Source organism: Ostrinia furnacalis, unplaced genomic scaffold, assembly GCF_004193835.3.
Source record: "Ostrinia furnacalis isolate ACB-3 unplaced genomic scaffold, ASM419383v2 OfSCF7339, whole genome shotgun sequence".
Taxonomy (NCBI): domain Eukaryota; kingdom Metazoa; phylum Arthropoda; class Insecta; order Lepidoptera; family Crambidae; genus Ostrinia; species Ostrinia furnacalis.
The window spans coordinates 289,686-350,633 of NW_021137578.1; the positions used below are offsets into that span (position 1 = coordinate 289,686).

Sequence of the window (60,948 nt, forward strand, 5' to 3'; positions counted from 1 at the left end):
TTGTTGCGGAAGCTATTCTTCAACAGTTTCTCACCCTAAAAACGGTCATTAACTGAGCGAACCATTAACCAACCCCCATCACTCTTCAGCGCCGACGACTAGCGACCCGAAACACCTTTAGATACATATTGCATACTAATCGTTTATTTATCAATGTAACGTTAACAATATTTTTGAACAAAAAAGCTCAAAGCCATGATAGGAACGGTGAAGGGAAGGAACTGGCCGACTCGTCATACGAGGAACGCGGGTCGAACCCCGCTACCGCTCGACTATAATGTAGTGCACCCACTCGTGATACAAGCATATAGCTTACTACATAGTACGAGGGGCTAACGGGACTATTAGTAAAATTTTAAAATCGTTTTCTAAGAAAACCTTTCAAGCTCTATTCGATAATAATATACAAAAAAACCAACCGAATTGAAAACCTCCTCCTTTTGTTGAAGTTGGTTAAAAATAACCTTACATTTGTCGTAAACCGCTTGGTACCACGTAAAATGTAGACTGAAATACATTAGTAGGTAAGGGCGCTATATAAAACTTTGTTGCGGTTTATATTGGCTACAGGCTTACTGCAGGGTTACTCATAAAAACACAATATGAAACGACATTTTCAGCTGTCCACAATGGTGTGGAAGCGGCTATCACGTCTCGCAATATTATAAAAAGTAAATGACATGGAATTTGAAATACGAAACCGTCGTGCAAATTAGTTTTTTTTTATTTTCACTATATTGTAAATTAATTGTAGAATTCTAAACTTTTGTAAAATAAACGTACCTACAAAAAACTTATATTGGAACAGTAGGTAGGGTGGTATAAGTTTTGAAAACAAAACACTTAAGCCTGATTACAGGAAGCCATACAGAAGGTACGTTCATAGAAAAGAATATCGGGAATAAGCGAAGTTCACAAAATTTTGCTGGCTCTGGGAATTTTACCTTTGTACCCCTATATTGAACTAGATCCAATCTTAGTTCATCATACATATTTACATTTCATAGAAAGTTTCATTGGATTTTGCGTTTTATAGTATCCGTAAAGTCTGTTGATCGAATTATGAATATTCCAACATTCACTCTAATATTATATTTTTGTGAGATTTGAACAGCATAACTGCTTGAAATCGGTACGTGACCCACCAATCCATATCAGCTTTTTGTAAAATATACCACCACTATTCTTACAATACCCAACACGTAGGTTTTTATGTAACGTTTTTCCATACCTACCACACGCCACTATTAAACGCATTACCAACCTGTCAAATGCATTAATATTTGTGGTTATGGTTGACCAACATGCATAATACAGCTCCGCTACCCTTCTCGCGCCTTTGTTGTGTTCACCATCGACTGCTATAGATCCAACCACTCAATTTAGTGATGTTCCAGTGAGGCGCCCAGCCCCGAAGCTCCTATTAATTCTGTATGCTGAGCACCAGATGTTTTGATTAATTAAGTCGAAAATGCTTATTGCTAACAGATACTCGTACCTACCGAAATAGATATTCGTCTAGTGATTTGAGTGGGGCGTTTGGTGAAAACGTTACTTACCTACATTTAAATGTGAAATAGACAAAGGGTTACAGCAGAAACAAATATCCTTGAAAAAGAAAAAATGTGAATAATAAATTAGGTATTGTGTTAGGTATATCTACTAAATATTCACAAAGTATTTCAGCATTAAAAATCATAGAAAACTTTTCAATAAAGTACTGTCTTCCAGTAAAAGACCGTTTATTTTTATACGCAATAATGCTCTACTGTCGTCGCGGAAGCAAAAAAATTGAGGTATCCTCATTTTGTTTTTCATTTATTTCCTATTATGATTACCTACCTTACGAAAGTCATTATGAAAGAACAAAGGCTTCGCTTTCAAATAATTTTAATAAAGAAAACATACACGCTTTTCGTCGAACATGTTCGCAATAAGTAGCGTCTTTTAAAAGAAAATAACTTATTAACTGTCATGATTGTTGCTGAAAACGTTATTTCCGTTTTAATAAAAAAGGATTGTCTGAAATAGAAAGATAAGTTTATTTGATAGGTAAATTATTCGTCATAATTAAAAAAATTATGCATCAGATTATAAAATTATTACTTTATGTTTCTTCGTCATTATATCTACTGAAATCCTGTTTCATTTAATTTAATCTCGAGTGATACTATAATTGTTTATAATTAATTCACATAGACAATAAGATTGATTATTTAACACAAACAACTTCAACTCATTAGATGTATAGAAATTTTGATAATCATATATCGCATTGAGACAACGGAGGAATGGGTAACATTACACAAATATGCGGCTAAGAATGCTTCAGGAGTAATACGAAGCCTAAAGCTTCGGCGAAACCAACGCGTGTAGATCGCGTACGCTATGGCGATGACGATGGAGATCGCTGCGACCAATGACAGGACGTGTTGATGTGAACTCATCGCTAGAAATTAATAGACTACATCCAATGATATTATATAAAAACAAAAGCAGATATGTTATAAGCGCTCGCGCTGTGAATACTCAAATCCGTCCCAATTGGGACGTCTTGTGTTTAGTCTTCGTGTGGCCTGCGTCGTGCGCAATCGCGTGCGTACCACACCGTAAGTTCCTGTGTTCTTACCAAAATAAATAAAAAATGCCATCGTGTGTGTTTCGAAAGTGTACCAATTATGACTCTAAAGTAAACAAAATACAAGGGATCTCTTACCACATGTGATTATGCAAAATTATTTAGTATTTATATTTTCAATTATTTATGCAAACAATCAAGACGCCATGCGCCATGTTCAAGTTAAGAAAGAGAAAGCGATCTTGTTTTGTCGTTAGAGCGATAAGGATGCGTGCGCTGCGGACATAGATTAGTTAGTGCAGAATCGTTAAAACTATAGCTATCTCTTTCATTTGCGTGCTATTTCGTATCTTTTGTTTCACTTATAAGTTACATTTGTCAATGTATGCAATTTGGAATAGCTCGGCACGGATTAAAATCGTAATTTCTATGAACGTAACATATCTATAGTTCTATAATATCATTGACTACATCTGATCGCCATAGCGCACGCAGCTGCACGCGTTGGTTTGATCTAACCTTAACGAGCACTCTGTGGCTGCGCGTGATGTGACTACAGTGTTGCCAACCTATTCTACCTCAATGAATGTAACAGCGTTTGCACAGTTGAACATAACGAATTTGAATTAATATGATGAGTTATGTCCTATATTTGGATTCCAAGCAAATATTATGTAACACGCGCGTGAAGAAGAGACAAAGCACGGCGTAGTAACTAAATGTTACAGATTTTTATTTTAACAACAGTTTGTGGATCTTCATCCTGTACTTCCTCTTTCCTCGTTCTTACGTGTCCCAAATAATTGTCTATTTCCCTGAGAAGCTGAAGTGATCTCTAATCAAACTGCATGTGTGCTTAATTTTGAAAGTTGCCTAATCCTCAAATATGTGCAAAATAAAGGGACTCGGAGACGACTATTATACCTACATGAATGTAGAGACACCATTGATACCAAATTGTCTATTTCCCTGAAAATCTCAAGTGATTTCTTAATTTTGAAAGTGGCCTAATCCTCAAATCTGTGCAAAACAAAGGGACTGGGAGACGACTAATTATGACACACATCGAGGCCGCCATCGGGATCGCCCGACACGCGCCGTCCGCGGATTGCTCATGCCGGCTTAATTACTCTTGCTAATGGCTTTAAAATTTGTCGTTTTAACGAAATTTGCAATATTGGATTATAATTCCCTTATCAGACATTACTGTTGGGAATGACGTTGCGAGCATTTTTGGTACCTACATACACGTAGGTGCAATTTGTTTCACCGAAAAAAAGTTAATATCCTCGAAGAAAAGTCCCATAAAGAGTCATTTCCTCACCTCTTTCATGAACGATAGGATATAATAAATTGTCTTTTTAAAACTACTTACTTGTTCCATGTATTTTACATTCCTACGATTTGTTTACCTACTTAAAAATAATGTTGGTACTTTTTCATTTCAGGCAACTTTAATTAATGACCAAACAGACTGTTGGAGTCATTATAACTTTACCCGCAGCTACGCATGCGTAATTATTTGGTTTTACTAAAAATCTATAGATGCGCTTGTGAAAAATTTCAAGAATAGTCCAGTCAATAAAGCATTATAGATGGAAAACTGTAGAACACAATTTCTGACTTCAGGACTTTATTTAGACTAGTTAGGAGGTGAACATAGCAAAAGTCCCCGCCCTTAGCCCTTGAGCCGGCGGGGAGAGGGAGGTTTAAAGGTGCCACTTTTCGGTTTTTCGCTTAATCCTCGGAAACTATGCGTCCTAGTGACATGACTACTTTGAACCAAAAAAAGAATATTCAATTTGCTACAGGTAAGATAAACAAGTTTTTCTATAAATTGTATAGTTTTCGTGGCATCTGCTCTAGAAGGTCTGTAATATTGGAAATTTTATTTTTGTCTTACATGTTCCCATCAGGGGAAAATCGACTAAATCAACATTAAGCAATCATTCTAGACATGCGGGAGCATGTTAAGCCTAGTACCAGGGAGGGGACTGCACCGTGCGTATATTTAGACGAACCACTTTGAGCCTATCTACCAATACCTAAATAACCGTTTGAGGTATATTTATGAAATTTGAAGCTGATGTATATCTTGCAAGTCTCAATACATGAGCCAAATTTGAAGTGTTAATGCACTGTAGTTTTTGAGTGATGAGGAGTCAAAAGTGGCTCAAAGTGGTTCGTCTAAATATACGCACGGTGCAGTCCCCTCCACGGAACTAGGCTTATCATGCTCCCGCATGTCTGTAGTGTTTGCTCAATGTTGATTTAGTCGATTTTCTCCTGAAAGGAACATGTAAGACAACAATAAAACTTCCAATTTTACAGACCTTCTAGAGCAGATGCCGCAAAAACTATACAAGATATAGCAAAACTTGATGGTCTCACCTGTAGCAAATTGAATAAGCTTTTTTTGGTTCATAGTAGTCATGTCACTAGGACGCATAGTTTCCGAGGATTAAGCGAAAAACCGAAAAGTGGTACCTTTAAAACCCCCTCTCCCCGCCGGCTCAAGGGCTAAGGGCGGGGACTTTTGCTATGTTCACCACCTAACTAGGCTAAATAAAGTCCCGAGGTCAGAAATTGTGTTCAACGGATTTCTCTCTACACCGTCGTTAAGGCATTCATTGACTGGACTAGAATGTCTTATCAAATTCAATTAAGCCTACCTAGCTATAACTACGAATGTTCAAACAACACAGATCCATTAGTTAGTTCATATTTTTTACTTACACTAAATGTTACAAAATATTTTAATGAGTTAAAACCTTTTACACACATTTTATAATATCAATATGTCATAAGCTTATAACCTAATCCAGAACTGCCGCGGATTCTTTCAAAAAGTTTTTAATGATTGATCTCTATTGTTCAGTGCCTGAAGAGTTTTAGTTACAAATTAGAAAAACGTTTTAACTTTTGAATGGGTGAATCCAATTCAGTAAATCCAGACTGTCATTGCCAGCCAATTCGAGAAATTTGGAAACAAAACAGCTAATTCATTCTGTTATTGCGAGGCTCGGGGGCAAATCGTGTTTTTCAGCGGTCGTAGTTTTTCCCGCGCGTTCAATTAGTCCGGGGTCTGCACTACGTAAAGTAAAAGCGAACACAATTTTATTATTGAAACAGTTTTGAACATCGATTCAAACGCCTGAAATAGAATCATGTATTATTCCCAGATGCTTTTGAATCTCACTGTCACCTAAAAGTTGAAACTATAATTAGATAATCGTAAGTTAATTATCAGTGATTAAGTACTAGCGGCTGTCAAGTGATCCTAAGCTCAAAAAAGTGTTAACCTTTTTCACATCACATCTATCTAAATATATAAAAGGAGAAACTGACTGACTGACTGACAGATCAACGCACAGCCTAAACGGCTAAACGTAGGCACTTGAAATTTGGAAGGAACGTAGCTTAGGTACCGTAGAGGTGCACTAAGAAAGGAATTCTCGAAATTCCCACGGGAACGGGAATTAGCGGGAAAAACGGGATTCACGCGTACGAAGTCGCGGGCGGCCGCTAGTTAAAAATAAATTTGTTCCTTCATTCGGTTCAGCAAAATGCTGGACAAAGGCCTCCCCAAGGATTACCAATACTGCGCTGCCCGAATCGATAAATTAATTGCAACCAATCAAAAACAAAATAATTTTCGCTCTTGTGCTCTATAAAACTAGATAACTAGGTAACTGTGAGATACTTTTTTATCTATGACCATTAAAATTCCGTAATACCCCGCCGCAGGCCAGCCAGCAAGGTACAAACATCCATCAGCGAGCTTCGCAAACATGACAGATATCTGCCAACAACAGGCTAATTCTTTGTTAGTTTTGAGCCTAGGAAACATTATTTAAAATGACTTTCTAGGTAGGATTTGCTTATAGCTTTTTACTGAAATTGTTTTAAACAAAAACTTGTAACATAAACTCGTATACACTAGGCTGAGTGCACCATCTAACTTTGACCGTAACTTACTATTAAAACACAGATTTTTGACATCTGTTAAAGTTAAAGTAAGATGATGCAACCAAGCCTCAGTGCTGCGTGGGGTTAACGGTATATTCTTTTAAAAAGTAATAATAATAAAAAAATAAGATGACTGAAGCTGAAAATTAGAACTCCATAGTAAAGCTATTAATGCTCCATAGTAAAACTTAAAAGTACAAATTCTTTTTATTTCTTTTTTTCTAAGGGATAAAGTTTCAAAGTCTATTTTATTAAACAAAACAATGTTTGCTGACTGAATGCTAATTAAAATTAAGTAACCAAAACAAACGAAAATCTGACGGCAAAGTGAACGCGTCAAATGAGTTTTAATTAGGGAACTTAGTCATAAGGAAAACAATGAAATAGAGGATTACAGTTTCTAAGCTCATGTATGATGTATGCCAGCCTAAACAAACAGGCGGATTCGTGTACACGTTACTGGCTTAAACTGTTTTGTGTACAACAATCGCTTAGCACAACCGTGTTCGTATTGTATGAACATTAAAGGATTCACTGATTGGTTAATCCTTAAAAATGCCAATAACTTTCTAAAGGTACCCATTAATAACAAATAGAGGCATGAGATTTGATTTCCATAACAAAAATATTGTATAAAGTTTTTTTTGTCATAAAGTTAAGAATAAGTAATTTAATAAAATCAGACGACGTTTACAGCCCCTAGATAGTGCGTGAAAGCATAGTAATGCCCGGTCAATGAGTCAGCTGAGTGTCGATAGTGTTGTCTTCATACGAGTACAATAAAAGCTCGATAAACTGCCGCTAGACCTCGTTGCTTCGAGAAAATTTAAAATATAGGACATTTTAAATTTTCTCGAGATCTAGCGGCAGGTTGTAATGTGAAATACAGAAAACATATAAACTGAATAACTATGACATACAACAATAGTAATAATTACCTATATTTTAACATTATTGCCGTTAGTGCTTTAAATAAACCTAGGTACCTATATTAGATTTCAAACTAAAATATAGGACCTACATTACTGGGTTAGTTAAAAAGCTATTATTGTAGTTTGAATTACACGCATTATTAGCAGTTTACATTATATCAGGCGTTTAGATTATTAACATGAAAGCGACTTTCTTTGCATGATTATAATAAGCCAAAAAGCGCCTACAAAAAATAGTCTTACTTACTCTATGCGATTAAGTAGGGTTAAGTTACTACCTTTCTCGCCATCATAAATTATTTGACTTCTTCTGGCACAAATATCGACGTTTAACAATCGATCTATTACAACACTAGCTCTCGCTAGCCGCTATCCATCAATCTGTCAGTCGGGATGACCCATTTGGCAAGGTACGCTATGTCCCTATCGGCGCCGGAATCAATTCTTTAACACTATTTGTTGATTGCATAATATTACCACATCACCGTGATACGACAAACTTCACTACATAGTTAGTAAAAAAAGAAAATGAGAGAGAATCCGGACGCATAAAAGAGCTTTTTTTCGGCCCTTAATGCATCTAAGTATTAATCTATTTTTGTATAATACTTAAGTAAAGATGATCGATTTTGTGAACAAATAGAAAAAGTTTACTTTTTGCGTTTATAATGCTATTATGGTTATGGTTGATATCTTAAATTGTTTATTTCAAGCTAAATATGAATAGGAGCGAAAATAATGAGCAAACTTTGGGTCTAAAATTTACAACTCGTGCTTAACTTTTAATTAAAATTTTCCCCTGAAAAGCGTTTATTTCTCTTGTGTGTTACCTACCTGCGGGTACACAGAAATAATATCATTTAACCATTGTATTCAAAATAATGATTACTTTTAACGAAAAACCAAGAATCTGTTCTGTGTGCTCACCATGAGTTTACGTTAAGTGTGCTTGCTAGAAGATTTTAATTCTTGAAAGTAACCGCTAGGGGCGCTGTACAATTTGTCATTAATTTAATGACATTTTTACGTAGTCGCTAGCGAGCATACCTAAAACTAAACTTATGGTAAGCACACTGTAGATATTTTTACAAAAACCATTATTAAGCATCAAATAATAGAGAGTCTAAAGTTGCATTCCAATGAAATATCATTAATATAAAATTACTCTTGCAAAACAATTTGTTTTTGCAAAGTTTCTGCCAACACGCTCGAATTTAATTTAAAGAGAATCACCGGTTATGTAAATGGCGAAACCGCTTAGAGAAAATATTTTTACACGATTCTCTTTAACCCTTACAGTTAAAGCTTTCCAAATTTTTGTTATTATACTTTTTTCAAGTTGGAGTTAAAACAGACGTCGAGATTTAGATAACAAATTCAAGTCAGCAGCGGCTCTTTGGGGCTTCCGACGGAATACAGATGAACGAATACAAAGTAAAGTCTCTTCCAAATGGGTTTTAAAATGCCGTCACAATTTTCGTCTATTTTGTGAGCATATTTTCGACTAACATGCGTCCAATCATTCAACCGTTAATTCACAAACTTTAACAGGAAACTAGAGTTACAAAATAAACCTTAGTCTACGCACGAAAATGGCCTCAGAAAACTGAATTAAATTAATTTATTTAAAATGTAATTTTGTAATTACCCACTTAAACTTCGTTAGCGCCCTTTTCGTCATCAAGAACGACCCTTCTTGCTCTCTCAGCAGAATACCAAATGAGCAACATATTTTTCTTCAATTTAGGTAGGTTTTTTTTCTTCATAATAAACAGTTACTGACAAGAACCTCTTACCTAATTTCACTGCGTATTTTTGGTTACATTATGAAATAAGTTCCTCATTTGCGACAACTGAGCAAGTACCTAAGTATGAAAAACATTAAGCTGTCGCTACGTTGTGTTCCTGAATTAGGCGCAACTCTATGAAATATTGTATTTGTGTATAAACTCTTATTACTATGTATTATATGTATAGGCCCTTTTCAGGGCACTTATGCAACTACAATTATACAAATTGAAAATAAATAGCGAATTATACTTGGTTAATAAGCTATGTATGGCTGTTAAGATTTTGCAGACTTGTATTCACACTGCAACGATTTGACTGTTTCCGACACATATTCAGTATTATCTAATGACAAAATGCCTGCAAAACCCCCAGCTGATTGATTGTTCTCGCGGACAGTTCTAACTCAATTGGCTAAATAGTTTCGTGGCTAATTAGCTGTCACTTGTCAGTGGCAAGTACCTTATCGTACGCTGTACACGGCATGCGTCACATGTTTAGGAAACCAACAATTTCTAAATTTTCATCGCATCGGATTTAGAAAATATTTAGGTGCTATTTTACTATACCATTGTATAGTTTTATTTGCTGTAGATTGTACACTACATAATGCCACATGATCTAACTTTAAATACCTACCTAGTACCTACTGAAAACAGAAACTAAGAATTTCAATCAGACACTAGTTAATACATTACCCTAACGTAATCATATGAAAATTAAACATTACTATTTACTGCGCCTGAAACTAAATAACAAGTGGTATTTCTTTTTAGCTAAAACATATGAAAACCTTAACAATGAAGGTAACATTACAACTGTCTACAGTATTTTTGCGCACGGGTTATGCTTAGCTTATTTTTATTGCTTTATAACCTAGAAACAAGAATAACAACAAACAATTGTTCTGAATTTGCTTTTATGTGTAAAAAATAGAAAAATTCATATAAATGAATGTATGAAACATGAACTTAGAGATGATTTAATCTGTTGCCAAATATATTTTTTTCTTTCTTTCTTTCATTCTTTCTAATTATTAAAACATAACAAACATCCATTTAAGATTTATTCTCACAAGAGAAAAATTAAAATAGAGTCCAAATATTTATTAAAAATGAAAAGTTCTAATTTCCTGTCATGTTCCATAGAAGATTTTTTTCATAAAAATCTAACCCTATCATGCTTTCAGTATACTGGCCTTGGTAACGTCGTTTCTCAAATCCCACTATATTTTGATGAAAGCGTGCCCCTTGTTCTTGCGAATAAGCCCCCATAATTATTTATAAATATATCCCAATGAGAATGTGACGTGCATCTTTAGAGACATTCTACTATGAAGATGGAAAATTCAAATCGCTATAACTTTTTTAAAAGCAAATATTTTCGATTTGTAATCGCACTTTTTTATATACATTTGCTTACATAATCAGAATATAATAAGTAAAATCCATGCGCAAAAAAAAATTTTTTTTTTGTTGACCGGTGTTATTGATACATTGTAACACCGTGACATATCATGACATGTATCTGAACAAGCACTTATTATCTAGTGTGGAGCTATTTTAATGTCGCTTGCACTCCTGGATTCTCAAGACACAATAATGCACAATACCAATTTACTTAATTGTACGCTTTCTTGTGTTTCAAAGCAATGTGTTTTCCACTGACTTCACTCACTATCGCATTACCTACTACTTACAACCAATCCACTACGATATGTTCAGTTATTAATGTTAATTATATTCATCAATGTAGATTAATGTTTATATACCTGAAAAAATCCGTCATGGGACAAACCCATGTTTAAATGTAATTTTCCACGAACAATCTACTGAAACACACACGGACATTAATAAAAATCATTTATCGTTATTTTATTTATCACTAGCTGACCCGGCGAACTTCGTACCGCCTTAGCGTAGAGATTTTCTTAATATTTTTTTCCGTAAGAACCATCCATGGACTTCCACAAACATTCAAAAAAAAGAATTATCGAAATCGGTTCAGCCGTTCACACGTGATGCCGTGACAACGCGAAACGGGTTTCATTTTTATATATATAGATGATAGATTTACAATAGGTAATTATATCATAAACTTTTATACGGCTTGGCTCTTGAATAACTCAAGTTTAAACCACCGCTTACTTCGTAAGTAGTTAAATTAGATACGAAGTATATACAAGTGTGTTACTTATATTATAATGTTTCCAAAAACATTAGCTCCGACCAAAATCAATCGCAATAATTTCAAATTTGATAACATGTTTGTGGTAACTGCGATGGCTATGTTCATAAACAGATCACACCCATCGATACCAAGAAATTTGTTCTGGGTTTTCCAATTCCTCATCATACTAACGCTATCGACAACCACATTTTTGTTTCTTGGTAATTCGGTGCTTCTCTACGACATTCCAGCAGGACGATACGCTGAAGCCAGCAAGAATGGCACTATGGCTATTGTCGCATTCACAATCACAATTAAATACTCGTTTCTGCTATATTTCCAAAAATACATGAAGAACCTCATCAGTGTAGTGGACAGGGATTATAAATTAGCTATGGATTTCGAAGAGGAAGAAAAAGAAATCGTGATTATGTACGCCAAGAAAGGCGCTAAAGTCAGTTGGTATTGGCTGCTGGCGGCTCTATCAACTAGCATCGCGTTTCCCCTAAAGGCTATATTTAAGATGGGTTATTCATATTGGCAAGGGGACTTCAAATACATTCCCATGTTCGACATGAGGTATCCAGATCGTCTCGACATTCTAAAAGACATACCAGCTATGTTTATACTTCTTTTTGTGCTTTGCTTAATGTTTGGCTGCTACGCGACGACAATGTATATAGGATTCGACCCCTTGGTCCCTATATTTTTATTGCACATTTGTGGACAGTTAGATATACTCAGCAAAAGGATATTGAAGATATTCTCAGAAAATTATAATGAAGAAGAAATCAATGAGAAGTTGAAAAACGTTAACATTAAATTGCAAGATTTGTACGGGTTAGTCGAAATGTAATAATGTAGTTATCATTAAAAATATAAAAATTGAATAATATTATTAATATTACAGGTTAATAGAAAATATAAAAAACAAGTTTACTGTATTGTTTGAGTACAATATGAAGACAACGACCTTTTTGTTACCATTGTCCTTATTTCAGGTTGTTGAGGTAAAGTGTTATACGGGTCATTCCACAAAAATATGTCAACTCTTAGTCAGCGCCACATTTCACATGGAATGTTTGGTAATATTTTATTCCAAAATTGTTAAATAACAGCTCGCAATGTGTTTTAATCATCACCCATTTATATTTTTTAAAACTATTTAAAAATAATCTTAAATTCCTTTTAAGTGACCCAAAACGTCATTCCCTAGGCAGGTCAGTACTCCAAAAGTTTGTGTTTTGGAATCCATATTTATAGAAACATCAACTTGATCCTTTGTTTTAATTAACGAATAATCTATTTAAACGTACATTACACCAAATTCTATTAATATTTTGCGGTTTCAATAAAGAATAATTTGATTTTCTTAAGTTGAAAAAGTGTCCACAGCTTTTAGCGTCATTCCCTCGCCAAGCACTGATTTTATAATTTTGCGCTTTAATATGTATTTAGAGTGAATGACATTTAGTTGAGTTTAAAGTACGATACGAAGTTATCCTCAGACCATACTGGCTGTGCGGCAGCCGTTTTGTGAATAAGTGCAAACGTACCAGTTGTTGTGGAAACATGTGTTGAACCAGTCACTTCGTCAGTCCCTAGTTGAGTAGCTTTATTGATTACAATAGGAAATTGTATATAATTTAATAGTATTTACGTATGGATTTTTGGCTATTTTCAGCACATCGTATTAAGCATCTTATAAAATAAAGTGAATCTGCATTTGTGTTAAGTTTTACTCCAAATCGTCAGTCCCTAGACCGTCAGGCCCTAGCTTTAAATGGCACTAGGAACTAAATTTGTGGTTAATGAATGACGTTTTTTATATAGTGGTAATAACAATACAACTACATTAAGTATAATAACTTATCTATAAATGTTAAGGTTATAAATTTTATACTTTATTAAAAGTCATATAGGAGTAGTGTAGTATGAAAAAATTGAAAATTATAATTTCTCCTAAAATAAAGCATAAATTGACTGGCCCTTTTAGACATAACATAATTAATAAATAAACTATAATTTACACTAATAAAGTATTCAAAATCATCTTAAAAAAGTTTAAGACAAAATGACGTCGAAATTATACAGATTTTTATGGAATGACCCATAATAATTAAATTTATTATTGTGACATTTATGTAATAACATAATTATTGAAATTTTCAGGACTTAAAACGTTCGCAATTGAATATGGAATTTCTTTCGTTTTTCGTAGCAACTATTTTACATTTTTACATGCCGTGTTATTATAGCGATAATCTTTTGGAACGGGTGCGTTAAATAAATATTATTGTTTTTATTAAAACCTACTCGTAATTTTGTACCTAGGTACCTAACTGCATGAAATCATTATTTTTTCATTGGAAGAAGAGATAGTGTATTGAAAGAAGAAAAAAAATGATTTGGGTTTTCTTATAATATTGATTTAAATTTTCTCAGAGCTATTACCTACGTGAAGCCATATACTCCTGCGGTTGGGAGACCCACCCGAACACTCGGGCTCGCAAGACAGTGTTGCTGATGATGACCAGGACCACGGCACCGCTAGTTTTGAGCACCATCTTCTATACTATATGTCTGGACACTTTTGCAGAGGTAGCCAATTTCTTATTCATCATCATTATTATTTCAGCCACAGGACGTCCATTGCTGAACATAAGCCTCCCCCAACGACTTCCAAATGATCGGTTGGCAGCGGCTTACATCCAGCGCCTTCCTGCTACTTTTACGAAGTTGTCGGTCCACACCCGGTGGACATCCTACGCTGCGCTTTTCTTATTAAGATAAATGTATTATTCAATGCAGAATCATACAATCTATAATTTAGTCCCTAAATTAATGTACTTTACGATTAATTACACTGATGCTAACCTAATTTTTAATAATTTCAGATGTGCCGTCAGTCGTATGCCATATTTAATATCATGAACGCAGCCTGCGCTTAAATCCTTTGAAATTATCTTCCCTATTCATAAAATCTATTTATCCATATTGATGCACTTTTTTGTTAATCGCTGTCACTTATACCATGTAGGGAAGCATTTTTAAGCAATACGTGTACTAATCAGATTCACTTACGTACCAAAATTGACCCAATCGAACGATATCAAGACTTCATAGAGTCTAATATCACATTTTAACATACCTACCGCTCTTTATGTTCAACGAACATGTACAAAATACGATTTGTAATAGACGGTAGTACCAAATTACCATTGCATTGACGGAGTAGACCTTAATTAAGGTGGCAAACAATAGACTCGAGTACACAATCATCTCTACATACATCCAGTAATTGGAATGCGAGTACCTGTGTAGTTTACATTTCATTCTCGTGCAAAATTGAACCATGACCAAAACTATGCAATAGATTACCCGTTCCTACCTAATTTTGGGTTACTACATACATAATACTCATTAAATGTAAAACTATAATAAGAACACATTATAAAAACGTGCGCAAAGTAGGTTAAACTACTCGTACCTATGCTTGGTATTGCTTAGCATACCTATCTCGAAACGTGACCAAGTAGTACCTACTTATGCTAATTACTAATTTGTAATCCACCTATTTAGTATTTTTATTGAAACACCTTCTTCTTCGTCGTTTCGTTACACTCTAGGCAGAGTGGTCGTGGTCGACATACTTACCTGGTTAAAACACCAATTTAGAATATATTTTCATATAGACTAGAATATAATGGTAGAATATAAATATAAAAAAATATAACAGCAATATGTACCTACTTAACATTACTTAATATTATTATAAAAATCCGCTTATTTTTAAACTCATGCTACAACTCACAACATACTTTAATGTTACAGTAATACAATTGTGTCGACGCACCTACTATTATCTATCAGTAAATATTTACCGACTAAAGGCTTTATGTAGGGCTAGACAGGTCTTTTTCGTCAGGAAATGCATGAAAGTGCATACCCACTGGCCCGGGGAAACCAGTGGGTGAGGTTTTCCCTGTGTCAGATGGACAGGGTCTCGGTCTACTTACTACGGTGACCTTCAAAATCTTGGACGGGACCGCGAGTTATTTTCCAAGCTTAGGCTTAGACACTGGCCCATTTATTGTCCCGAAGCAGTGGTAGGGTTAATACTGGGACGTGTAAAAGTGTTTTTTAAAAGCCTATTTGCAAAAATAAATGAGTTTTATTAATTTTATGACTTTTTTTACACGCTGTACTGAGTATTGCCCACTATGATATATGCATATCAATAATTAATTTGGTTAATTAAATTTTCAACAATAATTTGTAGATGAAAACTCTACATAATGCTTGTTGTGGAGCGATGAAGCCAATGATTTATACCTATTTATTTTTTACGCATTATCTAAGTATTGGTTTACCTATAACCATTTGTTATCTGCCTAATTATGATGTTAACAAAACAATACTAAATAATAATTAGTATTGTTTTAATAATATAAGGTTTAAAGATTCTTTATTTCTCAATAAAAACATAATTGTCACTTACTTGAGAACAAAATTAAACTAAGTATAATTTTCATTTGAATCGTTCGCACCGATATGTTTTATAAAAAGCATTGGCTTTAGCAAATTATACCATCTGATTGGCGATAAAAAGTAAATCAGTATAATATAGGTTCAAAACAAAATTAAATATAATTTTCTAAATTGTAAATATTAGTTTTAGACATTAAATTTAATAAGTAAGGCTCATTCTACAACGTCATGAATATGTAGGGCAAGTTTCTTTTTAAAAATATTTAGGGNCTGGCACAGTGCCTAATTATATCTAACATTACCTTTCACCTAAAAAATATTTCACCAAGTTATCTCTAATAGCGACGAAGCAGGATTTTTTTTAACTTCAAATGCGATTTCCCAAAAATCACCATTTTCGACTTAACTCCGTTTTCACTGGGGGTACAGATATTTCCTTGATTTCAAAAACCTATGAGTGCGGAGCTTATAAAGTTACCAAAAACTAAATAATGTGTTTTATTATCGAAATAGGTTATTGTTGAAATTGTCCCGATATTGTCACGATTAAACAATGTTTTAACCCCGTTATCGGGTCACGATGTGCAGAAATGTAACTTGTTTACAGCATGGACCTATAAAAAAAGGCGGACGGAACTCGCGCTACAACAAAACTGTGACGCAAAATTTTGGCGTTTGTCTATTGTGTGAGTGAATTTAGGGATGCCATGTTAGCCAAAACATTTTACCCTTTTATTTTAAGAAAAACATAGATCGGCAGATGTTACTTGGAAATGTAGACAGAATTATTCCGTGCCATTTTAAAAGGATGAAAGGTGAATGCGTTGAGGTAGGCGCGAAATTTTCAATGTTCAAATTTTCTTACATTGTTTGCAAGTCAGTGTGTCAGGGTATGTAGTTATGTACATAATGTTGATCAAAAATGATTCACGCAGTTACAAATTACGAATCTTGTGTATATTATAATCATAATCTTATGCATCATCAATATATTATTATTATCTCTGATAGATTTTTTTTAACATACAACCTGACACTGACTTGAAATCAATGTAAGAAAATTTGAATTTTGCAGTTCCACATTTTTGGGAAGGATCAAATTTGCCTATGAAAATATATCCCATTAAAACACAATTATTATGATAAATTATTTTATTTCCATAGTGTGCGTAATAAATAACTAAAAAGTCCTAAAATTATTATTAATTTCCCATATTTCGGGTAATTTTCCCACGTAAATAACTGAGAACACTGGTCTTTGACGTATTATTTTTTCGAGTGAATGACGTTTGATTTCAATTAAATTTCAATATTTTAATGTCGGGAAATAAGTGATTGGATTATTATTTTGCCTGTGAAATGTGATTCCTTAATTTTTGTTTGTTCGAACAGAACGGTTTTTACACAATTTCATCACACAAGACATGTCGTATTCGTGTTGTTTTTTCGCTGCTTAAATGTGTCAACTGTGTGAAGTTTGCACTCGAAGTGGTGTAACAGGGTGTGAATGTGTGCGTGCCGGCCTGTACGTACAGGCAAGCTGGTGTATCCTAATGTCACAGTATTTTGTTGATGAGAATCCGTCCGACTTTTTTTATAGGTCCATGGTTTACAGGTTAATATTTTGTTTACAGGTTAAACATGAAATTCATAGCTATCTTTGTGATAGCTCTTCATTATGTACTTGCTATTAATGCCAGTCCAACAAAAACAAAGAATGATCCAGATGAAATGGTTATATACCAAGGACAACATGACATCGTTAAAATATATCCATCGCTGCCGTTAATGGAAGAATTACAGAAAAGAGTTGTGTTTTTTCTAGAAGCTGATATAAATAATGATGGTAGTAAAATAGATCAAGGATTGTACGTTATTGTTGAAAACAGTACAACGAAGTTACATGACAACGGCAAAGACATAGATGGCGATGCAGAAGGTAAAGTTTTTTTTGCTTGCAAAGAAGGAATATATACGTACAATCGTAAAGAAAATAAAGCCTATAAATATGGAAATTTGAACGAGGGTATTATTTCACTGGCTGTAGAAAACAGCAGTGGTATTATTTACGCGCTTACTAAAAATCATGATTTATACAAAATTTCTGATAACGGAAGTAAATCAGACGTGGACAACCGAGTAAAAAATGCTCTGGAAATAGTGTTAGATAAGGTTGATAATCTTTATTATTATGATAACGAGAAGAATGTGTATCAGGTGAAGGATCAGCGTGTGAACAAAATTGAAGGTTTACCGAAAAATCCAAGCAAAATGGTCATGATAAAGATACCTGCTCTAGTTGCAGACGTCGAAGGCATATTCGTTTTAGCTGACGATGTTCCATATTTTATTTATTCAAACGGCACAAGTATAAGAAGCCCTCAAAATTTTGGCTTGACTAAGACTAAACCCACAGCGTTCTCGGCTGAAGGAGTGCTAGTGTTCTACGCCGCCGTAGATAAAAAAATATATGAATTTAATATCCTAGCCAAAATAATTTCAGGTGTTTTCAGTAAGATTGCAGACTTCTTTAATTTTTTTTAGAATTGTTAATACAATCAAATCCAAAGAATTATTGGTAACAAATCGTCGCTTGCCTCTCTAACTGACGTATCTGAATTTTTTTTCGAAACTGAGTTATCTACACCATCTTAATCAATTTCGCAAGACGAATCGATCTGTCTAATCGCCTGAAAATTTTGCAAAATGTCAGTTACGTTAGAGAGGCAAGCGACGAAATGTGTGAATGAAAAATGTGGAAGTCAGTATAATATTTTATACTGACTTCCACATTAAGGCAAGCGACGAAATGTGTGAATGAAAAATAGTCAGTATAATATTTTATACTGACTTCCACATTAAGTTGCAATGTTTAAGTAAGTACACATTTAGTTTTTGACTGCAAAACATAATGTTTAATTTCACATTTATGAAAAAATAAAACATAATTTATTAAGCATGATAAGTAAACTAATGATTTAATAATAAAATTATATGTAATACTAATAAATGTTTATTGGCGTGTTGTTTAACTTGGTTTTTGTATTTATAACTTTTATTAGCGTGTCTTAAATAAAAAACCCTTTTTGGAATGATTTACATAATATTAAAAAGCAAAAGCTGAAATAAAAGCTAGGTGGACCGGCACAGATTATGTATTATTGTATTAAATAATAAAATGAAACTCTACAGCTCTTACTATGGAGGCAAGTTAAAGTACGCGTAATATGTGGTATTTTTTGCCGGTAGCGTATAAATATTTTAAAGAGTTCCGAGTACGATACCATTAAGAAAACCTAATAGTTAGGTACACTAATTTTATTGTTCAGATCGTTTCAACATCATTGCGACGCAAAAAGAACAAAATTAAATATTTAACGTACTTACATTATTCAGTCTGTGAAAAATATGTTTAACCGTGCTGCAAATCTATATAATATAAAAGAAAGTCGTGTTAGTTACTCAAGAACGGCTGAACCGATTTAGCTGAAAATTGTCAGGGGGTAGTTTAGAGCCAGGACATAGGATACTTTTTATCCCGTTCGAAATAAAAAAAGTCTGCTTATTTATTGCCATTAAGGCGGAACAAAGTTCGCCGGGTCAGCTAGTTGTTAATAAATACAAGTTTGTAATTATAGTAATTTATTTATTTCTTAACAAACGTCGTTAATAAAGTATCAGTAAATAAATCATTAAATAGTAATGATGAGTAATACTAATAACACTTTTGCTCTAGTCAAAGCTGTTTTTTATTTGTATTATGTCAACAATTAAGTAGGTACGCATCTAACCATGCAGAAGTTACATTTCTAATTAATTCCATGGCCGGTAACTGAAAATGAAAATATTTTTAATTTGAGTCCAAATTAACCGCTGTAATTATTTTTTTGATGTGATAACAACATAATAAAAGAAAAACTTACCTTTTAGTTTACATAATAAATGTCTTAATAGCCTCTTGTTATCGCAATTAGCTAAACTTTCTGATGTTGAGGTCCTGTTGCTTTGTGTACCAGAGTTATCACTGCCATCATGAATCCAAGGAGTCCATACGTAGTCAAAGTTGGCTGGATCAGCTTGAACTTGTATATTTGTAGGACCTCTTTTGTCTTGCATAGCCCAAAGACCCAGGACACGCTTGGTCAGCGTCACAGCAACTTTATGTTCCTTATCCCAAAGATCATGGCTTTCTATAGGATCTCGTCTTACGTTAAAAAGACAACCACGACCTGAAAACAATGTATATGTTACGGTCAAAGTGATAAATGTGAAAATTATGAATAATGGCCGGTTATTATGAATAATTACCGCATGATTTGGTAAATGTGATTAATATGAGATCATTTTAGTGTTTATAAACTAAATAGGCAGCTTAGGGGTGGCCCAAGGGCCACCCCCGCCGCACCTTAACCTATTTTTCACTTTAAATCAAAACAATGTGGCATTATGGCAAAGTAATGTTATGCAAAAAACATTCCAAACTCATTTTGCCAAATTATATTAATATATGATATCAAAACGTTCAAAATGTGAGGCTGTACATGAGCGCTGTACACGAGCCGCTGTTCTCTTTTATGGTGTTTGTTAGTATTAAGGTTACATTATGAAATAATCACTATGAATAATAAATGTAAATGTAATAATAAATGTGATTAATTTATCACTTTTACCAAGCCTGTCGGTAATTATTCATAATAACCGGCGATTATTCATAATTTTCAATTTATCACATTAACCGTAACATATAAGGTACTTGATACAAATAAGGCCTACCTAACTTTAAATGCTTATAATTCAATAAATATTAACGCCAATTAACAAAAACAAGGTTAATTATCTACTTCCATCCTTTAATTTTAGCAATATTACAAAAAATAACACAATTTTTCACTAAATCTATTCAAAATAAGCAAATTACGAAACCACTGATTTTGGCTTTATTAAATCACCTACACGGAATAAGGCCTACATGATTCAAATGCCTCTAGACCTTAAAATTGAGGTTGTATTAAACAAAATGCGGTCTTATAACATTAAATACGTCGATTTGTTTGCGTTATCAAAATTTTAAATACCAAGTAAACAGAAATATACTGTACATCTCTAGATAAACTTAAATTCCACTTATTAAGAATTATACACAAATTATAGATAAAATTAAATATTCATAGTAACAAAGTAACGATTCCTTACATATATTATCCAAAAAAAATATCAAAAACAAACAATATTGTTTTTTTGTATAGGGCTTATTAAAACACCGTGTTCGAATAAGGCCTACACATAAAACCTTTTAAATAAATCAGTTTAGGAACATCATTTAGTTTTGAATTTTTCTAAACAAAATGAGATATCAATTTTTGTTAGAACCAGGGCATAAAAAGGCTTCTGAATCATCTTTGCGAACTCCTACACAATACTTGTGATACCACCTAAAGCAGTCATTTATGGTCGCGTATCTGCTACTTTGTCTTCGAAACAGGCATGATAATACCAGCTTTTATTCTTTTTTCCTTAAGAATTATACATACGGCTTCTTTTTTCTTATTTTTTATTGTTTTTGTATTTTGTTTCTTTTTTTACAGGTTTTGTAATTTTTTTTGACACTGTTTTCTTTTTCTTTTCTGTGCTGTTAGTAAAATTCTTATTAAATAAATATTTTGTTACTCTTTGACCCATTTAGTTTAATGAATTTGTCCGTAAACAGGTGTTAAAATAAGTATCTAATATGGCCTACCATGCTGAAATAAGGCCTAGGCCTTATTAGATATCTCGCTCTTGTTGTCTTTAAAAATTTACAAATAATGCATCTGTAGCCAGTAGCACACATTAAGGTAATTATTAGCTAGTAAGATATATTTAGAAACGATTACTAAGAAAAGCTTAATCTAAAACAGCGTCATTTTACCGAAAACTTAAGATGAAATCGCCGGATTTTTATAAGGGAGCACGAAATCACCCACCACCTTAGAAGAACGCGTGCCAATTAGTGCTGGGATCGTGGATCGGGATGCTCTAGCACTCTACTGGGTTATAGGGCACATGAGTACGTATCCTTGAGGTATTGTCTCGGTTGGATTTATTTATCTGTGTTTTCTGATGTATAGGCCTTATTAGAACGTAGGCCTTATTTGTATCAAGTACCTTAGATTGACAACTAAGCAAATTGTAAACTTTACGTTACGTAGTTTTTGTTCTTGTTATATTGTTGTTGTTTTATAATTATGTTACTAAGTAGGAAATTACTATGTCAATAAATTTTTTCCATTGCATTACATCGCCCAATAATAATGAAATCAAATTAAAAATAGCTTTAACTATTTAAAATGTTACACACTTACGTGGAGTTGGTACACATAGCGTGCGGTCTTTCACCTTGTCCTCCTGTTTTATAACAGTAGCGTTTCTCATTGACAATACTTCATTATAGTCCAAAACAATTCCCATTCTTTCAAATACTCTTGCAACTTCACAAGACTTTAAAGCCGGATAATAAGCTGGAGGGGCTTTTTTGTTTATAATAAATTTCTCCCCATAATAATCATTATTCATTCCAGTAACATTTCCTATTACAATTTTGTAATCACCAGCTCTATACGAAGCAAACCTGTTGAGATCATTATCTTCCAAAGTTAAAAGCACATCCCTTCTTCTTGATTCGCCGTCCTGTACGATGGAATCCCATTGGTTAATTCCGTCAATTTTTCCGATGAATTCACCGCCAGCAGCTGTGGTTAGAGTTGGTAACCAATCAGTGATGTGCATTAACCCGTCCCATATTCTTGGCTTGAACGACGAGTGCCAAATATAGGCTGGAACTCTAACAGCTCCTTCCCATGCTGTTTCTTTTAGTCCCCTAAAAGGCAAGTTGACACCCCAATTGTTCGTTTTGCCAATCGTTGGAGCTCCATTATCCGATACGAATATTATGATGGTATCATTCAATATACCTTTCGCATCTAGAGCTTTGACGACTTTCCCAACGCTAAGGTCAAGACTCTGGACAACCTCTGGAACATATTGAAGTGAGTGCTTGATAGACAATAGAAAGCAGTAACATTAAGTGTAACACGCCTCCTTTTTAAGAGGTCAAGGTGGCCCATCTTAATCGATTAAATCTTAGTCTTCAGTACCTATTGACTGTTACCTGCATATAGTCTACGGTCCGAATGAGCAATGTGCCGGTTTTGGACCGTTGAGTTGAGTGGCGGCTGTAGCAACCCACCGATGTTGCCCGCATGGGGAGCGGTGTGTGTGAGGTGGAGAAACAGTGGCTGCGATGCATTGTGGTGATGTATAACTATAAAATACAAATATCATCCTTATATTGAGGCGGTATGTGTATTATAATTTAATGATATATATAATTAAACTCACTCCTGACAGCTCTATCAGTTAGCGCATCAACAATGTAACGTTCTTCATCTTCTTGTGGTATATTATCATCAAATAGATCGAGCCCAAACAGCGAATATCCGTTCGGCCACTGAAAAAGTACAAAAATAGCTCATGTAGGTATAATCTGTCAAAATGAGTGAAAGTAACCTACATACAGTGCATTGTGCATTTGGCCTTATAACCATTTGCGATAACTAAAAAGTAACACACCCATGTCAGATGAAGTAATAAAAAATTTCAACATTTTGGTTACATTAACCTTGACAAAGAATTGGCACTTGATTTCAATTAAGAATGTTATGAAAGTATCATTCTTTGCCTGCTACTTGCTGATAAAATCCCTAATAGCCTATTTTAATCTGTCAAAAATACTTACCTACTACAACTTTTAGTTTTACAAGTGTCAGACATACCTATGTTTGGAAATTTTTCGGTCAACAATGAGCACCCGTTATTTACAAGCGTTATAATATCTGATAACTGTTCAAAACTTATATTTTCAGTAACTTGTAAAATAGACCTTATATTTTTCTGGAAATATTTTACTGTTAATTTACATGGAACTTACTGTCTCCACTTTGTTATACGTATAATAGTCAACGAATCCACCTCTCGGTCCATAGTGCGAGTCGTACCCTCGCGCAGTGGGCAGGTATTCTGGTCGAGACATCCCTACATGCCATTTCCCCACGAGGTGAGTAGTATATCCCAACTCTTTCATATACGAGGGTAAAAGCCGCTCTGTCAGAGGTATCCCGCGGTCCTCTCCGTTAAATAGAGGTGGTCCATGCATACCTAGAAAGTAAAACAATTGCCAATCACATATTTTTTTTCTACCACTGTTCAGCTGCAAAACCACAGATAACTTAGCTAACTAATTGGTTTCTCATGATTTGTAAGAAGACAGCTAGCTAGCACGGCATTGTGTTGCACGTATTAATTTACATTATCAACTACTACAACTAGAGCAATAATTTTACTTTTATTTGATCTTAATGGAAATTTCATTCAATATCCAATTAATTAGTGGTGAATTACTTGATTTAGGCCATTCGTTTATGGGGGGAGTGGGGCCCCTTATAGTAAAAACATGCTCTTTCACCATATAAGTACCATTATTATTATGCCCTTGTGTTTATTTACCTAATCTCATGGGATATTTCCCCGTGAGCAGGGCAGTTCTGGCGGGAGTGCAGATGGCCTCACTGTAGTACTGCTGCAGGATCACGCTCCGGAATGCGATGGTGTCTATGTTGGGCGTCAATATTTGATCCGATCCATGGTATGACACGTCATTCCAACCCTATAAGGAAAAATGCGCAATTTTTCTAAATGGATTCCAAAGTACCAATCTATCTCTTTATGTCGAAGTACAGTTTTAGCAATGATAATGATGGTCTGCACTGTACAAGAGGTCCAGAAAATTACAACAACTCCACAATGTTTGGATGGATTATCGTAGCTTATAAAATCTTCAAGTTTTTTTTTTTTTTTCGTTTGTTACGCGATAACTCCGTCAATTATGAACCGATTTGAACAAATCTTTTTTCAGCGTATAGGTAATACCTCAAGGGTGGTCCCATTTAACAATAAAATTTAATAATAAAAAAAACAACCCCCAAGGGTGGAAAATTGGGGATGAACTTTTTTCTATCTATTTATCTATTATATCTCCGCCGATTATAAACCAATTAGAACGATTACTTTTTTGTTGAATAGGTATTATCAAAAGGGTGGTTTCATGCGAATTTGAAGAAAATATTTCACCCCCAAGGGTGGAAAATTGGGGATGAACTTTTTATACGCAATATCTCCGCCGATTATGAACCAATTTGAACGATTATTTTTTTGTTGAATAGGTATTATCAAAAGGGTGGTTTCATGCGAATTTGAAGAAAATATTTCACCCCCAAGGGTGGAAAATTGGGGATGAACTTTTTTATAATATACATTAAGAATATGGTCATGGTCTCAATGTACTGCCTACCTTCAGTGGTAACATCAAGGTAATAATTAGTTAACTAAAAAGCAAGAAATAAGTAAAATTTTATAAAAAAAAATAAAACCGACTCCAAAAAACCTACACTAAAAAGTAGAAAAATAATTACTAATTACCTACTTATTTATTAGGACGAATTATTAATATTTATGTAGGTATACCATGATTGATACTTCTGGAGTCGGTGCCAAGATTATGAAACATGTAAAGTTTGCCTGCACTGTAATTATTTTTCTACTTTTTAGTGTAGGTTTTTTGGAGTCGGTTTTATTTTTTTTTATATTCATAAGTTTGTAAAATGCGTACCATATCATCGGCCATTATAAAAACAACGTGTGGAGATTTGGCATTCACGAGACCGACCATCTGCAACGTTGCTAGTAAGAAACACCATCGCACACTGAAACGAAATTATGTAGGAGATCAGTCCAAGCTTAATGTAGGTATTTTTTAAAAGGTTATTATTACAAACAATGAGACAACAGATTATGGATTTTTGCTACAAAATCGCTCTTATTACAACAACTTATTTATGAAGCCACGGAGCTTATCTTATGGGCTGCTGACTGTACCTACCTATTTATGAACAAGATGTGGAAATTCAAATTTACTCTGAAGTGTGTGTTAAATCATGATTCCAAGAAAGAATTCCCATTAATCATGGGATATTTTTTATTATTGAAGGACGACTTCTAAATTACCTTCACTAATTTCCAAAATTAACAAACACGTTTTGCTGGTTTTATTGAAACTCGTGAAAATAACAATGATAAAGAAAAATAAGTTAATCAGAAGTAAAGTACTTATTCTGAAATGTTGGTAGGCTTCTCTTTAAAAACAAATAATATAGTAAAACAAAACACTTACCATTTTAATTTTATGGAGTGATGCGTCATTGCACGGTCTTTTACTCAAACTGAAGACAAAGTCTTTTGAACTAAGTACTAATTAGCTTTGGAACTGTACTGGTAGGTACAGTCAAATTAAACATACTCTTAAAAATATATTTTTGAATAATATTTTTATTTATTCCTTTGTTCTATTTGATACAATAACAATATCATTATAATTTACCTATCAACATCGGCATAGTTAATATTATTTAAATAATGGCATTGAAAACACACACTATTTCGGCCGAATCTATACTAAATTGATGGAGCTCATTATATTATAATTAATGAAGAATAGTGAAGAATACCCTTTATTGATGCTTTCATATGCGACGATTGTACGGCATTGTTACTGCCGCAAAATATGTATGTACTTTTGTAAGGAAACTGTTAAATATTTTAATAATCTCTATAAATTATTCTGTACGCGAGTACCTTATTTAATACGTACCTTTAATGAAAAGAAGTATTTGAATAAATAAGTGCACGGATACATGTAGGTAATAGGTATGCCCTGGATTTAAATGGAAAAGGAGCAGTCACACATATAGATACATAGCTGGGAGTAGACCGTATAAACTTAAATCATTGTTGAGTTATGAATATTTTCCCAAGACTGAAAATTGTAAACGTTGCATTGGGGTGAATTGCCAAATTTAACTTTTGGAGCAAGTTACACCGGTTCCTGATAACGTTTCAGGTAGATGGTTCTCTTACAAAGGTTGCTGTTAACTGCTGACTTATGAAACAAAAAAAATACAGACTATATTTGACATGCACATTTATTATCTGCAAATAGTGATACATGCCCCTTTTCATGGCTTAAAGATACATTTTCGGCAAAAGGTTACTAATTTAAATGAAAAGAAAAACATTATGACGTAAGTTGTTGAAGAATGTTCGAACCCAATATTTTGAAGTCGTTTTATGTAAAAAATATTCAGTTAGTTTTCGTGAATGCCTAATAAGTCGGATAAAATTTTATTTGTAGACGCGTACGTCTAATGAAAAACGCAGCGTGGGACGTCCACCCAAAAGGTGGACCGACGACCTGATAAAGGTAGCAGGAAGGCGCTGGATGCAGGCCGCTACCAACCGTGCGATATGGAAGTCATTGGGGGAGGCCTATGTTCAGCAGTGGACGTCCTGTGGCTGAAATGATGATGATGATGATGATGATGATGACGTCTACAAATAAAATTGTATCCGCTAGTTATTTTGTTTCTAATAAATGCATAGGTTACGACCTAAATAAATTAAATAGGTACTATGTAACATACAATAGCTATGAATCTTCGTAAATTAAATAAGGTACTTTGACATAGCCCGACGGATTAGCAAACTGAAATGGCAATGGGCAGGGCACATAGTACCTACGCAGAACTGACGGCCGATGGGGCAGCAAGGTTGTGGAGTGGAGGCCGCGTACCGGAAAACGCAGCGTGGGACGTCCACCCACAAGTGTGAACCGACGACATCATAAAGGTAGCAGGAAGGAGCTGGACGCAGGCCGCTACCAACCGGGCAACATGGAAAGCATTGGGGGAGGTCTATGTTCAGCAGTGGACGTCCTATGGCTGAGATGATGATGATGATGAACTTTAATTTCACTATCGGCAAGATACTGAATTTAGTTGGTACCTACCTGTATTTACTTAAAAGTTAGCTTTATTAAATAAAACGAGCTTTATATAATATAGATTATGGATATTAATGCTACAGAAAAACTTTTACAAATAATATAAATCTCAAGTAATCACCGAAAATAATCTTCAATAATTTTTGTGTTTATTAGTATTGTATTTCTAACTACAATATTCGTAATCCCATTTACTTTTTTTTTAGAGTATTAGTCATATTATCTTATCTCTAAACTAATTGCAAGCACAAATGTTTTGCGCAACACTGTACTCTACTCACAAAAATCATTATCATAAAAATTAGTTTCGCAAACTTTCTTTGCACAAGTGTTTGTAATGTGATAAAATTAAACACTTGATATTATCAGTATTTAAATAAATATGACGTCCTTAGAAATTATATCTAGTCTCAAGTTAAGCGAAGCTTGTAGGTCATAAACATAGGTAAGGTTAAAGGTACAAAAAAAGTATTTAAGTATGTTTATATCCGTTGTCTAGTACCTACCCATAGTACAAGCTTTGCTTAGTTTGGGACTAGAAGCGCAGTGTAAAATGTCCAAGGATATTATTTTTTTATTATTAAAACAAGATAGGTCAGCACAAAATACATATTTGAACTGTGCGGTGATTGATATGCGAAACACTATGCTAGGCTAGGTCACTAAGATATTATTGACCTAGCCTCTTGACGATGACGTTGATTCCTTTTTCATAAATGATCTGCAAACGTTGTCCAGGTGTAATTAAAAAAGGCTGGATTAGACTTTGGATTTCTATAAAGTGGTGACCTCGGTATAAGTCTCTTTTTCTCTTCCGTTAATCGTAACAACATGCTTTCTACCAAATCGGGAAATAATGCAGACAAATCCTTCGTTTCACACGGGTCGTCTTTGATGTTAAATAAACATAATTTATCTGCAAAATAAGTTGTCATATTATTTTAGTAATTTCACATGAGAAAGAGATCTAGATGGGAAAAGATTATATCTACCACTTACCACTTTTTGTATAGCATATTTGTGACTCGTCAATGTGATCACAATTTACTTTTAAAGTATTTCTCACATTTTTATAATATTCCGTATCTTTTAATCTATCAATCTTTTCTAAAGATTTGTATGCTTTGCTTTTTTTAATAGCATCGAAATATGATGGCGGTTTCCCAATTATTCGTAACAAGCTCCCACCGCCTTGATAGTCACTATACTCAGGCGTTACATTACCGGTTACCAACTTAAAATCATTAGAAATAATAGAAGCAAAACCGAACATATCATCGATTTCAAACATTTCTTTTCTACTGGATTCTTTATTTATTATAATATCATCCCAAAGACTAATGCCATCTATATTATTTGGAAGTTCTGCACCTACAGCATTGAGTAGAGTGGGAAGCCAATCTACTACGTGGACATATCCTCTGTAAAGATGGTTAGCTTTCGGTAGAGGTGTCCACATAACTCCAGCAAGCCTTATTCCTCCCTCGAATGGAGACATTTTAAGTCCTCTTAAAGGCCAATTACTTCCGTAATTAACGGAGTTGCCAGATGTCATAGCGCCGTTATCTGACACAAACACGATTATAGTGTTATTCAGTATACCCTTTTCTTCCAGGGCTTCTACAACGTCCCCGACGCTGTCATCGAGTTTTTTCACCATTGCTACAAAAATAGAACATTTTTATAGTTTTCTTTTTATCTAATGTGGAGCCCACCGACAGCCCGGTGGCTTGGTCTCGGAGACTTTATTTCAAAAGAATCATGTCGACGACTTGCATCAGAGCGTGTAGACTATTAGAAAAGATTTTCAATGCCTTTTCCAGACAATGAAAAAAACATTAACAATCGTGCATGATCTCGTACCTATAAATTAATACCCCACATAATAGGCATTATTCAAAGTCCTAAGTGGTATAAATGTAGCTTAAGGAAAAGGAGTACATTTTTGCCATTTATTTAAAGTTTTACATACCTGCGAATATTCTCCGCTCAGGGGACTCTACGTGCCTCATTGTTCGGACGTCTTGCGGAGGCGCCTGTAGCAGCGCGCCGTCGTTGGACCCGTGGGGGGCCATGTGGGCCAGCATCAAGAACAATGGGGTGGACTCGTCGTGAGACTTTATTACTGAAAGTAGTACACATTTATGGAAAGTATTTATTTCGAGTGGCTATTCTCAGTTGAAAGAATTATTCCTTTAGTTCGGACTTTTAATAATGCTATCCTACTAATATTGGGAAACATTGTGAGAATGGAATGATAGATGTTGTTTACACTATACTACTTACGGATTTTGATGAATCGTAACGCGAATAACACATATAGTAGGTATAATATGTATTAAACAATTGACCTAATTATAACGATGTAGGTAGTATCAGTTAAATCGGTCTTTTTGTGACAAACTGAATACACGGGGGAAAAGCCGCGGGCAAAAGCTAACTTTTTAGTTCTTAGTTTAGCGAGTTTTTGTAGTAGCAAAAACTTAACATACTTGATATAGCTTCTTTATTGTACAAATCCGTCAAATACCCTTCGACATCCCATGCTGGAGTTTCATTTCTATACAAGTTTAAACCAGAAACTAAATCATTCGACAACTGAAAAAAAACATTATGTAAAAATAAATGTTTGGATCAATTTTCCGCATATTCTAACTGCGTCATATGGTTTGGCGCACAGAAATGACGAGCGGCATACTCACCTTTTCTTCGAGCGTGTATTCATAGTAATCTACAAATCCACCCATATGCCCGAAATGTGTGTCGAATCCACGTTTTAAAGGCAAATATTCCCCTCGTGAACCGCCTACATGCCATTTGCCAACCAAATGCGTCGCGTAACCCAACTCTTTCAAATACTGGGGTAATATTTTTTCTGTAATGGGCAGCCCTCTGTCCTCGCTGTTTGTCAGAGGGTAACCTTGCATACCTGTAGAAAATTAAATTTCACAAAATGAAACCTCTACGCACAAAATCCCAACTAATATTATAAATGCGAAAGTAACTCTGTCTGTCTGTCTGTCTGTCTGTCTGTCTCTCTGTCTGTCTGTCTGTTACGCTTTCCCGCTTAAACCTCGCAACCGATTTTGATGAAGTTTGGCATAGAGATAGTTTGAGTCCCGGGAAAGAACATAGGATAGTTTTTATCCCGGTTTTTGAAACAGGGACGCNTTATAAAATTAATGTTATAGTATTCTACTCATCAACATTTATTAATCATTACAGGTACCTACCCTACCCAAACCTTACAAAACATCCAGCTCCGGCACAGAATAAGTAATAGGACTAAGATTCCTAGGCACACTTAAGAAATACCATCAACACTTGCGGGCAAATAGACATTAATGGGATTAAAACAAAATATATGTGTGACAGTGTGACAATTTATTTAATAAATACTTATAAAACATTAAACAATATTTTGAATTTCATTTAAAACATAGGTACCTAACAGTTTTAATTTTCTATTAATAGGTATGATACATGATTGGTAATTAATCAAAATTGTTTGTTGTCATATATTATCATCTGGCTACTCGGGTTTCCTCTGTAAAAGAAAAAGTAATGTTAACTAAATACTAATTTAACTTGCCATCCTAACAATCAATATGAAAGGGCATAACATTTCAGTTTGTCTAGAGAATGCATAGGTAAGTACCTACTTAAATAATAAAGATTCAATTATTGCAATCAACATACCTTTGACTATTCTTTTCCTGTCTTGTTAGGTCCAAAAAAGTGGTAACTTATTTTTTTAAATTTAATAACAACATCTTAAAATAACGCAGCATGTTTCGGACGGAACACACCATTCCATGTTAAATAAAAAAAAACTTGTAAAATACTCTATGACTCGTCGAAAGAAGCTTCTTGGCCTTGCGTGCCGACGAAAGAAATTAGAAAGTTAAGCTAACGAGTACGATCCTTAATAAAACAAGAATGAACGTTTCGAGTTCGAACTCGAAACGTACAAAAATTCGTCCTCGTCTTGAACTCGAAAGTTTTTCGTACTAGAGGTACTGACCATGTACGTTGATTATAAGGGGCATTCTTGTAATAATTTTAAAACGTTATTAAAACTCAATACTAGAAATTTTAAGTAATGCTATTTGCCCACGTTTAAATATTGTTTAAGGTATTAACAATTTTTGGCCAGCTTACTACGTTACTCATATTAATTCTTCTCTAATACTTCTATTAGATTGTAAAAGTTCTTTAAATTTTTCATGAATGTCATCCGTTCTTTTTTCTAAGAAATCCAAAGCCGTATTTAGTTCATCAAGTTTCGTGTCTAGTAAATAGTATTCTGTATAAAGAAAATAAAAGAAGAAAATACATTAACTTACCGGTGACATGTGCATATTTTCCAGTCAAGAAGGCGGATCGTGAAGGTGTACATATGCAGTGACTGTAGTATCTCTCCAGAGCCACTCCACTATATCCCAACATGTCTATGTTGGGTGTCAGAATCTGGTCCGTACCATGAAAGCTCACGTCATTCCAACCCTTAAAATATGACCATGATAAGAAAACATTATGTCAGAAAATCCTATAACAAATAAATAAATTCCCATTGCATGAATATTCCGAGTTAAAAAACGTGGTTTCACGGCACATTGTTGGCATCATAAAAATATTTTTACTGTAAGTACCTAAAACATAATTCAAATTGCTAAAAAAAAGTAAATTGCAATAAAAATCACGATCGATCCGTAGCCATATCAAATTGTCACACCAGTGTGACAGGTCGTCCAAATCAAAACTTAACGAGCTCTTGGTTAGGCCTAATAGGTATTAGTTAGGTAACTAAGGCTAAGTTGCACCACCTAACTTTAACTATAACGTTAACCGGTGCTTTTGTAGGTATGTAGTTTGACAGATTTTTGACGTTTCTTAAAGTCAAATTAAGATGGTACAACCCAGCCTAAGAATGATTTAATTTTAACCTTTTTGCATTTTGAATATTTTACAAAAAAGCTACGCACAGTATTGCGGCCTCTTATGTCGTGGTACCTATTAAAAGTTATTTTGTAACAAAAATGATGTATACTAATGTGCTGTCAACTCTACATTAATTAATTTACTCTACGAAATGTAATGTTTATTATGTGAAATGAAAAATAACCCAGGCCTTTTATCAACACAAATAAATTAATATGCGGGTCACTTTTACCTGTTTGGATTGCAAAAATAATATGAGAACTCACCAGATCATCCGCCATTATGAAAACAATGTTCTGTTTTTTCATGTCAAACGTCCCGTGAACGACTACTGCTGATATTACCGCAATGAATAAAATGTAGAATGTTCCCATTCTATAAAAATAGTTAAACAAAATTATACTATAAAATGTAATTAACTTTACGCATGTGGTGTTTACCTACTTGAAGTTGTACACTTAGTCCTAAAAATATTGTATTTCATAATCAAAAATGTATTAGTGTAACAATTTATGGAACCAAATAAATAAATACAATAATAATACGAATAAGTATGTAATATCTCATGTTGTTTCTTTAGGTATTTTGTAATGAGTAGGTAATTCTTATCTAGCGATGATTCATATTATCATGCCAAAAAGATGCAAGTCATCATAATGAAGCTAAACATATTGTATACAGGGTGAAATTTAAATCGTTGTTTTCCTTTTAAGACTCTACTCATCTCATGACACACAGTACATCCCCCAAATATGGACAATTCCAATGAGTTAAAATTAAAACCATGCACAGACGACAGCACATCAAACTTAACAGTTAAATAAATAAAATAAATAAATAGTTAAGCATCTTATTTCGATGTAATAGGTGTTATGTATGTATGTTAGTCTGATGTGCTGTTAACTGTAGAATCGTTTTAATCTCTGTAAAAGAACACAGTAATACAAATAAGTAAATAGTAAACATAAAGACAAAAAAAATAATTCGATTTGTCTCTTAATTGAGGAATTTATAACGAGTAGAGTCTTTAAACTTCACCTGTATGTAGGACAAAACACTTTTGTCTCAAAAGAAATGAAAATTACAAAATCATAATAATATAGGTACTTACCTTATCGGATGTATCTTATTCAGCTGAACGAACTTGCTATTGTACGATTTGTCAATGCACTGTCTCCACATACCAAATCAATCCAACTTATAATTAAATAGTCTGTTGATTGAAATAAAATAAATAAATTGCAACAGCAGAGATGCGGCGACCTCTATGTATCGTATCTTACTATGATAAGTCATTCAACTCAATATGAAGTCCACGGTTACCTATTATACTAGCTATACCTACCTTCGCTTACAAATAAAAGATAACATGTCACAAGCAAAGAAATAAACAAATCTGTGAGCTCAGGAGTACGAACTCAGAATACCTAATACCTAGTGTTTGTGCAACCTCTATCTGTAGATGCACAGATAAAAAAAAAATGATAACACTTCAAGTCTAGTAAATTCTCGATAGTTCAAACATCATTGATAGACCGGTTATCTCGTTGACTCAAAATTTTCATGAAGACTTAGTATCTGAAAAACCCTTTTTTTTTTTCAGACAGGCCTGTATAAGTATCCTGTTAAATATTTAGACAAATGGTGGAGGTACCCAGAAATGTATCATGAGAATTACCCGACGATTTTGTTTTCAAAATGTTTCAAAAGGACTGGGTTTTAATCAGACAAATGAAACGTTGTGTTCTTAGTTCATTAAACAATCGGCCCAAGCATATCGATTTATTTAAAAACTGGCTGACTCAACTGCTTGGCTGTGGACTGTAACAAATACACTTTGTACGCATATAATTAACATTAACATACATGTTTCATTGCTATTAGGAGACAACAAGGTGATAAGTTTAACACTTAATTACCTGCTTTAACTTATATTCTATTTTTAAGTTATATTTCAATATGTAAGATTTTCATGTAATTACTTTGTATGTAATGTTGTTGGTATACCGTAATAAATAAATATTTTGTTGTCTTGTCGGTACAATATTTATTTATTTATTTACAAACTAGCGGCCGCCCGCGACTTCGTATGCGTGGACCTCGTTTTACTCCATTAGGGGTGGAGTTTCGTAAAATCCGCTCTTAGCATCTATAGCGCATACATTTTAAATTTCAACTCTCTTACTTTAAACACATAGGACTTTCATAATATAAACTTCCAACCCTCCTTTTATCTCCTTAGCCCCCGTAGTTGATTTCTAATGATACATTTTCAGTATATGTACCACCACCACCACCACCATTTCAGCCATAGGACGTCCACTGCTGAACATAGGCCTCCCCCAATGCTTTCCATGTTGATCGATTGGAAGCGGCCTGCGTCCAGCGCTTCCCTGCTACCTTTACGATGTCGTCGGTCCACCTTGTAGGTGGAAGTCCCACGCTACGTTTTCCGGTACGCGGCCTCCATTCCAGAACCATTCTGCCCCATCGGCCATCAGTTCTGCGTACTATGTGCCCTGCCCATTGCCACTTCAGCTTGCTAATCCGTTTTTTTTTATGCATAACAAGGCAGGTATTTGACCACAATCGCACATGATGTTAAGAGGGATGCAGTCTAGGATGGTACATATCTGCCCTGTAAGATACCTACTTATGTGACAAATTGCCGGAAAGATAGTCTTATGGCAACAAAAAGAGTGTCCTTGGAACACAAGGCAAGTACATAATTTATTCATACATTCTGTCTACTCTACATACCACATGATTTCTTTGTCATTTGATAGATAATAATTATTACAGGTTATATTATGTGCTATGCATTAAGATGCATCCAGTTCATACCAAGGCACTGATGGTATGAAGAAGCATTTGGAATTACTTAACCAATGCTCTCAATACCCCCAACNTAGATATTATCAAACTATATTAATTACTAAGCTAATAAAAAGCAGACGCATTTTGACTACTTTATTTGTTTAACATTCACGACTTCGACACGTCACGTGGACACGTTTTCTTGGAGAATATTTCGCAAAAATTTTTAAACATTTTTTTTAATAACCAAATGGAGGAGTTTCCCTAAGCAGCTGTACCTATTTTCTAACCGTACCTACACAAACAATTTTATTGTTATCCGATATTGTTTAAATGTTGGTAAAATACCAAGGTCCCAATCTCTTTCCATTCAATGTAGGAGTGGTTTAGTTCCGGTTATGTTTTGTTCGTAGACAATACCTAGGGCCTATCTAAAAATCGCATGAATATGATAGTTCAAAACCATACACAACATTGGGTTTTTAGTTTCATGGTGTATATCGCCTTCCGTAATCATATGAAACTATAGGTTATTCGACAAATTGATCTACCTACTTTCATAATTAAAAATGTGTAAATTTATATTTATACTTAGCACTTAAATTGCAGTATAATAATAAGTGTGAAAGTTGTCTTGATGATTACATAAGTACTAAGTTTAATTAGTCGGCATAAATAATAACACCAAGTAGAACTTTCCGTGACTACGTCTTTTCTAAAAAAGGAAATAATAAAACAGCATTACCTTACATAATATTACAAACTCCTATGAGCATGATACAGTGCTGCAGCTTCTTATCAATTTTTAATTGACCTACTATACATTTATAACATAGATTAATAAAGCCTAAATAGATAGTAGATACGCGCAAGAAAAGTGAGACAACTTGACTGGACCATTCTGGCTCACTTGAAATGTCACATCAAGTAAAACAATCCGAATTTTTTTTTTAATTAAATATCTTATTAAATAACAAATAATAACATTTTATTCGTAAAACTCTTCCACTTTTGGAAAAATGGCCTTTAAATAATGTACCTTTCTTTTTCACAATGTCATAACTTGGAATGACAGACTTATTAAGTTATAATTAATTAAAATTTTCTCAAAATAGTCCAAAATAATCAAGACATTATGTAGAATCTATGTCTTATTACCCATGGACCTATAAAAAAGTAGGTCCATGCTATTACCTACTCTATTAAACAAAATTAATATTTGAACATACGAGTCTAGTACAGTACAGAAAGAAAACACGTTTTATGTCATAATTTTGTAATATTTTTAATAATAGGTGCCTACTTACACAAAGTCTTAACAAATGTTTTACATCATCTTAATGGAAAATAAAATAAAACAATAATAACACACGTTTACTTATTACTCTATCTAATCTTTTTAGCCTACCCCAAAAGGGAAACAATTTATTCTAAAATATTATACTCACCTACTTACATGTACGATTCGTATGCTAATAAAATAACAAAAACTCTACTTTCATGACACTGGCGATAAATCAGTTATATAAGTCGCTTAACAACATAGGAAATTATTTTTACATACTTAATTAAAAATATACAGATGAAAAAAAATATAAGACATGTAACAGTGCGACCAACTTATTCTGCGTTTTTTGAAAGAGATCGGACGTGCGTAAAAAGAACTTTGTAATATTACCTAATAATAACAAATGCCGTGTAATTTATTTCAAATATGGTATATTTAAACATAGTATAAAATAACTTAACTTTCATTATAAGTTGTTGCAATTCACAAAGGCGAGTGAGCTTTACATGTCTAGTGTTCGTTTTTTCAAAAGTTTTGATAGACATAACACTGTCGTTATGTGCATTTACACGTACTTACATACACAAGTAAAGCTCACTTGCCTTCGTGAGTTGCAAGAACTGTGTGCTTACCATGAGTTTACGTTAGGTGTGCTCGCTAGCGACTGCGTAAAAAAATGGCATTACTTGTATGACATATTGTTCAGCGCCCCTAGCGGCTACTTTCAAGAAACAAAATCTTCATAGAGATTTTTGACGTACTCGCTAGCGAGCACACTTATCGTAAACTCATGGTAGGTACACTGTTATCTATGTTCACCAGCCAGATTTCATTTGATAAAAATGGCGGGTTTTTAACGCGCCATACACCGTGGCCTGCCACAAATTATACAGGGTATAAATTCAATGAAGATTTTCGTAAATATTTCATTACTCCTTTTAGAACTTAAATCTTTAAGTAACTAAGTTTGTTTTGCTTTTAAATAATGGTATTATTATGATGCTTTGGCGCGGTACTCAATTCGTGACTCGTTGGTTGGCCACACTTCGTTTGTACAAACTCAGGATTCTTAGTCCTTATAGGTCATAGTCAAAAACTAATATCTTCAAAGAAATGTAGACGTTAGATAAACGTAGTTTACCCTATGACACTTTTTTGCAAAATAACCCCAATGTTTACAGCGACAAATTATGAAATTACTAAACATTAAATTAAAATACAGTTCTAAGTATACATAAAAAGTTTCTTAGTCCTGACTCTCCATCACAATTAATAACGTTAGCTACTGTTGAGTTTCTACTGCTCACTGCTCCAGACATCTGTCTTGAGCTGAACAAGTCTGTGCTAGTTCTATTAACATTATTACTCGTAGCATTAGTTAAATTGTCACTGCCGTTTATAAGCCAAGGCGTCCACACGAAGTCAAAGTTGACTGGGTCGCCTTGCGCTTGTAAATTCGGTGGACCTCTCCTATTTTGCATCGCCCAAAGAGCACGAAGTCGGCTAGTCAGTAATACCGCTATTTTATTTGCTATGTTCCAGAGGTCATGACTTTCTGTAGGATCGCGTCGAACGTTGAAGAGACAACCACGTGCTGTAATTAAAAAAATATTTTAAATGTATAAAGTTATGTATAAACCAAATTATGGTAAAAAAACTACTGTAAAAAAATAGTAACTTCATTTGTAAATTTAAAACCTTGTACATAAATAAACGTCTATAAAGTATGGAGACTACAAGTTTGCTCGTAGACATTAGCGAGAAACTTCCAGCACTTGCTATAAAAAAAAATACATTGTTGTTTAATTACAAGAAATTGTTTGCCTTCAAAAACCGAACTCCGGCAATTTCAGCCGGAGATTAAAAAAAACAAATTATGGTATGAAGTGAAGTTCAAGCAAGATTTTTTATACTTATGTAAATATCAAACAGTCAATAAATCTACTCAGTTTAAATCTTGAAACTTACTTGGTGTTGGTACACAAGGAGTAGGATCTCTAACGTTGTCCTCCTGCTTTATAGCAGTCGCTCCCCTCATTGCCAATACTTCATAGAAGTCCAGATGCATTCCCATTGCTTCAAATATTCTCGCAACTTCACAAGACCTCAGTGCTGGATAATAATCTGGAGGAGCGCCTTTTATTCTCATGAACTCGGCTCCGTAATAACCGTTGCTCAGTCCAGTGACATTACCCACGACAATCTTGTAATCACCAGCTCTATACGACGCGTATCTGTTGAGGTCGCTGTCTTCTAAAGTTAACAGCACATCTCTTCTTCTTGATTCCCCGTCTTGTACGATAGAGTCCCATTGGTTGATTCCGTCAATTTTACCGTTGAATTGACCGCCAGCAGCTGCGGTTAGAGTCGGTAACCAATCAGTGATGTGCATTAACCCGTTCCATACTCTTGGCCGGAACGACGAGTGCCAAATAAAAGCTGGGACTCTCACACCGCCTTCCCACGGAGTGAATTTCTTTCCTCTGAGAGGCAAGTTGACACCCCAGTTGTTCATTTCGCCAATTGTAGGGGCTCCGTTATCGGACGCGAATATTATGATGGTATCGTCCAACATTCCTTTCTCGCCTAGAGCGCGGACAACTCTTCCTACGTTGCGATCGATGCTGTTGACCACCTCTGGAACAATTTCATTACTATTTAAGAATATGGGTGTTTAAATACTTTAAGCGAAATAGTATACTGTAAAGTTTCTAATAGTAGCCAGTCTGTGAGTTGGTCGGCGACCATTTATAAAAACAAAACAATTAGAACACTTCTAGGTTTTAGAACAGCTTATGCCCTAAGTTTTTATCCACTGACGCTTTATTACCTGCATAAAGCCGTCGCTCCGTATGGGCAATGTGTCTGTTCTTGACCGCAGAGTAGAGAGGAGGCTGCAGCTTTCCGCCGGGGGTGCCCGAGTGAGGCGCATTGTGCGTGAGGTGAAGGAACAACGGTTGGGATTCATTGTGGTTGTATATTACTAGAAAAATATTGGGTAATTAATATAAAGTTTCCTAGATTGTAAAGCCTACGAAAGTGCAAAGATACAACTGAAATTACTAAGGCTGAGTTGCACCACCTAACTTTGACCGTGACTATAACTACAAGCGATTTTGTATGTATTTTGACAGACTTTTGACGTTTGTTAAAGTCAAAGTAAGATGGTGCAACCCAGCCTAATAGTAAAATCGTTAACTTCTATAGCTATTGTAATTGCTTTAATGTTTAAATGCGATGACATGTAGATGATATTTGTAGTTCACAATGAGCGATCTTAGGCCACTTAAGGAGTAAGAACATCAACCAACTCACTCTTAATAGCTCTGTCAGTTAACGCGTCAACAATATACCGTTGCTCCTCTTCTTGTGGAATATCGTTATCGAAGAGGTCCAAGCCATACAGCAGCCGCCCGTTCGGCCACTGAAAGCACACGCTAATGTAATCTGGAGTACCTACCTACATGCAAGCCTAGTGAAAGTTACCTTGCGTATTCGGCCTTTTTAATCATTTGCAACAAGTGGCCGCTACAACAAATATACTTAGCAACACCCTCATGACAGATATAGATTTCAAAATCTGGTCACACTAACCTTGCCAAAACATGAGATTGTGCACTTGATTAATATTGTGTATTTTTATTATATCATAACCGAATTGTCTGACCGCAGTCACATGTTTAACCAACCACAACAAATCTGCGGATAGCCCGATACATAATACAGGAGTAAGAGTAGGCGGTTGGTTTCGAAAACTATAAGGCCTCAGCCTCGAACTTAGCGGGCAGCGGGGCGGGAGCGGCGGCGGCGCTGGAGCGGGGCGGGCAACGCAGACCCGTTCTCGAAACAAGCGGGCAGCTCGCGCGGCGCTTTAGCGGCGAAGTGTTGTGTTCGGGGTTGTGTTGTCGAGATATTTGTTTTTATTCGCAAACGAAATGTCTGAACAACGGCGACAATTTTATTTCGATTCAAATTTATTCCTAACGCTCGATTTATTGTGGGCAAAATAAGGAGTGCGCTGCCCGCTCGTTGCCCGCTCCCTCGCCGCTGCCCGCTCGTTGCCCGCTGCCGCCCCGCTGACGCGCCGCTGTTTTCGAGAACCGGTCTATTTGATTTTACGCATAAGATCCTGCCGCTCCCGCGCCGCCGCCGCCGCCGCCCCGCTGCCCGCTAAGTTCGAGGCTGAGGCCTAAAGTATTGAACTAGAAATTATTGATAAACATAAATGAAATCATAACTAAGCGTACTTAACAAAATTTTAATACATAAATTGCCACCATATAACCTATATGTCCAATAAAATTAAACATTTTATTGTTAGAAGGAACTTGAACATAGTTTCAATGAAAAACAATGAATGAAGCTTACCGTCTCTACATTATTATGAGTATAGTAGTCAATCAGGCCGCCTCTCATACCATAGTGAGAGTCGTACCCTCGCGCTGTGGGCAGGAACTCTGGCCGAGACATGCCTACATGCCATTTCCCCACAAGGTGAGTGGCGTAGCCTAACTCCTTCATGTATGAGGGCAGAAGTCTCTCCGTAAGAGGTATACCTCGGTCCTCTGAATTGTACAGAGGTAGGCCATGCATACCTAAAAAGTAATAATGGTGTTAAATTGCACAATCGTTTCATTTTGATAAAAAACTGAGCGACTTATCAACGCAGAATCTTATCTTCATGAAAACTTTTCTACTCTATGTAACCTACTTATTATATCCACGAGACACTTATTTCAATAGCTATCTAAGTAATGACATTGAAAACATCAATTGCAACACTGAATAAACCGGAAACACCAAGTTCAATGGATAGTTTAATTGTATAACTGGATAAGTTAATTGGATTAATTAATTTGGTATACAATTACAATTGTAACATAAAGCCTGAGTGGTGTGCACAATAAGTGTTAACTTTATGATAAATGTTTTAAAATACGATTAACTTGATTGATTGCATTAAAACTTAATTAGCTACGAATAATATGTAAAATATATTTATTTTATTGTAAAAACAATGTAGTTTCCCGGTGGGTATATTAAGATTTTAAAGAATACTCTATTGTTCTTATTTATAATGCAATAAATACGTTAATAAATTATTTAGATCGTATCATTAGTGAATGGAAAATATGGCTCTATTATAATAATCCGACAATGCTTAGAGCCTTACAGTAAAAGAACACAATTTAGTTGTTCTTGTATAATGTAGGCATTGTAGTACTGTAATATCCTCTTCATCTTTATATGATCTTAGCATGTGATCTTAGCCCAATATTTTATGAAGGAACCGCATATTTGATGGACATTGCAGTAAAAATCTGAAGTAAAGACGCAATCCTAAAGCAGCAATGAGAATTAAACATAAGTGTAGACGAAATGTAACCATGAAAATAGAGCACGGCTAGACTAGACTAAAATGTGATGACCGAGAAATCTCTCGATCACCACTATGATCACACACTGTACTCGTAGCTATAATCTGTTAGCCCATAGTACAAGCAAGCTTTGCTCGGTTTGGAAATAGGTGTCCAAGGTTGTCCAATGATCACTCACCTAATCTCATAGGATATTTCCCTGTGAGCAGGGCGGTTCTGGCCGGAGTACACACGGCCTCGCTGTAGTACTGCTGTAAGATCACGCCCCGGTACGCCAGGGCGTCTATGTTGGGCGTCAATATTTGATCCGACCCGTGGAAGGAGACGTCATTCCATCCCTAAGGAAAACAGAAGAAAGATAAGGAGATTTTAAACTCATTTTAAGTGGGTAATAAATGCGAGCACGAGTTCGTATCTATAGCGAATGTTACATTGTCTAGTAGAGCCTGTTCAACCTGTTCGCTAATCATGGTTCATCCAAAAATGGTAATGTTAAAGTATAACGGAGACATGTATCACGTATGCTGAAACGTCGCTCAAAACTTTATTCAAACTAGAGAACTCTTGACTTTCAAAATCACAACCATCTATACTTAGATGTTGATGTGATATGTGCACAAGTTTGAATCTATTAAGCTATGGGTCTCTGAAAAGACATCTGACTCTATATCCAAATTATTAATGAGTATCTTTTACCTTCTTTATAACAATATAAAGATAATAAATCCAGCACTTTTGCATAAGTATTCATTAAGTCTAGAAGGTTTTTCTAGACATCTTCAAAGTTTTCCATTTTACAGAGATTAGCATGCAAACGAATAGACTTAGGTATACATATTACAACATTTTTTCAAGTAGGTATATTTACTAGAGCTGTGAAGCACGACACAAAGCTCTTAAGATTTATCTAGATACCTCCCAATAACATTCTGTTAATATTCATCGAGGTACCTACACCCGCACTTCAAGAACATCATAAATTCAATGAGATTATGAGCGGGCATTAGAGCGATAAATATTTGACGTGGAGCTGAGGCTGCGGGCCCATGCAATATTACAGCTCTCATTAACCCACCTCTGAAAATTACGATCCATTTGAATCCCTTAGGCCTCAGCCTCGAACTTAGCGGGCAGCGGGGCGAAAGCGGCGGCGGCGCTGGAGCGGGGCGGGCAACGCAGACCCGTTCTCGAAACAAGCGGGCAGCTCGCGCGGCGCTTTAGCGGCGAAGTGTTGTGTTCGGGGTTGTGTTGTCGAGATATTTGTTTTTATTCGCAAACGAATTCGCAAAACAATTTTATTTCGATTCAAATTTATTCCTAACGCTCGATTTATTGTGGGCAAAAGAAGGAGTGCGCTCTGCCCGCTCGTTGCCCGCTCCCTCGCCGCTGCCCGCTCGTTGCCCGCTGCCGCGCCGCTGTTTTCGAGAACCGGTCTATTTGATTATACGCATAAGATCCTGCCGCTCCCGCGCCGCCGCCGCCGCCGCCCCGCTGCCCGCTAAGTTCGAGGCTGAGGCCTTATTATAGGCAGATTACGAATAATTTATGAAATATTGAAATGAAAACAGTACATAAAAAACAATACACCATTTTAAAATTACGAAATTACTTGACCGATAATTTTACTCATGAATATTTTTACACAAAATTATGATGATGCGCATTCTCGTGCACAATATTTTAATTTTCTGTTATATTTTTTTGTATGAATGAGCGACAGAGTTGTTAGTAGTACCAGTATTACCATCTGTGTGATATTTTTAAAAAAATTGACAACTCTACAAAATAATAATGAAATTACCAACTAAAATTATACAATGCCTATCTTAGTTACACAACAATTAAAAACTGATTGCTTAGTTACTTAATTAAGTAGGTTAATGAATTGTGAACAATCTGCAGTTTTAATGGAAAGTTTTTTTACTCTGCAATTTGGTTGTAAATTACATGGAATAAATTAAAGTAGATGAGTCAAGTATCATTGTGTAGTCTACCAAGTCACAGAACAAATTGCTTCTTTCTATTGCATTGTTTCTTTGTCATAGCTATACCTGATTCCCATTTCGCTTCGAATCGATGCTCTTTCAAAAAAGATTCTACATTCTCGTAAACTAAAAAGTTCTAAGTAGGTAAGTATTGGAAACAAGCAAATATTTGCTGCAGACGGTAATAAAAAGAAGGAAGCATAAGTAAAGTTAGCTTTATCCATACCCCAACCACAACTATGCTTTAGGAAAGAACTCTCTGGCCTATAGAGCGCAGGTAACATAGCAAACGTAAGAAGCGAAGTGAATGTGATTCGATTTAGCAAACTAATGGAAGTCTGCAAGTCATATTTTCGTTTGAAATTCTAATAATAGACCGTAATTAGAAGTAACATAGTAGACATAGTAAAAAAACAATTGAACTGGCTCTCTTAAAGCCAGTTGACAAAAATTGCGTAATAAGTAAGTTTTTATTAATAAAAACGCTGCGTGTTAAATGGAGAAGATAGAGCCTTTAATTGAAATTCTAATACATAACAGATCGTAATTAAAAGTAAGATAGTAGGCAAAGTAAAAAAGCGATAGAACCGGCTCTTCTAAAGTCAGTTGACAAAAATTGCGACTAGTAAGTTTTTATTAACAAAAAAAGCTGCGTGTTTAATGGAGAGCTCAGAACTGTTGTGAGATTACTAAGGTAGTAAAAAAGGAACCTGCGTACCATGTCATCCACCATTATAAAAACGACGTTTGGCTGTTGGGCGTTCACCAAACCGGTCACAGTCGTTATCAACAACCACCATCTAACACTGAAAAGGAAAAAACTTACGTTAAATTAAGTAATGCCATAAACCATGTTATATTTTTACTAAACAAGGGGAAATCATTGCGAAGGGAAATCTATTAAATACATTAGATCTTCTCTAGTTTTGTTTAATTTAAAGCACATTTGTGTCAGTTTTTAGTAACCTTTGACATTAAAACTGAAATTACCTAACTGTAACAGCTTACACGAATCGAAAAGTTCTTTCACTGGTGAATTCACCCGTAACAAATAAGTAGGCAGTTTTTGTCATGGATTCAAAGTAAAAACTAATAATTTGTTACGCTATCGAGCTAAGTACGTAACCTTTAATGACTTATCCTGATCAGAAATTTAACCTACCGCATTTTTTAAGTCCGTTCAGTAGAGACATATTTTTGAAATAAAAAACACAGTAGTGAGAGCTTGAAGCTCGTATTCTGAAAGGAAGATTAAAACTCATTTCAATCTAAATTCATCTGTAAATGATTGGGTTCATTTATTAGAAGAATCATCTAATAGAATTCATTCTTGAGTGTGGATTTAAAAAGTTTGCCTTTTCAGACCTATACGTAGAGTAGGTACGTGTAGGATAGTTAGGTACGTTACATTTTGCAAAAGTTCAATATTATGAGAACTAACTTACCTACGCACCATTTTATAAAAAATAAGCACTAAACGTTATAATGTAATGAATTACAAATAACCACTGGAGTTATATTTATATATTATTATTTTGTTATTACAAATTATTTAATAAGTACATAGTAATTAACAAGTGTCGAAAGATTACACAATGACTAATTGTAACAGCCATTGATCACGAGCATGTTTATATTTCCTTCGATACATAGGTATTTATTTATTTTTCGGGATTTAAGGAATTTGGTTCCATTCACTGTGTTTGTTACTAGTTTCGTTAGTATTGTGTTTACACATTCACTATTTTTATACTGAGTTGGTACTGCTAAGACGCGTGTTCTCAAGCAGGATGTTTAATTATTGGTGATTTAGTAATAAACTAAATTTGAAATTAATTACAATTTCAATCACGGTTGAGGTGCATGCTTTTATATTATTTTTGTCATTGTGCCATTTGTTTTGTAAATGTTTGTGTTATGAATATAAGGATGTGTAAGTAGAATCATTACCTACTTAATGATTACCTACCTAGTTCTATCATAATTCCTAGCTTTTGCCCACGACTTCATCATCATCATCATTTCAGCTATAGACGTCCACTGCTGAACATAGTCCTCCCCCAATGCTTTCCATGTTGATCGATTGGTAGCGGCCTGCGTCCAGCGCTTCCCTGCTACCTTTACGATATCGTCGGTCCACCTTGTAGGTGGACGTCCCACGCTGCGTTTTCCGGTGCGAGGCCTCCATTCCAGAACCTTTCTGCCCTGATGGAATCGGTCTGATCGAATCAGAAATGAAGAGATCCGTAAACGAACCAAAGTCGCGGACATAGCCCGACGGATTAGCAAGCTGAAGTGGCAATGGGCAGGGCACATAGTACGCAGAACTGACGGCCGATGGAGCAGAAAGGTTCTGGAATGGAGGCCTCGCACCGGAAAACGCCCACGACTTCGCCTGCGTGAAATTTAGATTATCACAGATCGTTATAAATTATAGCCTTTATGTTAATAGGGCCCCCGCTGAAAATCAGTTTCAAGACAAGCCCTGGCGGTCTTGATGTACGCTGAGCGGGTGCCTTTTTGTCAGAGGGGCACAAGCAGTTGATTGTCCGCTTTTTTATTTCTCTCTGTTTTGATCTATGTCTTACCTGCTTGTATACCTTTCTTGCAAATAAAAAGTTTTCTATTCTATTCTATTCTATTCTAATACTATCAATATCCGTATCCGTAAAAATTTTATCAATATCCGTTCAGTTTTCGTGAAACCATACATCTACACAAACGTTTGAATTTTTAATATTAGTAGGATAAACAAACAAAATAATACAAGTGTAAAATTATTACGTACCATAATGTGTTTTTGCAATCCATTGTAGACTTTTGACTCTAAACTTACACTAATTAGTTTTAAAACAATCTAATGATACAGTCACGCACAAAACTTTAACATAATTTTAATTAATATTTTGTATACGTTATTAGTTAATACAACATCATGAAGTCGTATTTCTAGCACAATGTTTTTTTTTTCATAAATTCCGAATTTTTCTTCTTTTTTTTTAGTTGTGTAAACTTATGAGGTAAAGGGAAGCGGGTGGTGGACCGCCACGGGCTAAAGTCGCAGTGATACAAGCTATTGAATTCGCGGAGGCTGTACTCTATTGTGAAATGTATGCATTTACAGAATCTTTCAAGGTCTCGGTAACGAATCGGTGAATGAAATTTAAGACAATACATGCACATCGATTAATCTGGGTGTAAGAAATATTACGGTCTCACAAATCGTAATCAAGCAGTAGTAGTGAGTAGTTTAGCAATAAAACACATGATACAATGAACGATATTAGATTACTGAACATAAAACCGTGGCAGAAGTTTTTAAGATTGTGCATAGTAACGTTTCAATGAGTAGTTTAGTGTTCATTTTAATTTTTTATTTTATTACATAATTCATCATGAAATGACGGATCTACTGCATACCGAACGGATTTCCTAATTTTTTTCGAGGTAATGTAAATTCCAAAAGGCAGTGAGAACTAAAAATTTATATTTATTGCTATTTTACTAATTATTTAGAGAAATAAAATTACGCCATAAAACATTAAGTATCAACCCCTTTTTCACCCCTTGAGGGAAAAAAATTACTCATGATTCCAAGATCTATCGATAAAAATAAAAGAGTTGATTCACTTGTTTTGTTGTAAAAACATACCTAGGTACCTAACACATTGTTACATTATGTTCTGTAGGAAAAAAACAGTATAAAGTAATCCGTAGGTAATCTATAACTAGATACATATTTTTTCTAAATCCAAATAAGAATTGTTGTGCTTCGGCAGTTGAACCTATTAAAGGTCATTTCCTTCTGGTTGAGGATTCCAGGTGAGGTGAAACACGTTTCTATTTTTGGTTTGATTATCACTTTTCATCAGGTGAGAGTTTCAAGAGCTTTCCTATTGTGATTTAAAAAGTTTGAAACTCGTGACTATTATTATCCAAACTCGATTGATGAATTAGCCCCTAATTCTGATAGAATCAGTTACTTAGCGTTCAGATCGTATCTCTGCTTCCGTCCCTCGTAGTGTCAAGTTAAAAGTGCGGCTTGTAGTTCAAGGTCCCGGGGCGCTCCAATTGTAGAGTTATTAAAAGCGGTCGGTTACGCACGTTACGTGGTCGTCCACCGATTAGTCATGTCACGCGTGTCTCAAAGCTGGTGTCAGTGTCAAATTTAATAAAGCCAATAAATTCTAATTTAACTCTTACATTAACTATTAAGTAAATCCTAAAATACAGTTCTTTGTCCAAGTGTAATTTGGTTGAATTCACAGGTTGAAGGCAATGTGCACCGCATCCTTTTTTAGGGTTCCGTAGGCCTGACAAGGAACCCTTAGTATCTAAAACTCTTAAAAATCGAACAGTTATGTAATGGAGCATGTTATAATTAATTTTATTTGCAATCATGCTTTACATTGACATAGTTATAGATTTTAAAAATCAGAGAACGAATCACGTAAATTGGTAATGAAAGTGTCATTACCATCAATATTGCTTCACGGATTCGCATAACTTCACAACAAACGTGGTTGAGAAAACCTCTAAGTATTAGGTACTCGTATTAGCTAGGCTGTCCCAAAAACGAATAAGTGATCCGATATAATTTATAGTAACACATGGGTCATTCCATGACAAATGTTACCGAGGGTGAAAAACAAAATATGTTCTTTTCGCATTAAATCTGATGAATTTTGAAAGTAAACATTCCAAATTATAATGTGCAACAAAAAAAAACTGGAAGAAACAAGTAATTTTTAAGTTATATTAGTCTTCAAAGTCTCTTAAGTCAACTGTTTGAATGATCATTTTCTCTCTTATTATTGGTAATACGATTTAAAAAAAACTATCAATCTGTGAACCGTTTTGCCACTATATGATTTGAGGGTATTTATCATAGTATTGGTAGATAGCGTCATAGTCCCAAAAAAATTTATAATCATCAAGTTTTAAGTGTGTTTTCTTGTTACTTCGGCGATGTAACACCCGAAACAAAAAAACAGGTATTTGTTTTATTATTGTACCTTACACATGGATTAGGATAACAATATTTGGTAAAAGTAAGGTCATGGTAGTAATGATTTCAAATACTAACTAATATTTGAGCTTGATACTAATTTAGTATGTTTTTTTCTTGATTAAAAACTGTAACACCCGAAACGTTTTGGGTATCACATTTTTATTTATTGTCGATAACGCGTATATATTGCTTGGAGAAGTCAAAAAGTATTACTGTGAGGCTCCTTCGACCTCCCACTAGCGCTGGCATCGGAAAAGGAGTCATATTTCTCTATTTATGACTTTTTTGAAATGTCGACTTAACACTAAAATTAAAGTATTGTTAAAAAGCTTCCATGTTCGACATTTCCAATAAATATCGTAATTAGAAATTAAAGTAATGCTATTTCAAGCCAAAAACAATAGAAAAAGCTGTATTCTGAGGAAAAATTAAACTTGAACTTTGTATATTTTTTAAAAAAAGCTGCTACATAATTTCAAACCAGAATTCGCTCTATTTGTGTTTATTTGTTGTACTCCTTATTTCGTAGTACCTAGAGACTAATAAAACACCGATTTTATCGATAAAACACGTTGAATTTTCGTACTCGTAACACCCGAAACAGAACCACTGTAACACCCGAAACAAAGAAAAAATTTATAAAAAAATAGTAAAACGTTATATGTAACAGTGATTGTATGTTACATGGTTTGTAAATTTCATACTTTAGAAGTCCTGTAAGTTTTAGGTATGATTCCTTAAGAAAATTCGCTAAATTTCGAGTAAATGCAGCAACAGTCAGAACATAGAGGCAAAATCTCGTAACGCCCGAAACGCACACTTTTCGACTCATATTTTCGTTATCCTACATTCTAAGCTGTACAAACTTTATTATTTAGATAAAACAACTAAAAACGGACAGATTAAGGCACTAACATTATTAAAATACTATTTCAAAATACAAGAAATTGTTGAATATGTGTGTACGAACGTAACACCCGAAACGATGGAATGACCCACATAGTAAATTACTACACCTGATAAAGAAAATTATGTTCAAATATTAGTAAATTTTATCTACCGCAGTTGTTTATACACCAATAAAATTCATCTTTTTGTTTGTTCAATATTCAGCTAGCAGGCAACCCTATAGTATTACAAGAACCATCAATACCATAAGCGTGCCACACGTTCATGTTACGTAAAACCAAACCAATATTCGTTATACTAAACTAAGATCAAGCCCACAAAATCACAATTCTGCAAGAGTTGAAAGGTTTTTAAAATACACTTAATGTCTATATTGTCCATAAGTAGATCAAGGTTGTGCAAGTTATTTTACTTGCCTACCTACAGAATCACTTACTTAGTATGAAATTTTAACCGCAGTATAAAGGACAAAGAAAGGAACCCCGTCACAGTCATCCTTGATTTTATTTAGCAATCTTAATTAAATTAGTCGCATGTTAACGCACTTACGTATTGGGGCAAACCAGCTCTTGTATGTATTGAAAAAAAATTGCATATCATATTTTCATAAGTTTTAATTGCTGATATAAAAGCAAATAGTAATGTTAAAAGTGGTCCAGGTTAAGGCCATTTTCAAACTTAAATATTTAAATATGAAATAATTTTGTATAATCACAATTAAATTTAATCAGCTTTATAATATTTAACACATTACTTTGTTGTGCAACTTGTGAAAGATAAAAATCGTTATCATCTTGCAGTGTCTCTACCTTATAAAGTAACTCTTGTGATATCGTCTTTATAACTTCACAGTTGATATTTTTTAAGTAGGAAAACTTGTTTTAAAATGGAACAATGGTTAATTACTTAATTATGTATTCAGTGTCATAATATTTTGCGTGACTAGGGAGAGGTAATTCTGAGTCTGCACGACACGCTAATCTTTTGTGATTAAACGAAAGTGACCTTTACGCTCAAGACAGTCTAATCGGACGAATTTTAAAACAAGTTGTTGGTAAACATAGTTAACATAATGTTATAGGTAAATACAGGTTGTAAAGGACACATTGGCAAAAACTTTACAGTGTCGGTCAAACCACTGTCACGAAATCTTCATAGATTTTCTTGGAAGATAAAGCTGTGTGCCTACCATGAGTTTACGTTAGGTGTGCTCGCTAGCGACTGCGTAAAAAAATGACATTTAAATGTATGACATATTGTGCAGCACCCCTAGCGGCTACTTTCAAGAAATAAAATCTTCATAGAATTTTTTGACGTATTCGCTAGCGAGCTCACCTAACGTAAACTCATGGTAGGCACACTGAACTAAGTATTATTAGGTAATTTTTTCTTTATGGTTTCCGTTACACTAGCAACCAAATTGCAATACCTAGTTTATTAATTAGTTCATCAAATATAGGTAGGTATACCTACCTAAGTATGGTTTTCGCATTTCGCGAAGAATGTAGAAGAATCGAGATTATTCCTACTGAAATTCGACTAGTTTCCACTTAGTAAATTGAATAAAAAAAGACATTAGTTAAACTCCAAGTTTTTAAATCCATGTTAAAGTTTTTGTTAATCGTGCGTGTGTTACTTTTCAGCTCTGCTACAATTTAATATCAGTACCAAAAATAAACTCTGCTGCCAAAAGGTGACCTGGGGAATAAATTAATAAAAGTATATGCCTAAGGGAAACGGATGCGGGGTTGGAAATTCCAGTTCCACACACCAAAACTTTCAAAAACAAAAGTAAGTGCCCCTAATTAATTTATCTTGTGGTTACCTTTAATGGACTTGGGTCGAGGGATTTCCCAACGTACGCAAAGTGCGAACGCAATACTCGGGTGAAGTTGATATTAACTATTAAGTAGGTAAAATATCTAGTACCTAAGTAGTAGGTAAGCCTACTACTTAGGTACTAGATATTTTTTTATTGCCCATTGTTCATACCCATTTTATAGTAAACTATAAAAAATGTGTATTATACCTAAGTTGTTCATGTTTTCTATTTGACTGTCCCGTCCCACCGCTGTATTGCGTCCATAAAACCTTAGTGTGATTTATGTTGTTCGTGTTACTAAAAAAGTAAATAAAACCAATTCACATGATCTTGAACCAATTTTAAAATGTTACAAAGGTCGATAATTCTATGTAATTCTATATTGCAATTGAAATGCACAACAGTATCACTGTAACTGATCGACACGCGCCACAAAGGTCGATCACGCACAATAGACTTTATCTGTAACGTAACTGCATTTAGCAGCCAACATTTTAACCCTAGATAGCTAACCTTCCGGCGTACCCTGTTTAAGCTAACCATCCGTCGAAACGACGGGTATTAAAAAAAGATTATTTTTTGGACTAAGTAATTTAAAAAATCTGAGTTTTTTTTACAGTTTGGTTCCTTCATATGTTTGTGAATAAATGTGCATTATATAAATTCACCATATTTATTTATTTATTAAATTAAAATATTTTTTCTTAGACCTCTAAAGAAATTGGAAGATTTTGTAAATAACCACTTTGACAAGCAATATCAATGAAAATTTTAAATAAAATAATCTGTTTTTTTACTTAATATGGTAAGTAAAAAAATTAAAAGTAATAAAATCATAAAATATTTTTTTTCTTTTTAGCGCAAGTGACACAAAAATCAACTTTATGTTTACCGCATATTTTGATATGATATAATGCTGATTTTTGTAATTTCCGAGGGAACGGTATTTGAAATAATTGACGAATCACGTTCCACGTCTGAAGACAAGTCTGGTGGTGGGTTTACATAACTTTCCTCATAATATGATGGTTAATAATTATGATTACTTTGCACATCATCTTCCACCAGAAAGTCTTCGGTCTCACGGGCAGGATTAGCATCCAGGGCATCGTTAGTAACTTCTTATAGTAGTAGATTTATTATTTTATCGTTTTTTAATGAAAACAAGATGAAAATCTAAAAAAATCTCAAATTTATTAAAAAAATGTATGCAGGCACTCGAACTAAATTACTTACGGTAAAGCTAACCATCCGTCGAAACGACGGGCAAAGATCAAATATCTTAAAAACTATAAAACTTACCCGTCCACTGTCTACACCACTGCAAAGGACTCCCGGGCCTCTGAGTTGGCTAGTCGAGACAAAACGTTTGGACGTGGCATTAAAAAGTTAGAACGTTATTTCTTTTCAATGCCCGTCGAATCGACGGAGGTTAGCTATCTAGGGTTAAGGGTATCTAATCTAGAAGGTATCTATAAAATTGTTATTACATTTTATATGAAAAAAAGTTAAACTTAGAAGAAAACAAACTTAAGTGCTTACTAGGTGTAGGTTACTTACCTAATATAACAATAAAGACATTGAAATTTTGCTGAGTATTATTATTTGGCCATACGCCATTATGTACAGCATTCAGTTTTAAACTATTCATAATTTAATGTTTAATAATGCACCATTATTACTTTTATTGGGCTAATTATACACACTTTATAAACAACAAAACTTCGAAACATGACGTTTCAGTTTCCCGCCAACACACATTTTTCAGGAAAGGCAAAGGCATTACGCCATACAGCCAAGTCTTCACTTTTATTTTTTTTTTAGTTTTAGGACCCCACACATAATTAAACGATGTAATAATGAAAGATAATACCCCTCCCCACCCCTTGAGTTTCAGTAAAGATGTGGTGCTTTACTGTTACTTCGGACTATTTGAAAGAAATTGAAAACATAATGTTACACTGTTTTGTTTCGTTTGCCCTTCATAATGCATATTCACATTCACGAACATTATGGTTAATAATGCAACATTATTACTTTGTATAATGGTCCACTAAACATTCTATTACTTACCTAACTGCTTAGCATGACGCTTCACTTTTCCGCCAAGACATCCTTAAGAAGATTATGAACTTATGAAGTACCATTGCTGCCAAACATACATCATAAAATAGAATTTTTATCGTGTAACGTGTAACGTTCAGTGTCCGCATCGTAAACAATCGTATTATATCGTATATTTTTCTCGATCCTACCGAGATAGCTTTCAGTGTCCATTTAATTATATTATCTTTGAGCCCAGTGGGAGGAGTTTGTCAACATGACAGACACATGTTATGTCAAACTCGTTCGGAAACTAACTTTGTGATCGATTTTACAAATTAAATTTAATACAAAAAAATAACTTGTGAACTTTAACAAGTTAAATCTTTCGTGTCGTTAAATAATGTTTAATGTTATGTACTTTAATTAATATTGATTTTTAACTTTGAATAATTGAGTTGTTAGCAATAATGACGGAAATTTTGCGAGCCCTAATAAATGCTTCAGAAAGGGCTGCACTGGTGGCAAGGTCTTGTTGCAATAGCGATAATAAAAATGATCTGCTTGTTGCTGAGAAATCTGATGGAGAAGCAAACGCTCGTTTTGAAAAAGATTATAAAACCATAGCTGATGTGTTAGCACAAGAATGTATAAGAAAAACATTAGTTACCAAGTTCCCGGAATTAACTGGTCATGTTCGAGGTGAAGAATGCTGTGAAATTGGTGGAACGTCGATCAAACTAGCAGACACTGTTGATGAAACAGCAGAACTTCTCACTTCACTTGTACACCCAAGTCTTGCAAAGCGTATGGCCGTGGCTGCCCACTCTGATACAAAACATCCACTGCACTACCAGTTGCCATCTGATCTTCCTGACGTTGATGTCAGTGACTTGGGAATTTGGATTGATCCCATAGGTAAATACTTAAATAGTTTTCTGTTAGTCATGCAATGTGATCAGATTAATGCAAATGCCTATCGTTTTTATTTTTATTTACAGATGCCACAGCAGAGTTCATTGCAGGAATAAATGGTACAGCAGCTTTGAATAAGGGACTCCAGGTTGTCACTGTTTTGATTGGGGCATACAGGAGATCCACTGGAGAGCCAGTCATTGGTGTTATCAATCAACCTTTTTTCAATAGGTAATTAATTTATGATACTAGTATTATTAAAGTGAGTGACTCCAAATTTCCCTTTTTATGTATTCATCACACCTGAGGCATCAAGTTTTAAATTATTTTCAGATCAGAAAAAATAGTAGTATTTCCTTTTAATCAGTCAGATGCCATATTTGTAAACATCCTATGTAACCATCCTATCCACATTTAAAAGAAAGCATCTCTGTGCTTTGAATGACAAGTAAAATGACCCTGGCCAAACCTTGTTATAGGCAAGATAAAAATTGAGTCACTTGCCTTACACCCAACCCACCCTTCCATCAGACAGCACAAAGCATGGAATAATAGAAAACTATATTGTCCTCATAACCGATCCACATAATTTGGTATGTATAAAGATTTTAAATCTGCTTCTTGACTTTTATAGTGCAATTGTTTGAGTCTGTGGGTTAATATTAAACACTAGCCTACTCAAAGTTAAAAAAATAGTATCAATAGATTCGGTCATCATTTAAATCATTAATTTTATCCATTAAAAATCAGACAAGCAAGCAATTATATTGCAATTCCCTAACAATTAAAAAAAAATGACAAATCCTTTTTTTCAGTAGTCAGGGTCGTCTTCTTTGGGGTATTTGTTATGAAGGTGTTAAGAGATGGGGTGGACACAATGTTGAGAACTTTGATCTTGGTACTGCTGGAATTTACATGAGCTCTGCAGAAGATCCACTTATAAGGAAGACTTTTATGACGATTTGCAACATCACAGATGCCGCTGGTGCTGGCAACAAACTTCTTGGAGTTGCTTTGGGTATTAATTCAATATTCATATTTTTACTCAATTTTTTACTACTATTGCCAATAGACAACACATTGTTGATATAGTAAATCAAGACCTTTTAAACATATGAAAATGCAGCAATTGTTGGCCTATGAAACAATTCTATGCTTTGGCAAAGAACATAATACTGTAGGAAGCTATGTGTCATCACTCTCAAATACCTTGAGCTTACAAGAATATTGAGGAGACAAATAAGTTATGCATGCCTTTCTAACTCAATAACTTTTGTTACAGGTGATGCCATTGCATACATTTTATCTAAGAGTACAACATTCTTATGGGATACCTGTGGCCCACATGCGATACTCAAAGCAAGAGGTGGTGATGTAATATCATTTGATACACATGCTTCAATACAGTACAATGTACCCAACAGCAGTGACCCCCAACAATTTTGTAATGCAGGTGGTATCATAGCCTATGGTGACAGTGACCAATGCGTAAATTCAAACCTTAGGGATATTAAGAATATTATATTAAAAACACTTGCTAACCGCAAGTAATGAGGNAGCACAAAGTAAAAACCAAAATAGCTGCTATGAAATCGCTTTACATAAACATGCCTACTTCTGAGGAATAATAATATGGGGACATCGCAGCATTTCCAAGAGTTGTTGATTTGTCAATTTGATGCTCTGTCAACAATGATAAATGTCAATTGTGGTTACGTTTCGGTCCACGATCGCCACTTAATAGATTTCAACAATAAAAAGTATCACCTTTAAAATTATCTTTTTAATTAAATAAAAATGCAAGCATTAATTTTTTTTATATAATAAAACGAGATTTAGATATAATAGAAACTAAAAATAAACTGTTCTATGTTAAGTTGATTGAGTATATACCATAAAAAACAATACATAACAAAACGATGCTGCGTGTAATGGATAAAAAACGTAAAGTCATCATTTGTGTAAATGAAAACATACTTTTTTTGGTAAATGTTGCCATTATGTAAACATTTGAGAGCTGCTTAGCTGATCACGGCTTCAAATCCGTTGAGTGGCGTTTGAGAATACCATTTAAAATTGAAGGATACTTAAATTTAGGAGCCCGTCAGCTGAGTGAAAGATTTGAGTAGTGTTTCAGTATTCGGCCGTAAAACTGATAGTTTGGCTAGAAAAAAATATTTTCTATCCACGCAGTACGCCGGCAGCGTTCGGATCGGATATAATGACGTCATCGTCCCCGCGCCGGGCGGTCAGTGAACTTTTTTAGTAATTTGGCCATAACTTCGTCAATTTTTGTCGTAGAACAAAAATTTTTGGACTGTGTATTAAGGATTTCTTAGCCCTATAAATCTGCATTCACAGCTAAAAATCGAAATGATCCTCATTTGATAGAATCTATTTGTTGTTAGTAATAATTTAGTATACAACATTACATATTATTCCATTATTTATGATGTCTTCTACATATATTAATTTAACAATATCAGTATAAATGTTGTATTTGTTGTTGTACTATTATTGTGGTATTTGTTGTACGAATTGTAAATTTATTTTCTTAATATTAAATGTTCCTACATTTAATTTAAGATAATTTAGCTAAGTATTGTTATTAATGCATTTAATTTATATTTTAACTAACATTGAAAATGTAAGTTACTTTTTTGATCTCAATTTCTGTCTGTCTAGTCATGAATATATTTTAATAAAGTATTATTAACCCATTATAGACTGAGTTTTCTTAGAGTGTCAGATTTTTGTTTTTTTGAAATATGTTCATAATTATGGTCTACATAATGCTATACAAGCATTAAAAAAACGATCCGACCTGTAATCTAGAAAAAAAATGCTGGTACCATATGGTACCGCTAGCCTCTTACCGTGTCAGTCTGTTAAAACATAACTTTATCATGGGCTTTATAAAAATAGGGTTAATTATATATATATTTTATTATTATTATTATATGTATTAATATACAAGCAAATAACAGAAGTGATATTAAATGTACAAAAAACTGTATATTGGGTAAGGAATATTCATTTTTATCTTTGAATATTAAAAAATTTGGAATGGTGCTTGGCATTGCAGACTGCACTTAGCCCCATGTAACATTTCCTATACTCTAATATTGTTCGAGAGTTGCAATTATCTCGAGTTCGTTCTATAAATATCTGCTTCGTTTTGGGACTTCATCGTCCTCCAAAACTGCCAATGTTTCGTGTAAGGTACATCTAAAATAAATAATAACCCATGGTTTTGTAAAGTATAGGAAACTATTTTACTTTATCTTCCTGTATACCTTATTTACCATTGAATATATCACATACTTCCCAATAAATACAGTAAAAACTAAAAATCATAAAATAATTAAAAAGACACGGTAAGCGGCTAGCGGTACCGTACGGTACCAGTAACTTTGACATACAATATTTCCCATTATTATTATATATCGACGTAATTTTACACCATTTCACAATAAGAGCACTTATGGAGAATACAACAATCAATGAAAAACATCAATCTTTTAAACTGCAATCTCCAACCCGCCTGCCTAGCGTGGAGATTATGGCAAAACCCTCCACTATAGTGGAGGAGGCTCATAGTCCAGCAGTGGACTGTAAAGGGCTGTTGATGATGATGATGATGGAGAATACAAGATTGTAACAAAATCAGTATTTCACTATCACACAAAAAAAATATGATCACTTACTTGAATGGCGCGTCAATTTTTAAGAGAAAATTTTGATGCGCTCACTTCAATCATTAATTACACACAACTGAAAATAATAACTGTAAATTTTTATTCCTAGAAGCATAGACCATATCTATTGGCTACGACTTGCATCAATCAGAGCACTGCATCTTTTCACGTGTTAATGTATAGAGCCAAATTAAAACACACAAAAAAGTGGTACCATATGGGACCGCTAGTCTATAAGTAATTTTAGGTGATCTAAAAGACTGCTTGTTTCATAAAAAGTGCACTTAAGTTTTATTTTATTTATAAGTTAACAATTTACTAATCACTAGAATTAGAGTCTGAGTCTGTACTTTTGCTTCTTTTTTTCTTTTTTTTCTTGCTTTTCTTTTCCTTTTTCTTCCTCTTGGTACCTTTTTCTTTCTCCTGAAATTAATAAATATCGTTTTTTTTATTTACTTTAAAAAAAGCTTAGCCTAGAAATATGTACAAGTTTGGTTTCAATAAAATTATGATAATATTAGACAAAAAAGTATCATGATTAAAGTACCACTAGTTAATCATCTTTCATACTTAGGAAATTACAAACAATATCTAGTTTGTAAGTAAATTTAATAGTAAAATCCTACAAAGAGATAATGAATGTACTACAAATAAACCCTATACATACTAATATTACTGCATGCTATGCCTTTAGTGACATGCATGTCACTGAATACATTATTATTAATATTACAATAGGTACCTGTTTCACTACTGGTTCGGGCTTTATAGGGACAGGTGCACAGCCCTGAATTCTCACAGCTGCAGTCACTTCATCAATTTTGGACATATCTGCATTTGGAGCACGGTACTGCTCACAGTGGTCTACACGAATTGTGCGTCCCAAAATCTGAAAAAATACATTAATGTTTATTATTCTAATATATTTCTAGTATCATGAAACACCGACCTGTCTCCTAGGTAAGCATTAACTCACTTTGATCCCATTTAAGTTGTCGACAGAAAGTATTGTTGAGCGCTGATCTTCAAAGCATATGAATGCATATCCCTTGGATTTTCCAGTCTCTTTATCACGGACCAAGTTTATGTTGACAATTTCACCATATCTGAAAACATGTTTGGTGTAAACAGTAGGCTCGTTTAACGCATTTTCTAGAATACTTAATTAATTAACGATATACTCACTGCGAAAATACGCAAATAACATCGCCTTCGGTGAGATCATACGGCAGACCTCCTACAAATATCCACGCACTATCTTTATACTGATCATGCCACGAAGTCTTTGATTTACCAGATAATTCACGCTCACTCAATTTCAAAACATTCTTCACATTACTGAAAATAGTAAGCATTGGTTATTTCAAGCTTGTTTTTATTGTTAATTAATGTTGCTGTTAGAACATATACTCACGTCATAGGATTCATTTTCGAAAGGTGATTATCCCAATACTATTTTTATTTATAATAATGCTTTAAAGCTATAAAACAATGGTAATTAATAACAAGGTTTATACTTTTGATGTTTTCAATAAACATAACCTAAAAAGTTTGGAGACAACTGTGGTGACAACCCTTGAAGCTAAAGATAAAAATGGAGGCCACACTTGGAACAAAAACTTGAGTCAGATACCTACTTATGTCTATCTCGCTCTCTGTGGGCCGACCTCTCTTTTTAGTGTGGACTGTAGTTGCTATTTTCTTATTTAATAAATCTCCTAATAAATTCTTCGAAATAGCCAATTCACTAACCAAATCAGAAGTTAAACAAATAATTAATTAAATATTTGAACTACTATTACCTAGTTAAATTAAAAATCACAAAATTGTCGGCCGTTTAGGCTTAATGTGTTGGCGAATCAGGGAATTACAATCCCAATTCCTGAGGAATCGGTACCATGTGGCAACATCGGCCCAATCCGGCCCATCATGGCGGTTTTTTACTACATATTTTGTTTACTATGCAGTTAATTTCGTTTGAGATTTTTTACAGGACCCAATCATTGTTTTATCACCAGAAATGGTGCAAAATTTTGTAGTGCGTGGTTGCGGTATAGGTGTACCAGAATCTCATGGCAAATGGGGAAAATAAACTTTGTTGAGTGCAATACTGGGGAAATTGGATCAAACGATCTTGATACTATTTAATTTTTATTTATGACTAATATTAATGAACATGAAGTTTAGTACGAATGCCTACATATACATTTTAGGTAATTATGTGTATGAAGAATGTTGTTATACATCGGGTTTTTAACATAGGAACATGTCTTGAAAAATAAGTA

The 60,948-nt window shown here is 34.4% G+C and overlaps 7 protein-coding genes across 14 annotated transcripts; 3 read left to right on the forward strand and 4 right to left on the reverse strand.

The window, feature by feature from the left end:
• Positions 1-11,470: 11,470 nt before the first annotated feature.
• Or-30 (olfactory receptor 30) lies at positions 11,471-14,873 on the forward strand. The gene is made up of 5 exons (XM_028319930.1): positions 11,471-12,276; positions 12,347-12,446; positions 13,609-13,713; positions 13,882-14,037; positions 14,334-14,873. The coding sequence occupies exons 1-5, from the start codon at positions 11,471-11,473 to the stop codon at positions 14,385-14,387; spliced, it is 1,221 nt and encodes a 406-aa protein (XP_028175731.1). The 3' UTR covers positions 14,388-14,873.
• Positions 14,874-17,545: 2,672 nt separating this feature from the next.
• On the forward strand, positions 17,546-18,903 carry LOC114363979 (uncharacterized). The gene has a single exon (XM_028319950.1). The coding sequence runs from the start codon at positions 17,569-17,571 to the stop codon at positions 18,469-18,471; it is 903 nt and encodes a 300-aa protein (XP_028175751.1). The 5' UTR covers positions 17,546-17,568; the 3' UTR covers positions 18,472-18,903.
• Positions 18,904-19,520: 617 nt separating this feature from the next.
• LOC114363964 (arylsulfatase B-like) lies at positions 19,521-27,289 on the reverse strand. Its single transcript, XM_028319928.1, has 9 exons — positions 26,192-27,289; positions 25,631-25,724; positions 24,469-24,628; positions 23,894-24,120; positions 23,305-23,413; positions 23,075-23,227; positions 22,269-22,937; positions 19,851-20,156; positions 19,521-19,759 (listed from the first exon to the last, which is right to left on the reverse strand). Exons 1-9 carry the CDS (start codon positions 26,218-26,220, stop codon positions 19,737-19,739), a joined length of 1,770 nt encoding a protein of 589 aa, XP_028175729.1. The 5' UTR covers positions 26,221-27,289; the 3' UTR covers positions 19,521-19,736.
• A 1,087-nt stretch (positions 27,290-28,376) lies between these two features.
• Positions 28,377-34,177, reverse strand: LOC114363965 (arylsulfatase B-like). The gene is made up of 8 exons (XM_028319929.1): positions 33,909-34,177; positions 33,064-33,172; positions 32,203-32,362; positions 30,559-30,785; positions 30,349-30,454; positions 29,829-29,981; positions 28,856-29,518; positions 28,377-28,772 (listed from the first exon to the last, which is right to left on the reverse strand). The coding sequence occupies exons 1-8, from the start codon at positions 33,977-33,979 to the stop codon at positions 28,567-28,569; spliced, it is 1,695 nt and encodes a 564-aa protein (XP_028175730.1). The 5' UTR covers positions 33,980-34,177; the 3' UTR covers positions 28,377-28,566.
• A 3,488-nt stretch (positions 34,178-37,665) lies between these two features.
• On the reverse strand, positions 37,666-54,143 carry LOC114363974 (arylsulfatase B-like). 7 transcript variants are annotated; one of them, XM_028319942.1, is made up of 8 exons: positions 54,081-54,143; positions 44,984-45,071; positions 42,459-42,618; positions 41,271-41,497; positions 40,218-40,326; positions 39,733-39,885; positions 38,871-39,539; positions 37,666-38,496 (listed from the first exon to the last, which is right to left on the reverse strand). In XM_028319942.1, exons 2-8 carry the CDS (start codon positions 44,996-44,998, stop codon positions 38,114-38,116), a joined length of 1,716 nt encoding a protein of 571 aa, XP_028175743.1. In that variant the 5' UTR covers positions 44,999-45,071; positions 54,081-54,143; the 3' UTR covers positions 37,666-38,113. The 7 variants fall into 7 exon arrangements, with proteins under 7 accessions (XP_028175743.1, XP_028175744.1, XP_028175745.1 ...); XM_028319943.1 differs by having other exon boundaries at positions 53,568-54,137; XM_028319944.1 differs by lacking the exon at positions 54,081-54,143 and adding an exon at positions 52,215-52,605.
• Positions 54,144-54,347: 204 nt separating this feature from the next.
• On the forward strand, positions 54,348-57,663 carry Ipp (inositol polyphosphate 1-phosphatase). 2 transcript variants are annotated; one of them, XM_028319953.1, is made up of 5 exons: positions 54,348-54,968; positions 55,052-55,196; positions 55,784-55,983; positions 56,248-56,515; positions 57,348-57,663. In XM_028319953.1, coding segments are annotated over exons 1-5 (1,062 nt in total). In that variant the 5' UTR covers positions 54,348-54,520; the 3' UTR covers positions 57,349-57,663. The 2 variants fall into 2 exon arrangements, with proteins under 2 accessions (XP_028175754.1, XP_028175753.1); XM_028319952.1 differs by having other exon boundaries at positions 54,349-54,968; positions 55,781-55,983.
• A 1,267-nt stretch (positions 57,664-58,930) lies between these two features.
• Positions 58,931-60,235, reverse strand: Rbmx2 (RNA binding motif protein X-linked 2). Its single transcript, XM_028319937.1, has 5 exons — positions 60,078-60,235; positions 59,849-60,001; positions 59,640-59,769; positions 59,406-59,552; positions 58,931-59,086 (listed from the first exon to the last, which is right to left on the reverse strand). Exons 1-5 carry the CDS (start codon positions 60,089-60,091, stop codon positions 58,982-58,984), a joined length of 549 nt encoding a protein of 182 aa, XP_028175738.1. The 5' UTR covers positions 60,092-60,235; the 3' UTR covers positions 58,931-58,981.
• Between the last annotated feature and the right edge of the window lie 713 nt (positions 60,236-60,948).

Bases quoted from the DNA above. Each gene is read 5' to 3' on its own strand.
- Ipp (XM_028319952.1), top strand. From the start codon at position 54,521: ATGACGGAAATTTTGCGAGCCCTAATAAATGCTTCAGAAAGGGCTGCA. The intron at 54,969-55,051 runs GTAAATACTTAA...TTTTATTTACAG, and splicing joins AATTTGGATTGATCCCATAG to ATGCCACAGCAGAGTTCATT. The intron at 55,197-55,780 runs GTAATTAATTTA...CCTTTTTTTCAG, and splicing joins AATCAACCTTTTTTCAATAG to TAGTCAGGGTCGTCTTCTTT.
- Rbmx2 (XM_028319937.1), bottom strand. The intron at 59,770-59,848 runs GTGAGTATATCG...ACATGTTTTCAG, and splicing joins GTTATTTGCGTATTTTCGCA to ATATGGTGAAATTGTCAACA. The intron at 59,087-59,405 runs GTACCTATTGTA...TATTAATTTCAG, and splicing joins CCGAACCAGTAGTGAAACAG to GAGAAAGAAAAAGGTACCAA.
- LOC114363965 (XM_028319929.1), bottom strand. From the start codon at position 33,979: ATGTGGAGACAGTGCATTGACAAATCGTACAATAGCAAGTTCGTTCAG. The intron at 32,363-33,063 runs GTGAGTTCTCAT...TCATATTTTAAG, and splicing joins TCATAATGGCGGATGATCTG to GGTTGGAATGACGTGAGCTT. The intron at 28,773-28,855 runs GTAAGTGGTAGA...CTTATTTTGCAG, and splicing joins AATATGCTATACAAAAAGTG to ATAAATTATGTTTATTTAAC.
- Or-30 (XM_028319930.1), top strand. From the start codon at position 11,471: ATGTTTCCAAAAACATTAGCTCCGACCAAAATCAATCGCAATAATTTC. The intron at 12,447-13,608 runs GTAAAGTGTTAT...TGAAATTTTCAG, and splicing joins CCTTATTTCAGGTTGTTGAG to GACTTAAAACGTTCGCAATT. The intron at 14,038-14,333 runs GTAGCCAATTTC...TAATAATTTCAG, and splicing joins GTCTGGACACTTTTGCAGAG to ATGTGCCGTCAGTCGTATGC.
- LOC114363964 (XM_028319928.1), bottom strand. From the start codon at position 26,220: ATGACGCATCACTCCATAAAATTAAAATG. The intron at 23,414-23,893 runs GTAAGTTCCATG...GTACTTTTTCAG, and splicing joins CGTATAACAAAGTGGAGACA to TGGCCGAACGGATATTCGCT. The intron at 22,938-23,074 runs GTAACAGTCAAT...AATATGTTCCAG, and splicing joins GGACCGTAGACTATATGCAG to AGGTTGTCCAGAGTCTTGAC.
- LOC114363974 (XM_028319939.1), bottom strand. From the start codon at position 47,076: ATGGATTGCAAAAACACATTATG. The intron at 45,072-47,053 runs GTACGTAATAAT...TTTCCTTTTCAG, and splicing joins GATTGCAAAAACACATTATG to TGTTAGATGGTGGTTGTTGA. The intron at 39,540-39,732 runs GTAATAAAGCGT...AAATTGTTCCAG, and splicing joins GGAGCGACGGCTTTATGCAG to AGGTGGTCAACAGCATCGAT.
- LOC114363979 (XM_028319950.1), top strand. From the start codon at position 17,569: ATGAAATTCATAGCTATCTTTGTGATAGCTCTTCATTATGTACTTGCT.